The sequence below is a fragment of the Scomber scombrus genome, chromosome 13, assembly GCF_963691925.1.
Source record: "Scomber scombrus chromosome 13, fScoSco1.1, whole genome shotgun sequence".
NCBI classification, from domain to species: Eukaryota; Metazoa; Chordata; class Actinopteri; order Scombriformes; family Scombridae; genus Scomber; species Scomber scombrus.
The window spans coordinates 18,198,147-18,270,235 of NC_084982.1; the positions used below are offsets into that span (position 1 = coordinate 18,198,147).

General features: G+C 40.0%; 2 protein-coding genes across 2 annotated transcripts in view; one reads left to right on the plus strand and one right to left on the minus strand.

Annotated features, from left to right (window-relative positions):
* Positions 1 to 3,268, plus strand: part of myl1 (myosin, light chain 1, alkali; skeletal, fast) — a 5,941-nt gene extending 2,673 nt beyond the window's left edge. The window contains exons 3-6 of the mRNA XM_062431762.1: positions 599 to 742; positions 1,880 to 2,053; positions 2,150 to 2,227; positions 2,725 to 3,268. Coding sequence (XP_062287746.1) covers positions 599 to 742; positions 1,880 to 2,053; positions 2,150 to 2,227; positions 2,725 to 2,753 — 425 coding nt within the window. The 3' untranslated portion in view covers positions 2,754 to 3,268. The remainder of the gene's footprint in view (positions 1 to 598; positions 743 to 1,879; positions 2,054 to 2,149; positions 2,228 to 2,724) is intronic.
* Positions 3,269 to 5,326: 2,058 nt separating this feature from the next.
* On the minus strand, positions 5,327 to 51,918 carry map2 (microtubule-associated protein 2). Its single transcript, XM_062431577.1, has 17 exons — positions 51,708 to 51,918; positions 41,110 to 41,199; positions 40,267 to 40,341; positions 37,462 to 37,677; positions 35,574 to 35,864; positions 30,435 to 33,638; positions 29,886 to 30,128; positions 29,279 to 29,416; positions 28,006 to 28,067; positions 26,703 to 26,841; positions 26,036 to 26,092; positions 25,225 to 25,532; positions 19,260 to 19,352; positions 17,259 to 17,351; positions 8,500 to 8,581; positions 7,098 to 7,210; positions 5,327 to 5,579 (listed from the first exon to the last, which is right to left on the minus strand). The coding sequence occupies exons 1-17, from the start codon at positions 51,916 to 51,918 to the stop codon at positions 5,358 to 5,360; spliced, it is 5,637 nt and encodes a 1,878-aa protein (XP_062287561.1). The 3' UTR covers positions 5,327 to 5,357.
* Positions 51,919 to 72,089: the final 20,171 nt, after the last annotated feature.

Genomic DNA, 72,089 nt, shown 5'->3' on the forward strand with positions numbered 1-72,089 from the left:
TCAATGTTTGCTAATTTTACTATGTTTGATGTGCTGTAGTTGTTTTATGTGTGTCTTGTAAGGTGTAGGACATCATTTATAACACTAAACAAATCAGAACATTTTGCACTCTTCAGCTTCCATAGTAAATATCTCTTTTATAAAGGTAACTTTAATAATATTATTGGTTACAGTTTCAGGAGAGGGCATCTCAACATACAAACAGATATATACATACAAACTTCAGTGACAGCAGACAGTTAAAACACCACAAAAACAGACATGGGCATTATACAATACTATAACATTGTTTGAAGTCTCAAGGCTATTTTACAAAACTGTGGCATCACCAGGCACAGTTAGGTCATCATAGCCTCACTGTTAAACACCTCTGACACACACACACACACACACACACACACACACACACACACACACACACACACACACACACACACACACACACACACACACACACACACACACACACACACACACACACACACACACACACACACACACACATAAACACACACACACACTCAAATAATTTAATGAAAACAACATGAATATTGGACTCACCAAGTTGATCATATCTTCTTCTCTTTCTGTTCTGCAGACTACAAGGAGGCCTTCGGACTCTTCGACAGGGTTGGTGACAACAAGGTGGCTTACAACCAGGTCGCCGACATCATGCGTGCTCTGGGACAGAACCCCACCAACAAGGATGTGACCAAACTGTTGGGGAACCCCTCCACTGACGGTAAGAAATTTGTTTAGTCATTGTGTATCATTGAATTGGCTGCTGTTAGGGTTTGTTAGATTTATAGTTTGTGAAATTCATTCAATTTCAACTGGACAATTTATTGCTGAATAATTCTTAGAAAGTATTCAGTCATTATTTAATTCTTCTTGGGACTGAATAATATAGGCAACTGGACATACAAGATACTACTTCTCGTCCTGTTAATGATGATTATGATGATTTTTAATGTTTTTTTAATTATTTTTTTTATTGCACAGATAGCATTACTAGCAGCCCGTTTAAACATTGTTATAACTAGGGAGCTAGGGAGAGATGATATGTCTGAGGTAATGTTTAGAGTGGGTGTGGTAATCAGCAATGCATGTCTCTGTTTTTATTAATCATGTGTGAATGTGGCGTTTAGCATTATTTTTTATGCATTTTAGGAAAAAGAAACTCTTTACATTTGGAAAGCGGGTATAGGGATCGGAATACGATAAAACTAATGGGGTACAGGAAGAATCTCCACCAGTGAATAAGCTGAATCTTTTAGAGAAAATACACACAGGTGCTACCAGCTAGTTGCTTGACACATTGTCCAGTCTGTTAAGTGCAGCACAGCAGTACACACTCACTGCAACATAACTGGTTGGTGTGGTCACGTGCAAAAGTTCACACCTGTTTCCACTGGGAGCCTTAGCACTCGTTTCTTTAATATAAGACTTAGTCTGGGGTTGTTATTTATACTGTATATTATGTTATGGTCTTAATGGCATATATTACTACACACATTGCTTTGTAAAATTATGAAAAAGCACAGAATTTCACCTTTAATATGTGCCTCTAATGTGGTCTAGCAAAAGCTTCAGTCTCTGTAACCTTCTAACTAAAATTGCACCATGAGAATTGAGCACTATTTACAGAGCTAGTGCTGTACCTAATAAAACACATAAACAAAACACACATCCATCCAAATTGTCACTTTGTCAGAAAGCCTCACTGGGATCCATCATGAAAGTTTGTAACAAAGTAGAGACTGTAGTAGAAAGGTGAATAAATATAGTTGTGATGTTGAAATGAGTGTGGTGCCTATTGTCTCAACCTGTCTGGCTTCTTCATCTCCAGTGACTGTTATTTCTGTCTCTTTTCATGCAGACATGGCCGCCAAGAGAGTAGAGTTCGAGGCGTTCCTGCCAATGCTTCAGACCGTCGTATCCAGCCCAAACAAGGCAGGATATGAGGACTATGTTGAGGGTCTGCGTGTCTTTGACAAGGAGGGCAACGGCACAGTGATGGGTGCTGAGTTGCGCATTGTCCTTTCAACACTGGGTGAGTAAGGCCAGGGCTTGAGTGACTTGACTGTATTGTGTTACTATGTGCTTTTGCGTGTTACTAATATTCATTGTCCTCTGTCGCCCCCTACAGGAGAGAAGATGACTGAGGCTGAGATTGACGCTCTCATGCAGGGACAGGAGGACGAGAGTGGCCATGTGAACTATGAGGGTGAGCCACAGTTAATAATAATATGACTAGTTTGAGGCTAATATAACACTCTATTATATTGTACACTCAAATAATGAAGTTTAGTTTACTTGTCATGCAAATAACTTCTTAGACAACAGGTGTGTGTCTTTGAAAAAAAAGAAAAACCCTTGCTGCTTTGATCAAGGAAATAATTAGAAGGGAGGATATGTCGGCCTCTGCTGCTTCAATTTTGAAAATTATTTTTTTTAATCTACCTTGTAAGTCCTCATCTTAATGGAAGTGTAATATTAAATTGCTGTGACTCTGTAAATACATATTTACCCAGAAAGTGTAAAGTTTCACTTTCCACAGACACTTAAATTACATAAACCAGCGTACACATATATACTGTAGGTCTGCATCTGAACTTTCAAAGCTGCATTGAATTGAATAATGATAATATTCACATTCATCTCACTCATTAATTTTCCTTCTCTTTTGTTCTCTCTGCTTGCTGCCCTGGTTTTCATCTACAGCCTTTGTCAAGCACATCATGTCTGTGTAAGGACCCTACCACTGCGGTGGTGAGCATTGGATATGTGCAGACCCCATGGTGTCGCGACATCCACTCACTGTTTCCTGTACAACCTGAGGAAGCAGGGGAAACAAAGGACTATGAGATATCTTTTATTTTGTTCTTCACTTTTTTTTCTCTCTTTTTGTCCAACTGGTGCTTTTTTTCTCTCCTCCTCCTCCTCCTGTTGTGGAAGCTTTCCCAAGCTCTTTTTCTTCATCTACACCAATGTGCCCCTGTCTTATCAGGGTGTTTGTCATCACTGGTTTACACAGTGGAGCTGTGATGGAGGGAAAGATGGGATACCCATGAACCCCTTCTTCCCCACCACCACCAACCCCGCCCGTCACTTGCTGTCTGTCTGGCTGGCTATCTGCCTCTAAAGTGACTGGTTTGGCCCAGGAATGGCCATCAAAATGAATCCACTCCTCACCCAACCCATCCATGAGTCTTAACTTATTGTACTCTCCTCTGACAATTCCCAATAAACTTTTCACAAACTCCAATTTTATTCCCAATTCTTTTTATTTAAAGCAAGCCACAGATCATTCAGCCAGATGCATGATAAGAGAATAACCTGACATTTTTTTGAAATGTGCTTATTTGCTTACTTGTTGCGAGTTAGATGAGGAGATTGATACAACTCCCTTATGATACCCAGCAGCTGGTTAGCTAAGCTAGCACACAATGTGTCCATTTTAGACATTGTTTTCTTGTACAAGTTAAACAAACCAGATATAACGTGTTAATATGTGAGATTTAGAGGTGCTGGTGCTGGATTTTGTTACATTTGGACAGAAGTAGGTTATCTGTTTCCCCCCGATTGCAGTCTTTGTGCTGAGCTAAGCTAATCAGCTGCTGGCCACAGCTTCATAATGGACAAACTGACTGAGTGGTCTCAATCTTCTAGTCTAATTCTCATCAACAAAATATTTCCCATAAAGTTGAACCTTTAACTGTATGTATTGTCATCTGAAAAAGAGGACAGCACTCCAGTTTCATTTGTTGTCCTTTTTATTGTCATTAATTATTGTAATTGGTGTCATATCAACAAGAGAAAAACTGCGTACATCTACTTGACCTTTTAAATACATTTACAGTTGCTGTAGGGTGGAGCAGGAGGTGGGGAGGGGGTACACGGAGATGGGGAATGCAGAAAAAACACAGAAGCAAACAAACAGTTGCAGGTGAGGGCAGTTATTAGGCAGGAGGCAGGATATACCACAAATGGTGTCTGAAAAAGAAACTAGATCACCCAAACACACTTTTTCCTAACAGATGTAACAGAATCCGAGTTCCCTCGGTCGTTTTATTTTTCTTCATGTACTATCTTTTTAATGGATTTTTCAAAATATTTTTTTTTAACTTTCTTTTTCCACATATTGCAACAAAACATCCAGATACGGTAGCATCCGTGGTAAAACGGCATGGGATCTACACCAAACGCGCACACACAGACAGATTTCAGAGTAGCTGCATCTTCTGATAAATCTCATGTCGCACTTGTAGCTTCTTCCTCTGCGGTTCAGACAAAAGACAGTCCTGATGAGCACAACATCGCCTGTGTTAGCAGAGGAAAGTCTATACTATTTCCTTTTCAGATTGGAGTTTGGTGGAATGAATTTCAGTTCCTGTGTTTATTACTGTTCTGGTGTATAAACTATATCGAACTACCGAGCAGGTACATATGTATGATGCTCTTCAACAGGACTGAGCTGCATTCCTTAGCAACACCAAATCAGCTGTCTGACATTGTCACCAAGCATTACACTGTAAACAACTAGTAACTACAAAACATGAACTTGTTTAATTTTTATCCAATAATTGAGGAAATAACTTACTAAAATCTTTTTTTTTAATTACAAAATAGCCTCTTTTAATATTAGAATCAATACATGCTTGTCATAACATGACCTGGTTCTTGCAATAATGCAATTTTACAGGTATATTTTATAGCCATATTGTCGCTTCCTTTTAAAATGTTTTGAGGACATATAGATGGCAACAAACTTATTTTTATACATGTTTCTATATATATTTGTTAGATATATTATATATTGGATGACAAGAATGACTTGCAGTAAGGATGCTTGGTTTGTTAAGGGGTCTGGCGTCCATGCACGTTTACTGGGCAAGAACAACACGTGCTGCATGGTGTGCTGGCCACATTACTTCCACATATATGGCCACATATGTGGAAAAAAAGCTGTAGCTTCTTCAAAACACTGATCCAGGACCAGTCAAGCCAATACCTGGCCCCCACTTTGTATAATCACTCAATCCTATCTATGACCAGTGCTAAGACTGAACTATTCTATGCAACATCATTCAAAAAGAGAGGCCAAATAGCACATTTTTTGGATTAAAATAGACAGGAAATAAAGAGGACCAAAGTACAGTAGCTCCTAATTCGAGTCTCTACTTAGAGTTGGTGTTTGAGTGATGGATATTTAAGTGGAGATGCTTAGAGGCTATGGTTTGTTTGAGTAGTTGTGGTAACAGGTTGGCCTCAGGGCGGCAGGAGTGGGCAGAAAAGTTTGAGATCAGGGTGAGGATGTCCGGGGTGCACAGAGCAGCAATCCAGAGATCCAGTTTTCACAAACCCTGCTTTGCCAGAGCTGCAGTGACATCCTCAGCTAGGGTTGCTAACTGTGGCGACTCCATCATGTTGAGACTGCCGGAGGAGGATAGTTGGCTGTCCCGGTGGCGCTGGGGAGACATTGAGCCGGACAATCCTGGCGACTGGGTGACGATCTCAGCTCCGTGGTCCACTCGTGCCTTAGCTTGGTCGCGGAACATCAACCTGTGGCTCTCAATCTAATAGAGGGAGGTGGTGTGACATAGGAACATATTATTTTCAAACCATGTTGAGTGAACCAAATTATATGTATCTTTGTGAATCAGCTTTAGAATCTCTGCAAATTGTGTTTAACCCGAGAGACCTGTACGAGTCTGTTTTGGGGACTTTACTCAAAGTCTGTTGTCTTCGCCCTCAGTTGACATCAGAGCCTAATTTGATCAACACATCTCAAAGTGGCTGAATTAACTTCTACCATATGGAGTGAATGTCGCGTATACTATACCTTTACTGCTACCTTCAATGGCAGATAAAGGAATACAACAAGTTTTTGGAAGATTGACTGCTGCAAACACATTTTTAAAAATATAACACATAAATAAATATTTTTCAGCAAAACTTAACTCTATGTTATAAGAGACTATGCCACATATTTTCTTAAAATTACAATAACATACATTGAATATTTTTCTGTTTATATGCTCTTTGTGCAGACTGTGGCTTTAATAAAAACAGATTTAAAGTCAGAATAAGCAGGATTTTCTGTATCTGCAGAAATCCTGATATCTCCCTGTATTTTTCTTATTTCACTGTATTTGGGAAGCTTCTGGGATTTAGGTTTTGGGCAGTGGGTGTGTAGCCCCAAGGCAATAACAGTGCAGACTCCACAAAAACTTAGCGACATAGCGCTAGACTCAAGCGGCAAGCTCCAGCTCTGAAAAGTTAAGTCAATGTGAAAATGACTTAAACCTGCATTCTTTCTAATGAGCAGCAAGGGACGACTCCACTGGCTGCAAATAGAAGTCTGATTGTATGGAAGTCTATGAGAAAATGACCCTACTTCCCACTTGATTTATTACCTCAGTTTCTTTATTAGTTTATGATCTCAGTCGCTAGTTTCATGTCTTCTTCAATACAGCACAATGTTCATTTAGTTAATTAAGGTCCCATTTAGAGTAAAATAGATGATAAACCAGGGCCACCTTGTGACAAGTCTTTACCACAGTGATAACGTTGGTGACATATTGTGAAACCAGATTAGATTAGGAGTACAGGCATAGCTGGCGCTATTTCATGGTGTTTTCAGTTCATGAAAGTTAACTAACATATTGACCGCAGTAAAACGTCTTGTTCAGAGATCCTCTAAGGAATGAGCGGCTCAAGTTTTTCTGGTTAGAATATTTGTTTTAAGCCTGTTAAGCCTGCCTTGAGGACTTCAAAATGGGAGTCCACAAACTAATGGTTGACAAGTCAAGGTGGCTACAGCCTTTTTTGCTCTTTTTTTAACAGTCTATGGCTACACCACAGCGACATTGAGCCAGGGAGGAGAGGGCAAGTTTGTGTTGTGTGTTTACAAGCTGCAACCAACAAATCCTACTCATTCTACCAATAATGTGCACAGCTACTTCAAAAAAAGAAGAAAAATGTGTTTCTTGATTGACTATTTATTTAAACTGACTAATAAGACAATCTATCTCTCTCAAAAACTTGATGTTTTCCTTTAAATCATGGATTGGGAGACTGGAGCTGGCACTTACCATGAAGTGGCCTCCAGTAGGAATGTGGTGAGCATTATCCAGGGAACCCACCTTGGCTTGGGCTTTGTCTTTGAAGTCCAACTTCACACTCTCTATACGCACGTTACCGCCCCCTAGAGAGAAGTAAGGAAGTGTAAAAACAGTACACACAAAACTGAGACATGAGAATAAATTATAATCAAATCTATTTGTGTTTGGAGTTTGTCTAGGGCAGTGGTCTCCAACCCTGCTCCTGGAGAGCTACTGCCCTGCATGTTTTAGGTATCTCCTCACTCTAACACACCTGATTCTAATAATCAACTCGTTATCAAGCCCTTTGACGAGCCTCAGCTGCTTGATAACGAGTTAGAGTGAGGAGATACCTAAAACATGCAGGGCAGTAGCTCTCCAGGAGCAGGGTTGGAGACCACTGGTCTAGGGTAATAATGACAGAATTAAAAAAAAACCTGAATAATACACTGATGTCCATGTCACCATGTCTCTACTCAAATGGCAACTATCTAAACTTTAGAGAGGAACATATGAGGTTGGGAAATGTGCTTGTGTAAAGCAACAATCACAAAAGGGACATCAGTTGAAATTATGCATGGCCCTTGAGCCTTCAATAAATAAAGGTTATAAAATATAAACATGAGACCAGCAGATGGGGCTGCAGGACCTGAAGCTGCCACCATCTGGTTTCATTTGCATCTGGGATGGGAGCAACATCTCACAGCCAAGCAGCAAGCAGTCTGGAAGCCATGCAGGCAATGTTACAGCATCTTTTCAACACTGTATTAATAATCAGATTGCAGTGTTTTTGGTTGACAGTAATTGTATTGCTTCCAACAGTAATGATTTAAAGGACCAGTTCACTCAAATAAGAATAATATTTTCTAATCATGCAGATTTGGTTTGCAAAAAATTAATATACCACTGGGCACCATAGCACCATCAAATCGCAATGGAGGTGAACAGAATTCAGTTTCAAAAACTGTACCAAAAACTGTTAGCACGCACAATATAATAGTCAGAGCTGATTGCAATTTAAATATATTATTTAGATTGGATTAGGTTTCCTTTTTTTGGTGGCTTGTTTTCACATTCAATTTTAAACAGGTAAACGAGTCTTAAAAAATCTATCCTGTAGGACTCCTTAAGAGGTATCTGATGTATTACTACCAGACAGATATTATGTGTGATTGGTTACTGAGCCACAAGTCTCCCACCCCTTGCAGGTCATATTTCATTTATATGAACCTTTTCTCCACAATATGTGCCAGACTCTCCCTACCAGCTGCCTCATTGCACTCCTGGCCAGGGATTCACTGCTTCTCAAAGAAAGTAAAATGTGGACAGTGATTGGAAATACCCTAAGATGTTGAGTTAAATTCCCCCTGAAGGTGAACAAGCTGCCTGTTACCTGGTCGATGATGGATGTTGTCTAGAGAGCCACACTTAGAGGTCACATGGCTCAAATCAATCTTCTTGTTCTGTATCAGCACCTGTAAACAGCAAAGTCAGAGGGAGACAAGGTCAGGGGACACAGTTCACACAGAAATTAAAAATTCCTGCTGACCCCTCATGATGTCCACATAAAAGATACAGATGTTATCATCTCTTCAGTCTGCAGTTTTTTTTACATTTCAACACAATGAAATCTAATTGCATGTAATTAGTAGATAGCGCAAGCAAAAAAACAAAAAAAAGCATAAGTGCAGAATACCAGTGACTATTAAATGACAGTCCTTGCATTCTGCTGTGTGGAGTACTGCTGATGTCTTTTAAACGAACCAAATCAAGATTCATTAAAAGCTATGTGGGTCCTGTAACTGTGTTTTAAAGTGCACATCTGAGTTAATAATGTATTAGCACATTCTCAAAAAGAATATACAGCATAATATTGAAGATTCAGTGTAAGACAGTGAGGAGATATGTGTTCATGTGTTTCACCCCGGGGATATAAAGAGAAAGGAAAGAGGAAACCACAGAGATATGTGTAAGAAGTGAACTGATGAGACAGAAAACAGAGCAGAGCTATAAAGCGTTTGACACAGCACAATGAACAAGAGGAGATAACAATACATCTTGACATGAATCACTAGGACAAACCTGTGGTCAGCAATCTCTTTGCCAAGTCAGTGATTTAAATGTCTTTTGTGACCAATGATTTGGTGTTCATCTTTTTAAAGGGCTTTGCTTTCTTAAGTAGCCTGACAGGAAAAGTGAGACAATGATGAACATTGTGGTTCATTGGGCCACAACACCACCAACAACACCATGAGCACAAATTTCAGTGTGCACCGTACCCGTAGTTTATCTACCAGGACGCCCTCACACATGCATAACACTAGAAAAGATATACAGCATGATTTTAAAGACAAGAGATGAGATGTGGTTTGTGCCAGCGTGGGTGAACATAATGCTGCAGGTTGGCTCACCTCTCCAGCAATAAATCCATAAATCCAAATAAATCCACTAACCCTGTTATGCTTTAGCTGTTTTTATTCCTTTGGCCATGTTCACATTATTTACAGAGAATCCACTACATTTGATGACTTAAAAAAAAAAAATCTGTTTTGCATGATTCATAAAACGTTTTAGGTGGGGGTGAAACAGACCAACATGAAAGGACAGGTCTGCTAATGTGTATCAAGTGCATGTATGACAACAAATACAGGCAAACATTATAAAGTATTTAAAGTTGCTTTACCTGCACTTGGTAGCTTAACACCATAGCAGCTCTACTAAGATGTTACTGGATCTTAAATACCCATTATTGGTGCAATACGTTACCAAATATTTTCATGTCAGTCATGAGTCATGAAGCCTCCAGGATGAGTGGGGTATCTTAGAGTCCCCCTCCTCTCAAAATATGTTTTTCTTCTTGTTCCTACAGCTGAATATGCAGAATGGTGTTTGACCAGAGTTTGACACTGGAAGGCTGTTTTCACATTCATGTGCACAAAGAAGAAAGTTTCTCTGTGCCCGTAGGAAAATTGATTTTAAGGCGTGGTCCTATGAGCAGGATTTGTGACATCACAACTGGTTTTGAGGCCAATCCTGTTCCAGTATTCAACTTACACAAGTGTGATGTGGAAACGTGAAGCCTTCAGTGCACAAACACTGAGAATCAACTTAACAGTGAGGTAAAAGACATCTTGTGTCCAGCAGTTAAATGACAATTGCATATTTATAAATTCTGGATTTTAAAATCCTGCTTTTCCTGTGCTTCCAGGTTAAGGCTGCGTTCCTTCCCTTGTTTGACTATGTTGATCTGCTGTACATACATGTCCTTGAACAATGTTTGCATTGGCTGGATACTGTGTACAACAGTACTCTGAGGCAGGAGTTCAGTGGCCTTCACTGGCCTTATGCAGACTCACTCGCTGGTACATTAATTTAAGTCCATCCTTGGTCTGCTCCCCTTTTACTTTAATGGGTATATCTCACTTAAAAATAGTAATTATTGTTTACACTCAAATTACACCTTCTTACTGTCTGTCCCTGAGATTTGCATTGAACTTGGCAAACAGGTCTTTCTGTTCATGTATCTGATTTATCTGTTCAAGGATTATCAACAACTTTGGTTTTTCATTTTAAGGAACAAAGTTAAATACAGAAGGAGTGAGACACCACTTCACTTCTAGTATTTTAATGACTTAAACCTTACCAGTGCAGTCCAGCTCCCTCAGCTGTTAGAGCTGTCAGCTGAGCAACTGTGATTTAATGTGAGCTGTCTGACTTTGTCATTGTGTACTGACAGTAAGTATTTATCTTGCTTTTGAGGATCCTGAATGCTGAAAATCTGAGTCATTCCACTAAGGAACCCGAGCACTAAGCAAGTACATTCTGTAGTTCAAGGCAAGCATAAAGTGTTATGTCTCGTCAAATTTGTTAATGTCTTGTCTTGTGTCATGTGTTGGTCCTTTATGTTTTCATTTAGTCAAGTCACTCATGTCCCGTCCTGTCATGCACTTCCTGTTTTATTTTGTACTCACCTTTTCCCTCTTGTTTCAGATCTTGACTTCCTCCCTTTGTGTGCCTTCCCTCCGCTGTGATTGTCAACCCCGCCCCTGATTGGTTCCACCTGTGTCCCCTTACCTCATGTTCAAATAGTCCTTGTCTCCCTTGTCTTGTGTCAGTTTGTTTTGTCTTGTCAGCGTCACCGTCATGCAGCCTGAGAAGCCTTGTTTCATTCTGTCCTCCAAGTGAGCGTTTTTTGTTCCGTTTTATCATCCTCCTTGAGAGCGTATTTTGTTTAATAAATTCCCTTCGAGTTAAGCGTTTGAGTCCTCCTTCCTGTCTGAGGTCGTTACAGAACGAACTGACCTACAATGGACTCAGCTGACTTGAAGAATCTCCAAACCTCCATGGCTGCACAGGTCACAAATATCCACCAGCATGCAACGCAGCTAAGCACCGTCGGCCGGGGTGTGGAGGAACTCTCCAAGCGTCAGGAGGATTTTCAAGCCTCAGTCACTTCTCAGGTCAACCACCTGGCGGGCCAACTACACCAAGTCCTTTTGCGCCTAGACACAGCCCCCCCGGCAACACCACCGGCAGAGAATCCAGCTGCGGCACCTACTGGACCAGTTGCCCCCATATCCCTGCGGTTGGCCCCCCCTGAGAAGTTCTCTGGGAACTCAGGTGACTGTAGAACCTTTCTAGTCCAGTGCGACCTGCACTTTAAGCTCAACCCAGCAGCTTTTGAGTCAGACCAGGCTAAAGTTGCCTTCATTGTGTCCCATTTAACGGGCCGAGCCGCCGCTTGGGCCACGGCCGAATGGTCCAGAGACTCTAATATCTGTCAGTCACTCGCAGATTTCCAAGATAATTTCAGTAAAATATTTGATCACTCCTCACCTGCCAGAGATGCTTCTCGGTTCCTCATGCAGCTCAAACAGCGCCAGCGCCAAGTGGTTGATTATGCCATTGAGTTCCGCACTGTGTCCGCAGATAGTGGGTGGAACACACCCGCACTAATAGATGCTTTTATGAATGGTCTTACTGAGCCTGTGAAGGATCATTTAGCACCTTTAGAGCTCCCCCAGGACCTGGAAGCCACCATCGCCATGGCTATTCGGGTGGACAACAGGCTCAGAGAAAGGGAGAGAGAGCGGCGTCGGACTGCAGGTCGTCCTCCAGGTCACGAAGGTTACTCTGCGGGATTCCAACCTTCAAGGGCCACTTCGTCTCCCATGCCAGGAGGTGTTGGGAGAATGCGGCCTCCCCAAGAGCCACAGGAACCTATGCAGCTGGGGGGAACCAAAATCACTGCAGAGGAGAGACAGCGTCGTCTGCAAGAGGGATGCTGCTTTTACTGTGGCCAGCCAGGCCATCAACTTGCCACCTGTCCGGGGAAAGGGTCGAGCTCACCAGCCATGAGGAGAGCGCTGGTGAGCAGGCTTACCTCCGCCTTTCCTCCTCGTCAACTGACCCAGGTAGAATTCTCCATCAACAACCAGACAGTTACTCATGGGGTTTTAATTGACTCTGGGGCAGACGAAAGTCTCATGGACTGGAGCTTAGCTCGACAGAACCAGGTTAAGACTATTCCTCTGACCCATCCGGTAACTGCCAGTGCCTTGGATGGTCGTCGACTGTTTAGAGTGACTCATTGTACTGAACCCATTCAGGTGACGTTCAAAGACAACCACACCGAGGTTATGCAGTTTCATTTGTTTAACTCGGCACAGCATCCACTGATTTTGGGGTTTCCGTGGCTTAAAAAACATAACCCTCACATAGATTGGCGCTCAGGGGAAATCAAGGGGTGGGGAGGAGACTGTGCACGCTGTGCAGTTAATCAGGTGAGGCAGACCAACATCCCTGAGAGCCCAGGAAGTGAACGCAGCAGGGGCATTGACACTGACTGTCCAGATTTATGTAATGTACCCTCATGCTATCATGACTTAAAAGATGTGTTTAACAAGAGGAAGGCCATGTCTCTCCCTCCTCATCGACCTTTTGACTGTGCCGTTGACCTGTTACCTGGTGCCCCCATCCCCAAGGGGCGTCTCTACTCCATCTCTGGGCCGGAAAGAGCGGCCATGGATGAATACCTAACCTCTTCACTGAAGGCAGGAATAATCCGACCCTCCTCCTCTCCAGCTGGTGCAGGTTTCTTTTTTGTGGGTAAGAAAGACGGTTCACTCAGGCCATGCATTGACTATAGCCCTCTTAATGAAATCACCGTAAAGAACCGTTACCCGCTTCCGTTAATTGCATCTGCTTTTGAATTGCTCCAAAAGGCCACCGTCTTCACCAAGTTAGACCTCAGGAATGCTTATCACCTCATCAGGATAAGAGAAGGAGACGAATGGAAGACGGGCTTTAACACTCCTAATGGTCACTACGAGTACCTGGTCATGCCATTTGGGCTATGCAATGCTCCAGCTGTTTTCCAAGCATTTGTGAATGATGTTCTGAGAGAGTTTTTGAACATTTTTGTGTTTGTGTACATCGACGATATTCTAATTTTTTCACCAGATGAGGAGTCACATGTGCTTCATGTTCGTCAAGTCCTTCAGAAGCTGTTGGAGAACCAGCTCTATGTCAAAGGTGAAAAGTGTGACTTCCATGCAGCTACTGTCAGCTTCCTGGGCTACATTATCACGGCCAACAAGGTACAGATGGACCCAGCAAAGGTCAGTGCGGTGGCTAATTGGCCGACTCCGGACAGCAGGAAAAAGGTACAACAGTTCCTGGGATTTGCCAATTTTTATAGAAAGTTTATTCGTAACTTCAGCTCTGTTGCTGCACCACTGCATGCACTCACCTCCTCCAAGATACTTTTTCAGTGGACCCCCCAAGCCGAGAAAGCCTTTCGGTGCCTCAAGGAAAGGTTCACCACAGCTCCTGTGCTCACGGTTCCGGACCCCCAGCGGCAGTTTATGGTGGAGGTTGATGCGTCCAATCAGGGCATTGGGGCAGTGTTATCCCAGAGGTCCGCCGAAGACAACAGGGTGCATCCATGCGCCTATTTGTCACGTAAGTTGACACCTGCAGAAAGAAATTATGATGTGGGAAACAAGGAACTGTTGGCTGTCAAGGCAGCTCTAGATGAGTGGAGGCACTGGTTGGAGGGGGCAGAACAACCTTTTAGTCTGGACCGACCATAAGAACCTTGAATACATCAGGAAAGCTAAAAGGCTCAATTCACGTCAGGCTAGATGGACCTTGTTCTTTAACAGGTTCAACTTCACACTGTCTTTTCGCCCAGGCTCACAAAATACTAAACCAGATGCTCTATCCCGTCTTCATGACCCTGAACCTGTTGCCAAAGAACCCGAAACAATCCTTCCACTGAACCGTGTGGTTGGAGCGGTGTCATGGCAGATAGAATCAGAGGTGAAGCAGGCTAATGATGTGAGCCCAGCACCAAGTGAGTGTCCACAAAACCGTTTGTTTGTCCCTCTGTCATTACGCTCCAAGGTAATCCACTGGGCTCACACGTCCATGCTCACATGTCATCCAGGCGTCAAGCGAACCATCTATGTAATCAAGCAGCGGTTCTGGTGGCCGACCATGGAAAGGGAGGTCTCAGAATATGTGGCGGCCTGCCCCGTGTGCGCACGAAATAAAGCCTCACCTCGGGCCCAAATAGGCCTGCTGCACCCGCTGCCAGTCCCTCAAAGACCATGGTCCCACATCTCCATGGATTTTGTAACAGGACTGCCGTTGTCTAAAGGTAATACGACCATCCTGACAGTGGTCGACCGCTTCTCCAAGATGGCACACTTCATCCCTCTTGTCAAGTTACCCTCTGCCAAAGAGACTGCAGAGGTCATGATGATTAATGTGTTCAGGATCCATGGTTTTCCCAGTGATATCGTTTCAGATAGAGGGCCGCAGTTCATCTCCAGCTTCTGGAAGGAGTTTTGCCGGCTCCTTGGTGCCACGGTGAGCATGTCCTCCGGGTATCACCCACAGTCGAACGGGCAGACTGAGCGCCTCAACCAGGAGCTCGAGACGTGCCTACGATGCCTTGTCTCCCAGAACCAAACCACCTGGAGCGACCACCTCGTCTGGGTGGAATATGCCCACAACACCCTTCCCTCGTCTGCCACAGGTCTCTCACCTTTCCAGTGTGTCAACGGCTACCAGCCTCCCCTGTTCCCTGCCAATGAGAAGGAGGTCACGGTCCCCTCCGCTCATGCCATGGTCAGACGCTGTCAGCGGATTTGGGCCGGTGCTCGGCGGGCCCTCCTCCGGAGCTCAGCTCGGATGAAGGCAGCGGCAGATAGACACAGACAGCCAGCTCCTCCCTACAGGGCTGGCCAGAGGGTGTGGTTAGCCACTAAGGACTTGCCCCTTCATGTCGACTCCAGGAAGTTGGCTCCCAGGTTTGTGGGTCCATTTCCCATATCAAAGGTCATTAACCCTGTGTCTGTGCGTCTACGCCTTCCCAGGTCCTTGAGGGTCCACCCCACGTTCCACGTCAGCAAGATCAAGCCGGTCAGGGAAAGTGCTCTGGTGCCTGCCGCCGCCCCCCCGGATTGTCGGTGGCGGGCCTGTGTATACTGTTAAGAAGCTCCTGGCGGTTCGTAACCGTGGCCGTGGGAAACAGTTTTTGGTGGACTGGGAAGGTTATGGTCCAGAGGAGCGTTCATGGATCCCTTCACGTTTTGTTGTGGACAAGGGTATGGTCAGGGACTTTTATGCCCACTCTGGGAGTCCTGGGCCGTCAGGAGTCGGCCCTAGAAGGGGGGGTACTGTTATGTCTCGTCAAATTTGTTAATGTCTTGTCTTGTGTCATGTGTTGGTCCTTTGTTTTCATTTAGTCAAGTCACTCATGTCCCGTCCTGTCATGCACTTCCTGTTTTATTTTGTACTCACCTTTTCCCTCTTGTTTCAGATCTTGACTTCCTCCCTTTGTGTGCCTTCCCTCCGCTGTGATTGTCAACCCCGCCCCTGATTGGTTCCACCTGTGTCCCCTTACCTCATGTTCAAATAGTCCTTGTCTCCCTTGTCTTGTGTCAGTTCGTTTTGTCTTGTCAGCGTCACCGTCATGCAGCCTGAGAAGCCTTGTTTCATTCTGTCCTCCAAGTGAGCGTTTTTTGTTCCGTTTTATCATCCTCCTTGAGAGCGTTTTTTGTTTAATAAATTCCCTTCGAGTTAAGCGTTTGAGTCCTCCTTCCTGTCTGAGGTCGTTACATAAAGTAATCAGGCAGCTGAGTTATGTTTTGTGTTTATTTTAGTGTAAGCTTGTTTGGTAGCTGCTGTATTGTAGAATGTTTCTTTGTTATATATTTTTCTTTGACGTGGCTACATTTATTTGCCGCTTTTCCCCTTTCTGCTCACCTCACTCTTTATTATTTGTGTTTCTGATTTGTTTAAAAATCAGCTATAAACAGTAAACAGTAAACACTGGCATTATGTTGCTTCTATTTCCATCGGAAGTCTGGGGATGCTTTAGAGAGTAATTCATGTTTCTGTAAATATTATCATGTGTTCTGTTTGTAATAAGGAATGATCTATAAATAGAACAATAATACTCACAGAAGTCTACTTTGAATTTGGTGATACCACTGAAATGTATTTAAGCTCATACATTGTTTACTCCCTCAGTAATTGTGTTTTTTAATCACAAACTGAAATGTAACCAACACCTTATCTGAACAGCCATGAATCTGTTCTACCGTATGATGTTAATTGCAGCTACAGGTAAACTTCTGTTGCAATAATAAATGTGATGCTTCCGGCACCATTTTTTCAGACCTGTTGGAAGGAAGATGAAGCATGCAGCTGTTGCCTTGGTAACCTAGTGTTGCCATGTGCAACTAAAGAGATGCTTGGCAAAAGAACCACACTATTCTGAGGAGATTCAGTGATGCAAAGTCAAGAGATAAGTTTTAATTGTCTTAAAGTTATCGGGCCACTATTGTCGGAAAGCTGCAACACTTCCTCATATTGCCACATGCTGGAGAGGAGGCATTCAACCATTAGTCTTATTAGCGAAATTATTCGCTGGACACAAACCACCACTGGAGGAAGCTGTGTCAATGAAGACCAGTTAGGTAAGAGCACCAGCATTGCTGCCTCAATGAGTGGGTGGTAAACTGAGATACTGTAAAGCAAGGTGGAAAAAGAAAAAGTGACACTAAAAAACATAACACAACACACAGGTATAACACTGACATCAACACTGAGACAATGGATTTGTGGCACAAGACTCACGTTTCCACCTCCTGCTGAGTAGCCCCTCCTGTCCAAGGACCCACACCTAGACTGAACATGGCTATAGTCCAGCTTAACACTGGGGATCAGAACCTGCAGGAGCGGAGGTGAGGAATAAGGTGGGAAAAAGCTTGGGCTTTCTGGCATGACACTTCACTTTCTTTAACAGGTTGTATCCACCCACTGATATAAACATGCTAAGCAAAAAAGATTAATCTCACTTGTCTCACAGTATAGGCTTTGACCCTCTAAATTAGCCTGGCCTATGTACCAAACCTGGCTTATATCTGGTGTCTCATTAGGAGGATCTTCTTTACTCTATGCCTTCCTCGAGTAATCAACGTAACATCCTCTGAAACAGATTTCCTGCAACAAATGGTGCTATGATGTCCAACTGAAATCAGTCAAAGTTTCAAGATATTGCTGCAATGAATTAGCTTTTACATGGATCCACAAAAGAATGCAAAACCTTCTGGAAATCTTGATATCACAACTGTATCACAAGAAGAGGCAAAAGGCTCATCAAAACTCCTCAAGAACATACAGTACCTGAGTAAGTCATCAGAATTTCCTCTATGATTTTACATTTCCTGACATGACACAAGTAGATGCACATTAAATGCAGCTAAAACCCATCAGTTTAGGGTGCGAGGATGATCAAATATGAGTGCTACAGTGTAAATGGCTCTCATAGCTGCAAAGACAGAAAGCAGGAGTGAAATGCAGACACAGCAGAGTTGGTATAGTGCAGTACATAACACTAACAATTACACATTTAAACCAGCACAGTGAAAGCAATGGGAACTAGACTGGATTGAAAAGGGACATACAGTACATACATATCCAATGAGGAAAGGAAAAGAGAGGAGAGGAGAGGACAGAAGAGGATAGATGTGAGCTTTGTATTTTTCTCTTTTTTTATCTTCGAGATGCCTTGAATGCACCAAAGCAATACTTTAAAATGCTTTGATATAGTGTAACACCAAATAAGAATATGCAAATGATACTCATGCTCAAAACACATTATTTACAGAGTATACCTAATGTACTCTATATGACATAACAAACATGAGAAGGGGGCACCAGTTTTGAATGAGGGGGACACACACGGGTGATAGTGATAAACAGAGAGTGCATTCAGTTCCCAGTTAACACACTTTGAAAAATAGTGGCAAAATTATGAAATGATGCACACATTTTCTAATGCACAATTCATGAGCCCCTGTTTCCAAAAGATAAAATTAAACAGTTCTCAAGACTAATTAATATTAATTAGTGTTTCCATAAACATTGTCCTCTTGAGTGTTGGTAAAACATTAGAAATTAGAAATAAAATTCAGCTTTATCATTCCTTCATTTTCCTGACAAACGCTACTCATTTCTTTATGATAATTCATTAGAGTTGATTATCTGTCTCGAATTAAATTAATATAAATGCTTCAGGCTGTTCTTTTTTACTACTGGGTTTCATGCTTCAGCATGAATCGTGGGGCACACTACACGCTGAAAGAAAAGCTAATATTGTCCTGCTGGAAGGAGGAAAAATGAGAGTGCAAGGAATATTGCGACAAATTTCACTGTGTAAAAATTGTTGGTTTTTTGAAGGTTAATGGCACTGTTCTGACAGTGGTAAGGTAGCTTAAATCTGAGTTGTTTTTTGCTGCTCATGTATACAGTTATGTGATTAAAATATGTTTACAATCATAAAGATAAGCTTTAAAAGTGACCTTTGTTACCGTTAAACTACAGGTGAAAGGGAGACTTTTAAGGGTACGAGTATCAAACTACAAAAGGAAAATGTAAACTAGGGTACTATAACACTCAAGGTGGCCATGTATCCAGCCTTACACACCACAACAAGATGAAAATAACATGTCACTTAAATACACAGTAGGGTCCTTGCACAAACTAACTACTAGAATTAAATCTGGTCTTCACCCATCTCCTCGATCGAAGGATCAAGAGGGAGGACAAAGAGGGTAAAGATGGAAGAGTTCATACATTGCCTGCAAGGGGAGAGTGCTTCAGATTATCCTTGGAGCTGCATTTTGATTGTATTTGACTGAAGTCCAGCTTCTTGTTTAAAATATGAATCTATAGAGAAATACAGAGAAAGTATGGGCCTCTTACATAGGGGATGGGAAATGCTTATCAACAATACTGGGAAAAAACGGGATACTAATGAACAATGAATTGAAAAAAGTTGATGTTGATGCATGACACTGTCTTTTTTATTGCTGACAACAAAATTAGTTTTGATTGAAATTTCCAGTGCTTACACTGTATGTGTTGTATACGTGTATATGTGTCCAATAGGTGAGTGTGGGAGATAATGAGCATGTGCTCTATCAAGTTTCTGTCAGTGTGACATTGTTATTTAATATGTGAACGTTTTTGGAAAGTTAGCCTATAAATCATCCATCGACTTGAGTTGATTATATGCTCCAGTTCTTGGTGGTAACACAGCACATGTTTGATAATAAACTACAAGCATTATATCAAAATATTGGTCTTTATATGACTAATTTAATATAGCTGATGTAGACAAATTACAGTTAGAAAGCATCACCTACAGTACCACATTGAATATCTGAACAGGGAATAATTGCAAACTACATTGCTTTGGAGCATATTCTCTATAAATCTTTACTATTTACATCTACCCCCAGCTACACCTTAGATCATATATTTCAGGTGACTTACAGTTTAGCTGCATCCTTGGGCCAGTGAAATAAACAATCATCCATTTGCACTTGATTTATTTTGATATCATGATAAACAGCCCAGAAACTTGTTGTATTCTCTAAAGAGATCTTGCAGTATGCTGAAGACTATGAGGCCTGGAGTGTTCCACTGGAATAAATACAGACTTTTAACAATTTAATAAGTTAATTATTTGCATATAAAAAAACACAATTAAATCTCCTTCATAATACAATTAATACAGTAAAAAAAAATCCCCAAATTAATTTTGATAAGGCTTTTAAATTTCCAGTTATGCTTACTGCTGAATGTGCTGCAGTTGAGCAGCTAGTTAGATATCTAGCCTGCTAACAGTGTTAGCAATGCATGTTTCCCTGTGAATGTTTGTTTGGTGGCTCGTTTAAAAGCTGAGGTAAAGGACAAGATGTGTGTTTGCTTGTATGTTCTTCAGCAGGAAAGTCCATGAATAATGGTGACTTTATGCAAATATGGTTGAAAAAGGAAGAGGTATGATTGGCTCTATGGGCGTTCTCAGTTTAAGCAGAAGGAGAACTAACAGTACTACCTCAAATTACTCCAAAGATCATAAAACCAAAATGTATACATTTTGTTCTTAAAGGGCAGGAGGATTATGATTTACACAGCAGGTAAGAGTGCTGTAGCAGACACAAAAACATGCAATTTTTCAAAATATATGTTTAAAATTAATTTGTCAATTCAAAATGTTTTTTTTTTTTTTTAAATTTTATCAATGTCTCTTTGAAATTAAAATTTCATCAATCACAAGTAGCCCTTTCTAATTAAGGACATAATAACTGATTAATATAATGTAATTATTCCAGTGGCACACTCTACTCCAGACGCTAAAAGAAACGTGGTGCCGTAATTAACAGTGCTGTGGTGTACCAGCAAGTCTCGGGTCCAGGTCACACTGTGTGTCGCTGACAGACACAGAGTAACGGAGATGAGGCGCAGCACTGACTTCCAGATCCACGAGGCCCTGTGTTTGGCCTCTGCTGACATATTTTGGTCCTTGTGATTCTATGAGAACAGTCGTGGACAGGTCAGTGGCTGGGCAAAGGCCTGCTGTGGGCTGAGGGAGGTTCACTACAGGAGGGGCTTGGGACTACTAAGGGTCAAGAGAGGAGTTCAGTATATTGCTGTCATGTTAAAACTGTTTTATTGTACACATTTTATTGTATTTTCTAACTGCAGGAACATAAAATGGCCGTGGCTACTGTATAGTGACCTCTATCTACACTTTTAAATATTCAGCTGTTGAGGAAGAGCAGGAGCAAAGCACACTGGGTAATGGGAGAATGACACTGTTTATCAACTCCTTACGAAAAACTAATTGTTCTCAAAATCATCATACTATATATTGGAATTGATGCAATATGTTTTCTGATACACATCAGTCAAAATGTCACCCCGACTGTTGCCTGCTCAGCATTGCTCTGATAATATAATCACTTATTTTGGTCCTCAGGTGGGTCTTCTGTGCCCCAGTCTATAAGGTCTAGGTCGTTACAAACAGATACTCTGTCTCTTTCTCTGCAGGAACCCTTTCGGTCATGTTTCAGCATTAGTCCATCTTTGTTCCATTTCACTTTGCCTTCATGTACCATACAACATTCACACACCATCTTCACCTTCAGGCACACCCCACACATAATGCTGCAGTGTTTAACATGGAAGAACATTTAAAATAGAAAAATCCTCAAAATGAACAAGTCCTTTGTCTTAACTGCTATTTTACAAGCTGATAAGAAAATGATGAAAAACAAAGCACAAATAGATTGTAAAAACAATTTGCTGCAGCATGTTGGTTTAAAATATAGATTTGCCAAACCAGAGTGTACTGTATGTAATCACAAGAAAGTTAATTTGGAACTAAAAACTAAACTCAACTAAAATTCGAAAAAGTTTATAATGTGTTTGAGTCGGCTAGAACTCTTTTGTCACATTTCTACTTCCATTTATTGTCCGATAACTCACATTCAGGAATTATTCATCCCTCTCTGTGGTGCCTTTGTTTAAATCATTTATGAGACACAAATAGCAGCCTTTAGGCTAAGTGTTTGGCTAGACACTTCCAACTGAGTCTCCATAAACACACATATGCCTTTAAACCCCTTGAGTCATCTCATAAAAGGGCATAGAGCCATTCCCTTAAGAGGATGATTAAATTTTAACTTTGTGTCAGGCAGCTTATGGCCAAAGAGAAGTTGGGGAATCACGGCAATCGCTATGCCACATTCAACCCTGTGTTTAGACGGAAACTGCCATCACCACTTTATGTCTTCTAGGGAGACACCTGATGCCACCCAGGGGTGACACAACACACACACACACACACACACACACACACACACACACACACACACACACACACACACACACACACACACACACACACACACACACACACACACACACACACACACACACACACACACACACACACACACACACAGTGAGGCTGTGGGTAAAGACACTAAAGCTGCTCTATACAAAAACAAAACAATGTTATAATTATTAATGCTAATGTTCATGTAAATAAATATTGAGTTTATAATGTTTACTAATCAATACATTTTCACAATAATCCAATAATCTGTCTGGTAGAGTATACTAAATGTTTGAAACTGTCAGGACATTAATATGATGTCTGAACGTTACTACGAGCTGGTTGGTTTTTGAAATTGTAGAAATGTATCCTGTATCTTTTCTGCATTATTATGGCAATCCTTTCTTGGCTGGAAGGCATTAGGAACAATATGTATATTAACATGAAATCTTTCAACCAACAAGTTATCAGACGAGATTAAAGTTCTAATGAGGGGGTAATCCTTTTACAGGATACTCTATGTTAGAGAAAACAGATGCACACAAGTGTGACATTTTCACAGCTAAACTGAATATCCAAAATAACCTGTCTCAAGCATTGGCCAACCACATCCACAGCCAAAAGTCTACAGAAGAAATTCCACGAATGTGGCACTGGATTACTTATACTGTTAAAACACTTTTTCACAAATGCCCAGATTGCATCAGTTAACAACTTTCATCTAGGTGACCCTGACAAAATCACTCGCAAAGACTCCTGTTGTAAGTTGACACCCTCTCTGCACAGCCTGGGTTTTATCCTCCAGTCACCTCCATCCCAAAACAGATGTGTAAATAATACTGCCATTCTTGATAAAGCACAGTCACTGATTATGACCCAACATGCATGTTTGCACGTATGCACACACACGCACACACACACATACACACACACACACACACACACACACACACACACACACACACACACACACACACACACACACACACACACACACACACACACACACACACACGCTTCTTCTGCAAAAGACAGGCAGGCGTTTGGAGCATGATCCCTTCCTATTTCGTGGCTGGCTGCACAAAGCAGCACAGAGACCAGGCAAGTCATAAAGATGTCAGCCAAACACTAAGGCTCCTAATCAGGTCATCAGTGAAGGTTTGTAAGAACTGATGGCTAGAGACACACACTGCTGTTTTCATCACATTCCTTACTGTTACAGCGGTGACTTTAGTTTTTCAGACTGAAGCTGGAACAAGATATTTGTCAAACTGCAGGGTGTACACTCCCAAACACCCTGCTAATGCAGATTCTGTGCAGCAACAGAAAGCATGATTTGAAATGCAGATTTATGTTGGCCGAAGTGCTGTCCGGAATAACTGAGTCCACAAGCAGTGCTCACATTTCTGACACTCACTAAGATATCAAACTCACGTCACCATTCGGTTTATTGAAATTTGTGGTCTCACAAATGTTAGAAGTAGTTGAATAAAAATTGGACACCACAGAGTTCTTATCATAGAGCCGATGTGAATAGTGATGGTGAAGTCTCAATGTTAGCTTTTATCCTCAGGATCAGTATTGTTGATCCCTGAATGGAAAAATAGCCAAATGAATTATTTGAAAGCTGCTTTAAGCAATTTTTTGGGAGGGCAGACAGCTTATATAAAACTCCAAGCAACAGAACATGGACACCCTGTTGGAGTCTTCTTTCTTACAATTTGACAAACAAAAAGTCTAATATTTGCTCACCTTTCAGCCCTGGTTTTGTTTGCAAATTCCTGACAAAACACGTTTCTCCTCGCTATGGCTCTCTGCCATTTCCCAAATAGCAGGAAACATATAATAACATGTGTGAGCTCACTTGCTGGCAACAGCTGCCTGTAGCTTTATTTTGGGGCACTAGACAGTCAACCATATTGACTGGTGAATCAAAACAATGAGCTAAACTGCAAAGAATTGCAGAGGTGGGTGTTGGTTCTCAACATTACCATTTGATTCAATGTTAATATTAAAAGTATTGCTAAAATAAGCTATACGTAAATTCTTGTCATTTTTAAACAACTAAAGCCCATATAGTAAATCTGAATGGGATTTGATATCTCTTCAAACTGAACTAGCATTTTGGTGCTAAATTCTAACATTGTTTTCTACTTTTTAATCAATGTGAAATGTTTTGATAATGGATGTATAAGTTAATATAGTTTTGGTTCACAAAATATTCTTTATTTGCTCATTGTTCTCTTACATAAGTAAGCCAACATAAGGATTTGAAGGGTGATGGTAGAAATAGGTAGATACAATACTAACAGACTATGTGTGTGGAGACAGGATGGAAATAAACATATAAAGTCAGAGGAAAAAGCCAGAAGAGGTTAGTCAAAAACACACTTAAAATTACACTCAAACAATTATTTTAGATTGTTGCACCCAGTACCGCTAGTCTCAACGGTACACAATGTAGGATTTTTCTTTAAGAAAAGAGAATTACTGTCTGACTAAATTTCTTTCTATTGCCACTGAACCCTTAACTGTAGCTTTAAAGCTTAAGGACAGAATCCAGGTTATGGTCGGGTAGGATGAAATTCATAACATGTCTTTGTTTGCAGATGATATCATCAATTCTTTTTTTTAGATCTAATTTGTATGTACTAATTTATTCATGTTTTACTTTTAGTTGGATTTGCCATTTTGGAATTCAGTGTTGCATTATGGGGAAGAATGCTACATGTACTAATTAAGAAAAAATGTCTATGAAAGTTATATCTAAGATCACAGGTATAACAGAGACGTGGGAAAAACAGAAACTAAAAACAGTAAAAATAGGAACACAACATTGCTGAAGTGAAAAAAGAAGCAAGTACTTAGACAGAAACTACAGGGATTGGAGTAAACATGAGAGATGAGTGTCACCTGTCCTCCTTTAGGCTGGTACTTGATATTCTCTGTGGAACCAATCTTGGACTTGATGTTCTTGAAGTCAGGCAGCGGCTGGTTGATGATGCGGAGCTGCTTAGGCGTGGTTGCAGGTGACTTGGGTGGGGTGCGGACAACAGCCACCTTCCTCTCCTGGGAAATCAAGCTAAGGGAGCGTGGGGTTCCAGGGGTCCTGGAGGATGATGAGTAGCTAGGCGGGGTTCCTGGGGTAATGGCTGTGGAGCCAGGGGTGCGGGGGGTCGAGTGGCCACTGCGAGCTGAACGGGAGCGCATTGATTCTGCAACTGGAGGGGGGGGGGGGGGGGGGGTATATAAGGATGAAGATTAAACTGGAGGTAAAGAGGCAAAGTCCTGTAGTTTTAATGGTCCACAAAATATATAACTCAAATTTAGGTGTTTTCTATGTTTTAAAAGCAATCATATTAACTATCCCACATTGCATAATTACCTGTACTGAATCAAGTCTAGCACTGTATATCTGTGAAGGTCAATAGGGTTCTTGGTAAGTATAAAAACAGTCAATGACTAATTCACAAGGTGCTCACATTAAACGCTTCCACTGCTCCCCTTGAAGCTTACACACTAAGTTGCTTTATAACTCCACTGATGTATTTCATGACACTGAAATTTAGATTATTTCAAGAACACCATTCAATTTTTGTACCCTAATACATACTACTGAAGATACCACTTTATACCTAGACCTGTACAACCTCATGCAATCCATTGCAACAGCCATGTAACAAATCATTTTCACAATGACAGAGGTATGGAGAATCTCCTCTACCTGTCATACTAGGGGCTCGTCCTGTCCTGTGCTCTGCCCTCATCTCAGTGCGAAACGCTACAGGAGGGAAAAGAGGAAAGGTTTAAGATTTAGAGACAGGAAGCATTAAAGGGTGGATGGCGGTAAAAAAAAAAAAAGCAGATATTTGGGGATTGTTGGCAGTTAGATTTCATACAAGCCAGTTATATATATGAATAAAACGCCAAAAACAGTTGCAAGAGATGGTGAAAGAGGGCTAGAGAGAGATGCATAAAAAAAGAGAAAATAAGATGTATAGGAAAAACATACGCTTATGAGATTAGCACAGAATGAGTCAAACAATGTACAGTTCATAGCCTCTTACAGATTTACAGCTATATTGCTACTAAAAATAAAATCTAAAGAAACAAAAAACAATGCAGCGAGCAAAAATGTAACAACTGGATCTTCCATTGGCACACTATAGTAAAAACTTCTGGCATATGTAGTTGCTGCTAAAAAAATCAGTTCAATTTATGATTTTTTCAAAGTTAGACTCTGGGCTTAAAATGTCAAGAAAGACTTAAGCTCTCTACAGTCAATGTCTTGACACTGATCTTTTTTGCAGACCCACCTACCTAATGTTACTTACCTAAACCGATACCTAGTAAAGGGAGTCAATTAGTCAATTACAGAAACTGCTGCCTACATGTGGGTCTGCGAGGAGCTGTTGAGCCAGAACTGGTGATGGAGGTGGAGCTCTCCTCCTGGTCATGGTATCCACGGCGACTCAGAATGGTGTGCCGTGGCAGAGAAGATCTCTTGTCAGGGCTCCGAGACCCACCATCCTGTTGAGACAAGAAGTAGATCCTTAGGTCAGATAGGCTGATGTCAGCCTGTGAATTCTTTTTTTTTTTGTCTTTTGAATATTAATTTTTTTTTTTTTAATGTTCTTTCCAGAACTCCTGTACCTACTGTTCAGTGCTGCACTAGCATCCACCTACCTTGGCTGTGAGTCTCTGTGATAGTGGGGAGCCTTGAGGCTCTGGTGAGGATGAGTGAGGTCTATTTAATGCAGCCACTCTGGATATGGAGGTGGGGATCTTTGTTAGTGGCAAACGATGGGCATGGCACTGAGATGATGCAACGATGAGACCCGGTGGGTGAGTAACACAGCATCAAAACACAGGACACAGGGTGACAAAATAGCAAAATAATAGTGTGTCAACATGCATTATCAAAGCACAAGATCTGATGCAGCCTCTGTAAAATGAGGAATAACATATTAACATCAGATCTAGTGTGTGGTATTTGATCATATTCAGGCACATTTATTGTGAATATGACACTGAGAAATTATGTATGTGACATCGACACAAAAAAACAAGGACATGAAAAAAAACATCACCATGCTCATGCAAAAATTCCTGTGACTTCAATAGCAACATGTTAGACTTGCAGACAATAGTATGAGGAGTGTCAGAAGATGGTGAATAGAAGGTGTAAATCAAAAGTGGAATATAATTTGTGCTAAAATGACAGAACACACTTAGAGTATACTGTAATGACATGACATTTAAGATATGCAGAAACTGTGTTATTTTAGACACAATAACTGTCATTACCATGGTGGAGAAGTAAAATGGAGTCACGACAACAGCCGTTGGAGAAATGTCAAAGGGTGATTCAACACCCACTCAGTAATTCTAAATGGATCTGCAATGTCTATTTGTGCAAAAACCCATTAAACGAGGCAACAATAGCAAACATTTTACAAAATGCAGAGGCAAGGCACAGTTTTTCATGCAAGGATTAGGGCTTCGATAAGACAGAATGGAGACAGCAAGGCACGCTTTATATCTTCAATGTCAATTTGTCCAGACTGATGTTTATCTAGTTGCTCTACTGCAATTCTACTGGGTGAGTCAGGTTTGCCAGAACAACTTTGATATGGTATTCATTTGAGTGGTGCCAGAGGTTATACCCTTCTTGGGCTGTAGGAGTGTACTCACCGATGCTCTGTCGCGTGACTTTCTGGCAACACTGAGAGGCTGACGACTGTCTGGTAGCACATCTGGGAGATAGAAACTGAATGTCAGGAACAGTTTAAAATACAAACAGCATACATGTGTTCACCTTCATATATAAAAGCGGAAGAAGTGAGAACCTTTCAAATGTCCAACTTTGGAGGATTATCATCATATGTATGCCCTTATTGCAATACTTGGTTCGCATTATTACAAAAGTACAAATATACAACTTTGTCACATATCTGGCATAGTAAGCTATATGACAAATTGAATGTTCTGGGAACAGGTTTCTATCCCCTTGAGAGTGCTGTTCTGCAAAGATTTGGCAAGATATCACACAGAATGGGGGATTTTGTATTATGTAAGGCAACCCTAGAAAATAATCTAATTGGGGCAGAGCTGCAGTATACTGAGTTTTCATCATCAGTGACACAGAATTCAGTCCGTCAGGGGAAAATGAAGTGCATACTGCCTGAGGGACAGGGAAACATTACAGAGTCTTTATAGTATAGTCCGTAGAAAGAAAAGCCATGGATTACTAGTTGCCTAGCAACCATGAATTGAAAAAAGCTTGGGTGGATATATAATTCCTAAGGACAAGATAGGTCAGGAGTTTTAAAGTTTAATAGTGTTTTTTTAGATCAAAGAACTTGGTACATTATTATCAGAAAACCTTTAAAATATTTTTAGACAATTATATGAAAGACACTAGCAAAGGACATTAATGTAACAGCGCACACCACTGACAGCTGACAAAGAATATAAAACAGTTAATAAATGGCAGCGACAGAGTATGATGCATTTAAATCAATCGATGCATTTGAAGAGTAAGTTAACACCAATTAAAATGTTCTACTACTACTCTATATCAAGTACTGAACTTATATAGTGATATATGGTATAGAAGTGTACAGTCACTGTTAAGTATGGCTATAAATGGATACAGTAGAGAACATAAAACACATTTTCAGCAAGAGGACACTAGAGAAATAATGCTTTCCAGCTCAGTGTTAGGTTACTCTTTTTTGACCAAAATAAAGAAGATGCAAAAAATCCATAACAAAAAAAGGACAAAATGAAGCCAAATAAAACATGTATAATAGTATTTTTATTGCAATCAAATACAAAGAAACCCATGTAACATAAAAAAAACATCAGAATGGATACCAAAACCAAAATGGAAGCTGACAGTGTAGGTGAGATGCGGTGGGAACTGGTGTTCTGGTGGCTCGTCTGCACCAACGAAATGTGTCACCTGTGGGTCTCCTTCTGGGACAGGAATGGTGCTGGGTGGGACGGGTCTGGCGGACAGATGGTTTCAGCACGCTCCTCCTGGTTGGGGATTGAGTCTGACCCTCAATTCTTTTGGTAAACTCTGTCTTCTTTATCACAGCTTCATTATCAGGGGGAACATGGCCATTGACAAAAACAGAGACACAACAATAAGCAGAAGCAGAAGGTGAGGCATAAAATACAGAATACTGCAGGATAAAAAAACCCAAATCCCATTTTTTAGTTGCCATAATTGTTAAACTACACTACCACAGCAATTGACTCAAATCACTGTGTAAGTGAGTTATCAAGATGCACATTTTTTTTTACACAAACTGTTGTACAGGTAAGCTATAAACTATGAGATGCTGTGTTTTGTAACAGCTGAGAGCCACAGTGAGGCACATGATGACATTGAGCCACTGCTTTGAATGTCTATAGTACTAACTGACAGGGTAAAAAAAGAGTGACAAACAAGTACTGTTTTTTAGCTACAAGGATATATAGTATAGTGGTGATAATCTTTAACTACAGTATACATAAACAACTACTACTATTAAAATTCAAAAGGAAAACAAGATCATGACAACCTTTTTTCTTCTTGACCTCCTCTCTGGGAATGTAGACAGGTTCTTTGCGGACAGATTTGCGCTCTGGTGTGGAGATTCGGCCTTTAGTCCGCCCTCCCTTAGCTTTGGGTTTGACTGGCTTTTCCTGTTTCTCTGTCTTCTTCTGTTGTGGCTCCTTGTTCTGGACCACAGCATGCTTGTCAACTAGGCTTGGCCCCCTAGGCAAAGGCTCAATCTGCTCTGTGAGTATGCTCCTATCATCATCTGAAATGTGGCAAAACAGGATATAAAAAACATATTTAACATACATGTTTGGATTTTACATGAAACAGTATCACAAAAAAGAAGAAGAAGAAGGAGAAGAAGAAAAAGAAGAAGAAGAAGAAGAAGAAGAAGAAGAAGAAGAAGAAGAAGAAGAAGAAGAAGAAGAAGAAGAAGAAGAAGAAGAAGAAGAAGAAGAAGAAGAAGAAGAAGAAGAAGAAGAAGAAGAAGAAGAAGAAGAAGAAGAAGAAGAAGAAGAAGGAGAAGAACAAGAACAAGAACAAGAACAAGAACAAGAAGAGAGTTCACCTTGTGTGTCCACCCATGAGCTGTCCAGGATGGAGTCGTCCATTGTGGTTTCATCTCTGTCATAACTTTCTGTCTGTCCTTCTGTTTCAATGGTCTGAGCCTCCTTCTCAGGAGATGCAGGGGTCTCAGGAACATCACAGACCTCCTCTAGACTACCAGCTTCCATGTCTGCTTCCTGGGCCAACTCCACAGACTCCTCATCTTCCTCATCTTCCTCTTTCTGTACAGTATGGAGAGCTTCAGGCTCAGGTGGAGCAGAAAAACGAACACTGTGTCCCGGTTCATCTGCTTCATCAATGGTCTGGACCACAGTAATAAAATCGTCTTCAACTGTCACTACTGATTCAATGGCAGCACGAGTCTCTGGGATTTCCTTTATCGCGCCTGCCCCAGCACCCTTCCCTTCTTTCTCTAACACATCTTCCTCACCTTCCTCTTCCTCCCTCTCAACCTCCACAGGTGTTTTAGCTTCTTTAACAACAGGTTCCATCACTGCTTTTTCCTCTGATTGTTTTGCTATGTCCTTAGGCTTCTCTGTAACCTTTTTGTCCAACTCAGCCGCTTTCTCTCTCTCTTCCTTCTCTTTCAGTTCCTTTTCTATCTTTTCCTTCTCTTCCTTCTCTCTTAACTTTTTCTCTTCTCTTTCTTTTTCCTCTCTTTCTTTCTTTTCTCGCTCCTCTCGTTCTATCTTTTCCCGCTCTTCTCTTTCTTTCTTCTCTGTCTCCTCTTTCTTTTTCCTCTCCTTCTCTTCTTTTGCTTTCAGCTCCCTCTCCTCTTTCTCTTTCCTCTCTTTTTCTTCCTTTTCTTTCATCTCCCTCTCCTCTCTTGCTTTCCTCTCTTTCTCTTCCTTTTCTTTCATCTCCTTCTCCTCTTTCTCTTCCCTTTCTTCCCTCTCCTTCTCCTCTTTTGCTTTCCTCTCTTGCTCTTCCCTTTCTTTCATCTCCTTCTCCTCTTTCGCTTTCCTCTCTTTCTCTTCCCTTTCCTTAATCTCTCTCTCCTCTTTCTCTCTCTTCTCTTTCATTTCCTGTTCTTTTTGTTCTTTCTCCTTCTTTTCTTTTTCTTCCCTCAGAATTCTTTCTGCCTCTTCTTTCTCTCTTTCTTCCTTCTCTCTCCTTTCCTTCTCTTCTTTTTCCTTAATTTCCTTCTCTTTCTTTTCTGTTTCTTCCCAAATGTTCTTCTCTGCCTCTTCTTTCTCTTCTTTAATTTTTTTCTCGGCTGCTTCCTTTTCTTGCTGTTCCCTCATTTTTCTTTCTGACTCCTCTTTCTCTTTGTCCTCTTTGCTTATTCCTAACACTGGTGATAGTGTTCTTTTAGGGGAACCATAAACTTCTCTTTGTTTAAGTTTGGAAGGTGAGAGCACTGGGGAGAGCAGCTTATCATCATCAATATTGCTCTCCACTGAGGAGGCAGGGGAAGTTTTTACAGGCCTGGCAATTCTGTCCTTGGCCATGCCAGTCAGCTGGTACACATCTTCAGCGTCTACCTCCTCGTATGCCTCCTGGTGGACCAGCTTAACCTTCTCCCGAAGCTCTTGCAGTTCTCGTTCCTCCTCCATACTGAGAGGCCTGTCCTCCATCTCCAATTTGCGGATCTGCCTCTCATAGTCAGCAATCTCAGTTTCTGATGCTGAGCCTTCACCACTAGCTTGTCGTTGTGTCTCACTATCTGACCTACCACCTTCTTCGAGGGTGACAGTGACAGTTGGTGTCACAAAGGCCTCACTTGGCAGAGCAGGTGGTTTTTCCTGTTCGCTTACAGACTTTTTCAGCTGGTCATCTACAATGCATGTACCTTTTTCTTCAGCAGAATCTTTTTTCTCAACCTGCTTCTTGTCTTTTTCTTCTGTGCCTGCAGCTCCTGATGGCTGGCTCTTGTCCTCCACAGAAGTGTCTCTGACAGCTAATTTCCTAGCCTGCTCAGCCACTTTCTCCTCCAGGACAGAGTGGGCGAAGGCCTGTGCAGAAGCATTTGTAGGGCTGAACACATCTGCAGGGGATGGCATGGGCCCTGAATATTCACTGAACACACAATAGCCCATCTCTTCCAACTGGCTCTCACTTTTTCTGGCTCCGGGGCTCAGTTCCCCCGAAACAAGGCTAGCCAGCGGGTCATCACTGAAGGCAGGAACATCAGCTTGAATTGACTTTCTCCGGATGATTTCTGGGTCAGTGTTTTCTGAAGCCAGTCTGGAACGGGTACCAGCAAGGTCTAGCATCTCAGGCAAATCTTGCGCCATCACTGAGCCATTTTTATAGGCGTTCTTTGAGGGCTGAGGTGATTCTGGGGACTCTGGTTCAGGGCTGGGTTTTGAAACTAGTTCAGAGGTCCTTGGAGGAGATGAGGAATCTGAAGTGACAGAAGCTGCAGTCTCCAGAATCAGAGGAGGGAAGGATGGCGGCTTTTCCACTGAAGGGGTAGTGACTGGGAGGTAGTCCGCTGACTCATCTAGACTTCCACTAGTGTATGACATGATATCTGTGGCCAGTGGGGAGAAGTTCCTCGGTCTGCCTTGGCCACTTGGATCCATTGCTCCAATAGTGATGTTAAGTGAGTAGCTCCTCTGCTCTAAGGCCAGTTTCCCTGGGGAAAGCCTGCATTCATTACTCTTGTCGGGAACTGTGAATACTCTAGTGTCTTCTGCAGTACTCTTTTTGATTTCAGGTTTATCTTGGGCTTCAGTCAGTGCACTGTAGCTGATCTCCTGAGACTTGGAATCAACCATAGGCTTGTCTTCACCAGCTCTGCTCAGTTCGTAATAACCCTCACCCTTACATTGGGGAGCTTCATCTACTTCCATGGCTGATGTTTCAAAATATGCTGACATGCCAGATCTATCTCTTGCATCTCTTGTTGAGTCTCCTCCTGGAACTTTTGTCCCCATTGAAGAAAAATCAGAAGGTGCACCAATGCTGCTGAACTCCATCACCTCTACTGATGGCTGCTTCTCTGATACTGTAATTGGCTCACCATAAGTAGGCTGAAGGGTGAGTGATCTGACAGGTTCTTTGGTTTGGTTTTGAACATTCGGGGGTACAAAGGAGGGCATATCCATGGTGGGGCTCTCTGGTACAACTCGTTCACCAGCAAAGAACCCCTGCATCTGCGGCTCAAAAAACTCCTCTGGGCGTTTCTCTGATCCAATGCTGTCTGGGCTCATGGAACCACTTTTGTCACTCCCCTGCTTGTCTGAGTCCATCTTCAAAGCTGAAAGGACATCTGTAAGTTGGCTGTTTTGAACATCATAGAACAAATACTGATTTGGCATGCTGCAAGTGAGATATTTATTTAGCCAGGGATTGGTGTCACAGAAACAGGCAAAGCTCTCCTCAGAAACTTACAGCACAATGATACGGCCATCACTGAAGAAGAACGGCGAGATTATGGGATCCACCAAGTCACAAATGGATGAGAATATGGCATGGTATGTGACAGAACCGGCATGAGGCAACTGTGATGCTGATTAATGGGAAACAAGCAATAATAGATGGGATGGATATCCATGCAACTCTTGTAAACATCAGATCAAAAGAATAGCATTTCTGTCATTCTTTGTAATGAATGTTATGATAATTTGACCAGTTTTAATCTATGATTGTTCACAACGTTTTGTTAAAGGTTCTGTATGTAGAAATCAGAAATTCCTACTCAATAGAGACACCTGTGGACGTCAACCTTGTATGCTCCAAACGTGCTTGTAACACAAGACCATTGGAAGGTGATGACTCCCCCCTTCTCCCTCCCCTCATTGCTGTACGCTCACATACAAGCACACATACAGAGGCTCCGGTATCTTTACTATCCAACCTGAAAAAATATGTGTTAATCAACCACTTGAACCTGACCTGACCTGCAAACCACCAACTTTCTTTTACAAACCGTGTTTAATAAACACCGGTAGACCCAGTGAGCTGTGACCGGATGTGGTTTTGTTGTGAAATGTGTGCTAATTACCACCTTTGAACTACCAACAGAAAAAAACAAAAGGGGTAAGTTATGTTCCGATTTTGCTCTGGAGCTTGTTTTCTGCTCCTTTGTTGAGGAAATAATGTTTCAACGGTGTTATGTGCTCGGGAGTGGACATTGTGGCTGTTTGTGTTTGTTGTGAAAAGTGTTGTGGTCAATGGGGGTAGCTAGCCGTCTCATTAGCTGGGGAGCTAACATCTGCAGGATGTTTCTACTTGGATATCCCCATTATTGTTGTGTTATGTTATGCTGGTTACATCAGTGTGAGAGAGGCAAGGCACCTGGGAGCACGCAGTAACGTCACATTCGTTGGATTTTCATACAGCCGGGTTACAGGCCGATAAACACAATATCAGGTAATATCTAATTTTTACGTTAATAACCATTCACTCGCTGGCAATTACAAAAAATTAAAAAATTAATACAAATAGTTTTGTAATCGTTACATATAGAACCTTTAAGATCAAGATGAATTTGGGTCTTAATAAGGACTTTCATATAAAATAATATTAGTACAAATATAGAAGAACATTGCTGGTGAATGACAAAGAAATGCCATATGCATGTGGTCACCAGCCAACTGTGACAAAAACAAAAGAAAACTCAGATGAATTGGCATCTAACTGAGAAAATAAAACACTGGATGAAACATGGTTCTACCAACAACTGTACCACACTGAACATGAGACAGCCAACATGAAATCCCCTGCAAATTCTTAAAAAAGTATTGTGAAAATAATGAGTGATCCATGTTTACTAAGTGTGATTTATGGTTTTAAAAAAAAGAGCAGCACTGGCATACCAGTGCCAAGCCAACATGATGAGAGACCTGTATGCTTATAGCTGATGATAAAAAGCACTGTTACGTTCAGCAACACTTTCACGTCATAATACCAATACGAAACGGCCGGCCCCGAAAACCACAGCAAGAAAAGGAAAACACAAGCGCAAAGATCACATACAATAAAACTAGGCCAAGTTAAAAGAAAGTGACTCTTTCACCAACAAGCCTGTGTTGCCTTGCAGCCACAGCAGAGCACAGGGAGAATTATTTGCCATTCCACCTGAGTAATGCTTATGTTATATGCTTATGGGCTCGTTTTGACACATCTGGCGATCTTATACAGTGGACAATGCAGTAACATGCAGGCAGGGAGAGCAGAGGGCAGGACACACCTGTCTCAGGGCTCTCCTCACCCTCTGCTTCCTCCTCCTCTCTGTCCATAGAGCGTTCTGTAGCAGAACTAGCTGCCTCAGATAGCTCCAGGGCTAGGTCCTGGGCCTCGTCTATGGCTTCTGCCTGCTCTAAGGGCTCAGCTTGCGGGCTGTCCAGTTCGGGCTCTTCCCCGCTCCACTGCTGCTCATCAAGAGCTGCCTCGGACTCTGCTGCCTCTGCACTCTCCTCCTCCTCCTCCTCCTCTTCCACCTCCTCCTCGTATTCAGCTGTAAGAGCCTCGATGGTCTCTTCTTCTCAAAAACAGGGTGAGAGGGGGACACATTAAGACTACAGGCAACACAGACTTGGGTTATGTGAAAACACAACTTATGATGGGACACTTTCAGCTCTCGGAAGAGATGATCTGAATAGTTTGTCTGTTCACACATATACACACATACAGTACGTACAGTGTGTTGCATGTGAGTAGATATTCATTATGTCTGTATGCTTTCTTTTTATATTTTTGGTGTTTTGTGTACCCAGCATGTGAAAAAAATAGCTTTTTATTTTATTTCTCAATATCTATTGTATTCTTATCAATATTTGCTGTATAAGAACCCCTGTGAGAAAATAAATGACCATTTCCTCCTCTACCTTTCTCTCGCTTACACCATACCTGCAGCCCAGATTGAACTACCATCAGTGATGACTGAGGTTGTTTAAGGAAAATGGAAACATAAATGAAGCAGTAAGACTTCATGGCCAAACTAATGTAGAAGAACATCTGTTCACAGCACTGAAATTCCTGACTATTTACAGAAGGCCAGTATGAAGAGCTGAAGTCCAGTCCAGTAAAAAGCAAAGTGCCTTCCTCTGTCAGTTGTTTGTGCCTTTATACTACTTTTTTCCTATGGGTATTTCATCTTTAATTAAGTACCATCGCATTTTCAAAGACTACTTTTGCTTTTGTGCTTTCCAATCTCAACAACATCAATGTTATGAGTTGTGTTTGAGTGTGGAGAGAAGATGGATTATGTTTTGGGAGCAGACAGAGGTATGGATGAAACTCTAATCTGCTGCTGAAACTGCCCTGGCAAATGATTTATTTTAATGATAATGGACTGAAAGAGGCCCACAACATAATAAGCTATTCTGTGTCTTTATGCAGCCGAAGTGTAAATACACTGAGACCCTGGATTTTGACTATGTATTTGAGCAAACATGGTTTTAAATGAAACCTGTATCTTGTATTTCTGCATACAATAAAATAATTTAGTCTAGAGGGTTCTTTGCAGTGTGTTGAAGTTACAGGTGCGCTACAGAGGCTGTTTAACCAGACATCAGTGTAGAGGGTTTGACATACAGTAGTACAGCATAATTTAAGAGGTGAGGTAGTAGTCTTGGATAACAAACCAAAACACAACTCTGAAAAATGACTGGCATGGACAAATATGTGCATGGAGGTCGTGCACAGTATCTCTGAGATATTGATGGATATTTGGACCATGTCCCAGGAGTCAACCTTGTGGTCTCACTGATGAGAACTATATTTTATAAGGTCCACTGAGGCAATCACGATAAAAAAATATTCTTATACTTTAGAGACATCCCTACTATGTGTTGAACTTAACAGCATGGCAACCACAGGTAGCAATGGCTTTGGGTGAAATAAAAGAAAAAAAGACTTTTAAATATATATGAAATTACTCAGATTATGAGCAAACAAACAACACAAGGACACACAAAGACGGACGAAGAGACGAACTGACGGACTGAGGAACGGAAGGGGTAGGGATGAAGGGAGGTCAAATCACAGAAGAAATTGGTGTTAAAAAGAGAAAGGAAAGGAAGAAGAGAGAGGAGATGGAGGGGGGAAATGGCAAAGAGGAACCATGCGTGGTTCACCTTCAATCTGTCTAAAGGCCACAGCCTGCCCTGTGGGGCGAGAGCCCGAGTGCGTCCACTCTGGGCTGAACAAGGGGTGCTCATAGTACTCCTCGTCGGAGTGGTAGGGGTCGTCCTCGGGCACGGAAACTGAGATGGAGGGGGCGAGGAACTTGCACCTCTCCCGTGAATTTTGGAAGCGGCGGAGAGGACCTGCCTCCTCCTCATCCCCTACATCTACAAACAAGACAGACACAAGGAGAAGAACTGCAGGGATATCTGGACACACAGACTGAAAAAGTGAGTGAAGAAGAAGAAAAGGATAAAGGAAAAGGAAGAAAAAGGAAACAAGAAAAAAATGGAACACACCAAAGAATGTCCATCTTATAGTTGATTTAGCCTAATATTGAGTCATCCATGTTTTCTTTGAAAACACTGATAGGATGGCAACTGAACATAAAGGCTTTGTAAGTTTATTCCCATCATTTGAATATTTGATTTTTCTTGAACTCAAAAACTTTTCATAGCAGTTCACATGAAATGATTTGGGCACCATATGCATGTGCATAATTTGTGCATTAGATGGCTTTTGGCATTTTGGCATTGTTAATAGGCAGGATTAAATTGTGCAACACATAAAAAAAAGTTGTCCTAAATGGGAAATATATTGAATGTATTTCTTTCTTTTAACAGTAGGGCCTTTTGAACAATTCACGTGTATTATAATTATTATTAATATTATTTTAATTACTATTATTATTATCACCGTCATCATCATCATCATCATCATAATCATCATCGTTATCATTATTTATTTATTTATTTATTTATTATTATTGTTAGGGTTAATTCCTCAGTTGGAAATTATATTTAGTTACAAACCCTTAAGCAACTAATCAAAATGGACATTTTCTGTAGTAAAAAGAGAGAGAAATGGAGGAGAGAGAAAAAAAAAATACAAATTAAAAAATAGATAACAAAAATAAAGAGTCACCAGAAAGGGGGAATGCAAGAAGGAGACAAAATGTGATTGAAAGTAAGAGAAACATATCACACACAGGACACTGACAAGAAGACAGTGACAAGCAACTCAAAGGTGACCAAGCTTTAGGGGCCAGCCATACTCTGAGACAATCCAATTTTCACTTTGAAACAAATGAAAAAACTAGTGTAGCTCAAAAGGTCATATTAATTACTAAGGAACACAACTTCTACAGTCCTCAGATGACCGAACCTCTCTGTACCTACATGCTAGAGTACAATATGAATCATGGCCACGAGTACAATAAAACACCAGATATACAACTAAACCTCTTTACCTCTGCATCTGGTCAAGAACACAGAACAGCTGTCATCTTGTTGCACAAAAATAAACCTGTATGACATCAGTCCTTACTTTTAATACTGTACAAGCCAATACAGTATTAACAAAATACAATCGTGGTTGATACATGGCTGGCCCACCTACAGACTCTCTTAATTACACAGAACCATTGCAGTCTGAGCAGACAAAAGGACAAAGGCCAAGCATGAAGCAGACGGACGTTTTAGTAACACTGTACAACCATTTCTTGCAGGCAGCTGCACAAAAATAATAGCACTACTTAAACAAAAATGTTGGAGTTAAACCTGAAGAGACACACTGTATCACAGTGTTAACTGGCAAAATTGAAAAGTAATTTCTGTTGTAGATTTTAGGTAAAAAAAAAAAAATGTACCTGTAATTTATGAGCATGGCATTCATAATATTATAAGGTCAGAATGCTAGTTAACACACACACACACACACACACACACACACACACACACACACACACACACACACACACACACACACACACACACACACACACACACACACACACACACACACACACACACACACACACACACACAAACACACACACACACACACACACACACACACACACACACACAGATATATGCTGGTGTGCTTAGTTTAAGCCTGGATGGCCAACAAGGTAAGCTTACAAATTGGCAAATGTATTATATTTATTTATTATTATGAGTATTATACATTTTATACCTTATTTTTCTTCCAGGCATCAGTTTTATATAGCAAGTAGATCATTTGACTTTAGCTTAAGGGCAGCTCTGTCTTCAAGTAATGTTTATAGAGCTAAAACTCTGATCTGTTGCCACAGCCTGACACATACAGAAAAGACTGGCAGTAGACAATGACAAGAAAACACAACACTATGATCAGACGTTGAAAAACTTAAGACAAAAAACAACCAAACAGACAAATAACGAGAAGTTGGAGGGTCACCTAAATTGGCTGTCATATTAGTGTGTGAGAAGACAGCAAAGTATGGAGGTTAGAAAGGGCAATGGAAGAAAAGAATGATTAAAAAAGAGTGCACTTGTTGAAACATGGTGGTCATGTAGTTCTTTCTTTTAGAGATAAATGATGATGGTGGTGGTGATGATGATGATGATGATGATGATGATGATGATGATGAAGATACAAATCTGTGTATCTGTGCCAGATGTACGATGAGGAGGAGTGAGCTGGATTTCAGAAGAAATCGATGTGTGAAAGATGGAGAACATGTTCCTACTTTTAGCAACTCTGCTATGTACAGGTTTCTTGAAGGGGTACCAATGTTTGGTTTGCCCCTTGGAGGTGGGGCAAGGCCCACAGGGGGGAGGATTAAAGAATAACCCCAGAGCCAAACCACGTCACCACCCCAGTGTGTTGGCGATGACAAAACTCCAGAAGCTACAGTCATGGGAAAGAATGAAACCACACTCTCATCCATTAGACACTTACTCTCCTATACGCTTATAACATTCTTGGCCTACCTTGTTCCAGAGGACCAAAGTGCTCTGCAGCAGGGGAGGGAGGAGGGGAAGGAGGCAAATTGGTGGTGTCTTCAACTACAAAAAAGGATAGAAAAAGGAAAGGAACAGTTATATAAATCACATTTTGTACATAGTGTGCATGAGTTCCTGCATTTCATCTGTATAAAATGAATGACTCTTCAGGTACAGTTAAGACTCGATCAACAATTAAGAAGTATTCAGCTTAAAATGAAAGAGGATGACTCAGCCTTTTCAACCTTGTCGTGAAGAACATTAGCCAAAGACCAAACATTGCCAGTTAGATCTAATTTTGCTTTCTTTTTCTATATTTACTTAATTACTTACCACTGGAACTCCAAGCCCCTAAATAATATGTTTTAAATTATACTGGTCTGTTAGTTACATACATATAAATAATGCATTATTGGCATTTAGGTGGTATTTTCAAGCTGACAATAATGGGTTAGTGATTTAAAAAAAAACACAACATTTTTAATGACAATTTGCTCTTCTCTGTGTTGGCCATTTTATTCCATTTAAAATTAAGGGTACACATTTTGAATAACAGTATGAATGGGCGCTCACGTTTCTTTCCACAGTCCAAAGACATGCAGGTTAAGAGAAATGGTGACTCTAAATTGCCTGTAGTTTTGTTTTCATGGTGACCTCTCCAGGGCGTAACTTGTTAACTCTTGAATAGTGCCAGCTGGCTAGAGGCCTCTGCAACCAATCCATTTACTATACCCTATATATAGATATAGGTAATGAAGTTGGAAGGACGAACCATGTCCACCGTGACTGTCACTGTGCAGCACTTGTGAATTATATGTGCATGTGGCAAACCTGATGGCAGCCTTTGAGTCTCCTGTTCTCCCTTAAGCACCGCCACCGCCTCTGCTGTCACTTCCTGCACGATCCGAGCTGACACTTGCTCTGAACACAAATACAAACAGACACACACAGAAGGACAATTAAGCTTAAGATATTATGAAAATATTTACCAGCAGTGGCTTAGGATGGAAAGTTGGTTCAAATCCCAGGAATGGGAAGTTAACTGGGAAAATAAAGTGAACAGACGCTTTGGCTATATTGGTTTTCAAGCTTTAAATTTGTGAAATAACTGTGAAATTAGAGAGAATGTGAAGTGGGAGTGTTGCTGGAAGACGACATGTTGCTCAGTCAACTTTCACGGGATACACCAATGTCAAACAAATTTGTTCAAACAAGAAATAACTCTCTCTCATCTACAATCCATTTTATTTCACTGTATTTTCTTTTTCATGTCACTCAAAACCTGAGATGAAAGCCAATGTGGGGGAGCTGAATTGTGCAAAAAATCAAGTGCAGAGATGCCAGGGCTTCTGGTGAAGGCTGTAAGTGTTACCATGAAAAAATGCAACCTGGATCAGACTGGGGAGAGAACATCTTATTAATTACAGTCTTCATTTCTGTACTATTTTGATCATAGAAGCACTAAGCACATAAGGACATACGCTATTCTGTTTCTGAAGATGCTGGATTTAGAAATATTATACTGACCCTGGAACTGAGGTACACAATACCAAGTTGGCAGACTTTGATGTGAGTTCCATTTTAAAAATTAGCTAATCTACAATTGGCTTTTAACACTTGAATGTTAAATGACCAAAACAAGGGCTGCATGGGAACACGAGCCAGGTGTAGACTTCACAGAGAAAAGGTGAGAAAGTATCTATTGAAAGGACCCAAACAAGCTCTTTCTCTGCCCAACTCATACATTTCAAAGTTCTGCACAGTGGTTAATTTGTCTAAAGTGGAAAAGATCAGATATGAACTGATAAGTAAATTCTTTGGGAAATGGAATGGTCTTACCACCAGAGTATACTATTAAATGCTTCTTTTTTTCCTTTCTGCTTCATTTTCCTTTTTTCCTCCCTTTATTTCATAACTGCTGCTTCAACAGGGAGGGTTTAAAATGTGCGGGGGGATACATACGACTATTAGCAATTTTTCATCTCCAGTGAGGGTGGGTGAAGGGGAGACAGGGGACTGTAGGGGAATTGTGATAAACAAAAGTGGAGGAGTACTGAAATTACATTTTCCTCTATAATATGTAGAACCAAAGAAAGTCAAAAACTGAGAAAGTTAATAGACCTTGAGAGTGTCTGTTAAACCTGCATTCATCAGTAAAGAAATTAATACAATAAAGTATCCATTAGGTCTGCCTGAGAATATACCCTGTACAACTAAAACTATTAAATATGACCTGAGCTGAAAAGTTTGTTGCTTGTAAATATTTTCAGCTGTCTGACTGACTGCAGTGGACGCTGAACAACCACACACCAGCTGAATTCAGCCTCTTGCAAGAAAATTGAAGTAATATTACATTCACGCTCTTCATCACGAAACTAGTGTTAACAGTTAGAAAGAGACTGTCAACACTGTCTGGCACTGGTGGGAAGCGGGTGCTAAACAAGGACAGCACTGTAGGAAAGGTGCACAGTGAGTGAATCTTAAAGAACAAAGTAAATATATGATGATAGTTTGTGTATGTTTTTAATGTAGAAACAGGACAAACAACAATGCTCTCTTATCACTTTAGGGCAAAACAGGGTCAAAAGGGGGGTATTCCAGGTAGGAGGTTCAACAAACTCTGAGTCTAACCCAGAACTCTGAGTTGACTTACTCTGAGATGGGAAACTCTGAGTATCCGGATCCAGAACAGCTGATCTGAATTAGGTAAATCAACTCTGAGTATGTTTACCTTGAGTTTGGCGCTTGCGCGACCACTATACAAAGCCATCATCAATGGAGCCCCGATACCTTGATTCACCATGGCAACTACTGAGAAAAAAAGCTTGAGTTACGTCACCTCACTGTAACTGGAGCTCCCCCTGCAGGCCTGTGGCGAATATGATCATATATTTCACAAAAAGTAACACCGCTGCAGACGCTAACGAGGGAGAAGCGGCATGGGAGAAAACTGCTGCCCGAGTCAATGCTTAAGTTTTAATGCACCACTCCACTGACTTAACCTACCTCACTTAAAATTGTAGCATACAGGTGAAAAAGTGGTGTAACGTATTTGGAAGCAGCTAAAAATGAAATAAAAAAACATAATTCAGAAAAGTAAGGCACATTTTGCTGGGCTATGATTGTACCTCGCTTTGATTTTATTCATATTTGACGTAGGCTATTAAACAAAGTAAATATTAATTCAGTGGCTATTTCAACATGTGGTAATTTAAACCTCAAACAGAAAGCTGTTTAACACATATGTCCTCTTGTCTAATATCCTGCTTAGTAGATTAACATTTTACACTATTTTAACACTTTTATTTAACACAATTTTACATATTACACATATTGGAGTCATTGATTATAAGACTAACATGTGACGATGTGTACATGAATATTAAATAAAATACTTCCTAAAAATTAGATTAACAAGAAGGCAGATATGGCCGGAGAATGTTAAGAAATGATTGAGTGTAATGAACAGTGATACTGTTCTAACAGATATTCATCTCGGAATGAAACCACATCCAATTGAGCCCTGAGTACATCTCCCGACATAAGGCATTGCGAATTAATTCTGCCTCGATATCTATTGGATTGCGAAGAAACGGACAACCCATGTCTGTCAGCTTGCTTCAGATGGGAGGAGACAGGTAGAAACTCAGGGTTTCTTAAAGAAAACGTGCCAGCGAGCAGGTTATGTTCACAGAGTCAGTTACCATGGTGACTGACTCAGAGTTTCAGTTACCTCTCTTTCTGGAACGGATATCACAGAGTTTCCCTCATCTCAGGGTTAACTTACTATGAGTTTTCACATAACCCGCTTTCTGGAATACCCCCAGGTCACTCAAGTTCTCTAATAGTGTCTGCATTAAAGCTTACATCTGTCTGTAGGAAACAGTTTAAATATTGCATTTCATGCAGAGTGTGACTATACTCAACCTTCATCTGCATGGTAACAGTGGTTATGTGGGGTTGGGTGCCAATGTAATGGTTTTACTGCTGCTGTTTCAGGACCTTTTTCTATCCAACATCACCCACACATCAACACAAACAGGCTGGAGGCATATACACAAAATTACACATACAGGCACACACACATGCACGCTTCTTCCGGGAACACTTCACACTTAACACCCACTCACCAACTCAAAGCAGCCATTTCCCATTTTCAATAGCAAAGTGGAATAAATGTACACTACCTATTTAAGGGTTCAGGCAAGACCCTTTCTTTTAAAACTGGAGGAACATATTCAATGGTTGTAATGTCAAACAACTAAAACAAACCCTGAATCTTACATCTCATGGGCTAAATAACTCTGCTGACTTGTGCTCCTTACGTAAATTAGCTTAAAAACTAGTTACCTAAAATAGCCTAAAACACAGTCTTTAGGCACAATCCCTTGAGACTAAAGACTGTTAAAATGTTAGTCATCATCTGCTATCCATGGGTAAGACACATGACAATGTGAACTTGAATGATATGATGTTCTCTTTGCTTTTTGTTACAGTGCTCATTAGTTTTATTTTAAGTTAACTCGATTCCTCCTTTACTGCCACAAAGTAGTTGAAATTTGTCATTTTTTAGTGAAACATCTCAATAACTATTGGATGGATTGCCATGTTCACATTCATGTCACCTTCAGGATGAAATGTGATAACTGGATTTTGGATTGGAGGTTACAGAAACAGTGACATCAGAGTCCTTTTTTTTTAATTTAAAATATTTTTTCATACATACAGTATATCCCTTAAAGACCGTGTAAAGAGAATTCAGACATTTTCTTCTAAACACATTATATAAGTCATGAATGTATTTCTAAAAAAGGTGTGAAAAGCATTTCAACCATTTAGATTTGAATTGTGGAGCTAGGCTTCACAAACTGTGTTTCAACATTTCTGTGTTCAGGATTTAGTGGGCGGGTCTGAAAATGGCATAAACCCGCCACTGCTGCTGTAGTGGTATAAATACATTCAGCGCACACTACTACTATTACAGTCTACAGTTAGCCAGTTAGCTGATCTAGCAGCTGAGCTATCCACCGGTCTAGCAGCTGAGTTAGCAGCAGAAAGCTCCCAGACGTAGCTCCATGTTTCTGGTAGAGTGGTGACTTTGATTGACAGGTGACACTTGGTAGGGGGTGGGGTTTCAGCGAACTCGGCGGGCACTCCCACAGCGTTTGAGAGCAGAGAAAGAGGCTGGTTTTTACACAACTTTGAAGCCTAATTTCATATATTTGGCAATTTTTTTAATCATTCAAATTTGGCAGGGTGGTTAACAACACACTTTTCTGTGGTATGTCAAACTCAGAAGACATATTTATTCTTACTTTACACAGACTTTAATTTGGTGTTCAATTGAAAAAGGATTGTGACATTGGAGCAATGCAACATCTGCCAAAATTTGTTCTCAATAAGTTAGTCAATTATAACACCACATGCCTAAAACTGTCAAAAGTACTGTAATGTTAAAAACACTCTTGAAAATGTTAACTATATAATGTTAAAAAAAAAAAAACTGAATCTGGCTTTGTACATAAAAAATAAACATAAAAAGGCAGTCTCTTCCAGACATACAGTTAAAAAAATCATGTAAAAGCAACATGAAGCGTACTTGAGGCTCAGTGAGAACCCATGGATTTACAGTCTTACAGCAAATACACAGACATGCATATTCACAAAGCAATTGCACTGAAAAAAATGACCTTGTCGCATCCACAAAGCTATGACAGTGATGAAAACTAGTCTGGTCTGGTTGTCTCAGCATTTCTCTGACAGAGTGATGTCAAATGAAATAACAGTCTGGCTTTCACTGGCTTTGGCAGGAGAATAAATCATATACTCAAATAGCTGCTTTGATATACAGAAAGGTTACATCATATCTGTGGATCTACATCAATATACAAAAATAATAACATACCTAGACAAGGACAGTGAAGTAAAAGCATTTATTACCTGTATGACAGGCAGACTGAAGCTGAGAACGCTCCGTCTCTGAGCAGAGACTACGACTGGTAGACCAGAGTCAACACACAGCCAGAAAGCCACACACACACACACACACACACACACACGCGCAGACACACACACAGCAAGACTGAGGGGGCACAGAGAGAGCAGGAGTGCTGCTTCGTATGATACCAGTCGGCAACCGAAATGGATAAAGACAGTGGTCGCCATAGCAACAGACTGGTGGGCCAGTGACTTGGGTCCCAATGTAATTCAGATTCCAGCAACATGTCGTAGCTGATTCAGCCTTTGTGTCTGTAGCCTCCAATATGATTGCTGTGTGACATGGCTGAATACTATAACAAATATACTGCATATACTTGATATATGACACATAATATAAATCAGAGGGAATCTCATAAAGCCAGTCCAAGATTTCCTAAACTTTTACTTATTTTTTTTTCAATTTAAATCACATTAAACCATAAACTCAGTGGTACTTAATGGTACTCACTAAGGATGAAATAATAAAAATACAACAACAACAAACTGGTGTTAGGTAAGGGATTATTCAGAATTTTCATTTTCAAAACAGCTGTTTAAAATCTGTGGCATGAATTTTATGATTCATTGAAACACATATCTGGAATGTCTAGAAGACAGGACAAAAGAGGGAATAGCATGTGATAGCTAATTTTGGCATTACCACAACAGTTTGCTCGTCAGTGAAACACAAACAAGGTCTTATTTTATGGGAGAAAATTTTGAAAATGTTTTCCTTGTAATTATGACTTCATTATTACAGATCTGGAAATGTTCTTATCGTACAGTGCATGTTTTGTCTATTGTATCATAATGCTCATGCCACATAATCCCACATCACAGCAGAGGTGTCCCTGTGCAATAAATTACATAATCTGCATTGGCATATCCACCTGTGAAAATCTTGAGTCTGACAGCCAGCATTCACTGCATCAAGGTCAGACATCTGATTATCATAGCAGTGATCATAAATACAGTCAATTTCACCTCCACTAAGAGGACAAATTCAATGGGTTGAAGAAACTGAACGTTTGAGAAGAGAAACTGATGCCTCATTGCTCAGGTATACCATTCAGTGACCCGAATGGAAGAACGGAGTGAACATTGTTCCACATAATATCTCCTGAATTACTCAGCCATTTGCACCCTATTTGACCTAACTTAGTTCTGGTTTTCTGCACTTACTGTGCATTTACTTTTACATGTCTAATGTTTTAGATTTCCTTATCTCTTCTATGTATTACTTGGCAACATCTCATTCTGCTGCATGTGTATTTTTATGTGGATATGGTTGGAATGACAATTCAATAAAATATGAACATGTAGTGGCACCATTTCTGCTGAGGGAATAATTCTTCAATACAACTATTCAAGTGTTTTCAATAGACATTATCTAAAGTACTGGTAAGATCTCCCTGTTCAACATGCTTTTCAAATGTCTCATGACTCCAGACAAAGACAGCTAACCTGGCATTTATGACATTAGCAAAAAAATTATAGTACTGACTGACAGTTTTGTCAGTATGTCTTAAAGAAATTTTAATGAAGACCATTAACAAATTGTGGGGAAAAAAGAAAAAAAAGATTCATGATAACACAAAGAAGACTTACTGAAAAGTCATGTATACATTGTAGCAGTACTGAAAGATGTAACACATTTGCATATTGATTTCGGCAAGTCAGACTCTCTCATTAAAACGTTGTACTTGATCAAATTACTTTAAGCCCCACTGAGGCATTGTAATAATTTCTCATTTTGGACTATATAAATACCATAAAATACCAAAAAAAAACAACCAACCCAAATTAAATAAACATGCAAAAAAATGTCAACTTAAGACAGTAAATTATACCAGCTGATAATAAAAACTGTTTTGTCTTTTGTATTAGTTTTATGACATATTTAAGTGTTTACTTTTTTTGTTAAAATGAGCTTAGATTTGCATTTTGTGCTAAAGTAATGTAAAGTAAAATTCTGCAGTGATTGAAAATCTAAAATATTTTTGAAATTGTCCATTTCTGTGTGTCATTTCTCCCCTCTGCTGCAGCCACATATACTGATTTACGCTGATGAGATGGAGGCTTCTTGCCCAGATACTTACATCTGCTCAATAACATAGACATCAGTCAATTCAACATACCTACCACTCTCTAGAATAAGCTGAACAATGTTTTGCACTCTTTCTATTTCTATGACCTCGCTCACTCCCTTTCTTTCTCTCTTCCTCACTCCATCTCTTTCTCTTGACCACTTTGAGCATGGCTGACTGGCTTTTTCAACTTTGTGTCTGAGGAAAGTCAAGGGGGTAATTTTGTGCTTCAGTAGTTCTTGTTGGGTCTGAAGAGCTTTTCACTGGGAGAAAAGGCTCACTGAGTGCTAGCATCAGCCCTTCTGTCACCCATCCTGCCCCACTTATACCGGCCTTGCTCCAGCCTTGGAGCTATGCTAATGTATGCTGACAAAATGCTCTGGAGACAAACACAGCTTTGATTACACAGCTGCTGTCGTGTTCATGCAGATAATTTACAAAATGTTGTATCTATATACTGATCATAAATAAGACAGCTTTCACTTGGAACTGATTCATTTTGTGCAGTTTGGTCTATGTTGTATACCAGTCCATCATTATCCGCCATTGTTTTTTAATCATGTCAGCTTATGATGAAAAAAGTTGAGTGGAGATATTTGTTGGTAAACTGATTTTAAAGACATTCTCACAACAGATGTGGCTACAACTAAAACTGCAGAAATACACTTATTTAAGGATGCCTCACAAACACACAGACATGCATATTACCAGAATCAACCCCCAGTTCTAAATAAAGGGCTTAGTCTTTAAAGCATTGCCCCTCTCAGAGAAAAAGGTTGTGTTTTCTTGACATCAATTTTAAGCCATGACTTTGAAGTCGAAAGGAGGCTGTTTACAGCTCTCATGTCTTTGATATGTGCCAATAATGAGCAAAAGGCAAACATGAGTTGCTAATTATGTAGACCAACTTGCCAAAAAGGTAGCTTCTCTATTCTATTAGAGAGAAATGATTTGCAAGAAATGTGATAAGAGTCTTGGACATTAAAAGTGTGTATCATATTTAAGAGGATGGTCCTGGTAAGTTATTTAATCAGAAATGTATTCTCATTAGTGACACCAGTGGCCGTTAAGTGAGCTGCAGTTAGCATCCTGTGTTCATTGAGCGAGCAGCAGCACAAGACTACTGCAGGGGATTTCTTTTTCCTTGCTTACACTTCTCATAATAACATAGAAGATCTCTGACGTTGTGCTTTGCACTGTGTTTCTGCAAAGCATCTCTCACTCCTACTCAGTCAGACTCCATTGCAGTTTTGTTGTGAGATGTCTGTTTATTACCACTTTTAGTCTATCAACAGAACATATAAAAGGGGTAAATTATGCTCTGTTATCGCTCCACAGCTTTTCTGTTCCTTTGTTGGGGAAATAATATTGTTTTAGCTGTGTGTGTGGTTGGGAGTGGGTGACTTGCCCTTGCGGGGGTGTTTTGTTGTGATATGTATACTGGTTGATGGAGGCAGCTAGCCGTCTCATTAGCTGGAGAGCTAATATCTGAATGGTGTTTCTACTTGGACAGCACCGTTTTTGTGGTGTGGGTCCTTGACAAACCACTGACTTGATGATAAGTGAACAATGTGCTCAACCTCCTGAACCCCAACCACTACTTTGTGGTGATACTTGAGACACTGGTAGAAATTTGCATATATTGCAGGAACAACAACAATTATACAACCAGAATCATCTGCATGTCAGTTGTATTTGAATGGAATATAAAAGATGATGAAGGTGAGGTGTGATGGGGACCTATCCTCATACCCAAGGATTTTTCTTTTCTCTAGTGGTGAATATTAGATTAAAGTTTTTCTGAGCAAACAAAACATTATACCTGGAATCAAGCCAGTTACTGCAGGTCAGATATGTTTTTTTTGTCATTTATAGTACAAAAAAATAAGACCTAATCATAAGTCAATTGTGGGTGGTTTATGTTTATGTTTGTGTTTGGATGATGCTGGTGTATTGTGCTGTTAGATAATCAACATGCTGAATGTTTGGTTTGTTAATGTGTCTGGATAATTTTATGAGGGAGAGATCATGTAAAAAATCACACTAAAATCAATCATTCATTCATTCACAAATAATCTCTGAATAGCAGCTGTTTCTTCCATACTTTCTAAATAAAGTCAGCTTGACTTGAGTCTTACATTTAATCAAGAGCCAATTTGTGATGATAAAGCATAATTAAATTTCTTTTTCAAGATATAAACACTTGAGAAAACTTTGAAATGTCAAATGTTCCTGGAAGCAGATGTATTTGGCTCATTCATTTGCACTATTGTTTCTGTTTGAAGATAATAGCAAGATTCAATGATACTTCAAAACTTAAGATGGGCATTGTGGGCATAAAAATTGGCAGCTACATTCAAAAATACTGTTATCAGCGTTCAAATCTGGTAACCCCTAATAGTGTGGAGATGGGAGGTTAATTGGGCTCTTGTCGGTGTATGTAAAATGGCCTTGTCTGTGGCAAGCTACAGGCGAAAAGAACAAAAGCCCTGGCAAAATAAATTGTAGGGGAGCTGTTGCCATGGTTACACCAATGGTACCTTATTGTTCTTGTCTCCAGGGTGTGAGGGAGGGTGAGGTGGGGGCTGAAGGGTAGCGAAACAGATTTTATGTGTTAATTATAGCACTGTTAATAACAGTATGTGATTCTGAAAAGGACGCAGAGTGCTGCAAACCCACGCACAAGAGTCGACAGGACAAACATACATCAAAACACCACATACACATCACTATCATCCAAACAAATTCACATATGACCACATCATATAATGACACACAAACCTCCACATACTGTACATGAACATTATACCGACAAAAGTCACAGAGAATGCTGACAGGGGCGCTCATATTCTCAAACACAACCACGCATATGCAAACACTGCACACTCATATGTGCACACACATACAAGCAGACAAAATCCCAAAACACTACTCTGGTTTGGAATTTCCTCTCCATCTGATTTGCCCTGACTAACATCAAACTTTCACATGAACTCAAAACACATTTACTAACTGCTTTTCCATTTGAGAATCACCACTGTACCAGTCCGTGTTCACAAAGTTGTAACACAAATGCACTTAGCAGAAGGGATTTTTCTAGGGTTGCCCTGGTGGCCTAGGGGTTTAAGGCAGTAGCCAAAAATGACAATGCCCACAGTTTGAGTCCTTTGTTTTATGTTGTTCGCTATACTTCTCTCTCTTGTTGAAACTACTAAAAAGGCATAACATTCCCAAAAATTTGACTCTCTAAGTTCTGGCTAAAAGGGGCTTTCATCAGACCTCTATAAATTCCATTAAATCTCTGTTCCTCAACACAACCCATCTGATGACAAGTAAAACAGAGAAATTATAAAGACATCTTACCTGCAGTTATAGCAGGAGCACCACTTAGCTCCCCATTGAACCCGTTCTCCCTGGTAGTGTAAGATGCTGCAGTCATGTGGGCTCCACCAGGCTGGCAGGTCCTGTAGGTGGAGGAAGAGTAACCATTGGCTCCATGAGTGCCAGTGGGTTCCTGCCCCCCTGATGGGTCCCACTGGGGGGCACCGTCTTCTGGCTGTCGACTGTCTGCCATGCTGGTGCAAGCTAGCAGCAGGGGAGGGTGGGCAAGGGATGGGGTCTCTCCTTCAGGCTGCGAGACAGGACGGGATGTTGGAGGCTGGAGAGAGAGGAGGCATGGTCAAAACTCAGCATGTCAGTGTTAATAAGCGCAATGTTAGCCATGTTACATAAAGGAGAATGAACAGTGCACAGACCAGCGGAGGCTATGGGACATGCTACATCAGTCACGTTCACAAATCTCTTTTTGTCAGTCATAATCCCTGTTGCAGCTTCACTGAGCTTCACTGTCAACAATTCTGAAAGTGCTTGTGTGTATTCGTGTGTAGGTGGTTGTGTGAAATACTGTTCTTGCAAGCAGGTAACAGCCACTATTGATTTGTGTGGGTGTAATGACTTAAATGGCCAGTGGCCCAGGTGAAAATCACAGCTCGTTGGAAATGAACAGAGCAGACCTTGCATTTGTGTGACTCATGCAGGGTTGTATTGATGTAAAGTGGGCTCTGATCAATCAATGTATCAGGTAGCCACTGTAGCTCAGCTGTAGCGTAGTCATAACATACCAACAACTGTTTTTCCTTGGAATCAAACAAACCATACTTTTTCATATTAAATCTTGATCCGTATGGAGTAAATCCTTGATAGTGTCTTGATAAATTAAAATGGCCTGTTCAAAACTAGCCAATACAAAAAAGAAAGGTTGAAGAATGAGTGGATTGAAAAAAAAACCCCAACACATTCATTTTGCCTGAGAGAAGTACAAAACTAATTGCAATGACACAGTGGCCATAATGAAGTGTGGGAATGCAAAACGCAATACCAAACAAGCTGTTTTGAACAAAACTATCTCAAAATCACTGAGGTAAGAACCACAAAACTGAACCAGTTGAAGGCGTGATTCAGACTCCAGCAGAATGTAAAATCAAAACAATTTTCAACAATGACTGCAGTGAAGATGTCATTAATGAACACCTACACAAGTGTCTCTTCCTGGCCATTGCACCTTTTTATGCTTAAGTTTAAGGACTTGGTTAACACAACAAAGGTGTCACAACTCACATTAAAATAAAAAATGCTGTTCATGTACTGACTTCTACAGTGTGTGTATTGAAATATGTTATGCACCCTCACTGGACCTCTGATGTGGTAGAAATGTATTAAGTGAACCTCTAAGAATTGTATTTGAGATCGTACAAACAGGACAAGTATTTCCAGCTTTGACCAACCACTATAGAGCTAACATGTAAATGAAATACCATGCTGAGTACAAAAGATTGATCGGAACAGCAAGGAGAGGAGATCAAGCAGAAGCAAAAAGGGGAAAATATTGATCAGCCCACATAATCGCCTGAGGCAGGGTTAGACAGCAAGATTCAATCATTTCTTGGACGATATTTGGCAGAAGGTAGGGAAGGAGATAAATGAGCTTGATGTAGTGTAACATCAATACTTTGCTTGTGTATGTGAAGACCTTAACCCTGGCACTGCTCCCAATAAGTAGATAATTGAGTTAGCTGGATAAGTCCATTGACAATTAATTTTATCATAATACAGATTTGAGGAAATTTCAGTCTAAAGATAACAGCAGCATTATTGGGCTTCAGAGACCCAAATTAAAGTAGCCTTAGGGGTGATAGGACACAACCAGAGATAAACAAAGAGCTGAGTAAAAAAAAAGAGTATTTGGAACCTGCAGGCAAAGACAAAAGAAAAAGAAATGCTCTTAAAAGGAATTCAAGATTTTTGCAGGAGTCTTGTGGCCGGTAGTACTTCATGCACTTGTAGCTGTGCATAAAAGGATGTGTGAAAGAGCAATTTGTCATTTAGCTCTGCATTCCCCAGAGACTGACGAGAAGTCTACTGGATAAAACCGCAGTCAATAATTGCAGCCTGAGACCAAGGTGGTGCTACACTGAGCACTAGTCACTGCATTTACAGTATATTCAATACTAAGGCTTATGGTCTGTACACTGATATAATAGAATAGAATAGAATACAATACAATAGAATACAATAGAATACAATAGAATAGAGAAGCTAAGGTACTTTGAATAAGTATGCTTTGATAAAAAGGAAAAACAACCACAACCAAGTAGGAAATTAACACAGATATAATTACAAAAGATTTATGTCGCAATAACCAATAAAGTACCAACTCTGATGTTCATTGCATAACCTTAAGTTACTCGTAACACTTTAACATCACATGCAGAAAACTAGTGAACAAGTGAACAGATGGCAGTGGTTGCGTAGCAACACGCAGGTTGTGAGGTTGGGACTCGTAGCGTAGCGACCAGGTTACATTGCTGTCTCCCTCCTCTGCTCTGCTCTCTGTCTTTGTGTCATGAATGTATAAAGAGCTGCAGGTCTGTGTGTCTGCTTGACTGAGGATGGGGCTCACCTACACACACTTGCAAAGTAGAGAAGCCACACTGGACAGGATGAAGCTCTGCATCTACACATTTTCAAGCAATGCTGCACCTTTCAGCAGGGTGGAGGTGTACAGAGGTGGGTTCGTGTTCATTTGTGCTTTAGAGCGTAACCACTGTGAAACAATCAGAAACTTGCATTTTAGTTATCTGACTTCTCAGCCTACTCTGTTTGAGCCGGAAGAGGGGCCAGTTTTGAATGCTGTGTTTACAAATGTGAAATCCTGCATAATGTGACTTTAAAGTCAATTCACAACTTAATGACAAGGCTGTAGGGTTATATTACATAAAAATGTTGGGAACCACTGGAATAGAATACAATAGGGATGGAGCACAAAGGAGCAGAATAGTATTAAACAGGTCGACAGCAAAAAATAAATGCCTAGAATATGTGATGTCTGTAAGCCCTTGCAGTCTAAATGGATCAGAGTCAGGAGTCAATGGAGCTTTGCATGACTCAGCTCTGAAGGGAACATCAGTGTGAATGAAGCTTCAACAGAGACTCTACAGCACACAACACAACACTGCGCCATCTCCTCACTAACTACAAAATGCTCACTCTGTCTCTGTCCAGAGACCACAGCAGTATATTTTGGATCACTTCTTCACTGTCGCTGTCCCTTCCAATACCGTTCAACTAACATGACCCTGCTCGAGTGTCCACTGAAGAGCACTTCCAATATTAAAAGAATCATAAAATACAGAGATCAGACTGCTGCCCTGGTGCTATGTCTCACTGCTGTCTGTCTGGTGATGACGGTCACTTTGAGATCTGTGGCTGACATCCAGACCCAACAAGAGTGGTGCTGTGGTATTAAGTGGAGGTCAGGCCAAGGGCATCAGCAAATGCTGGTCCCACCTGTTTTCCTGAAGCCCTGTTGAGCTACTGATGATGTATTTAGTCTGTATGTTTGTAATCAAGGGTGTGCATGCCTGTTTGAATGAAACAGCACCACCTGCTGGGTGAAATCCTGAAAGAAGACAATTACTGTAGGGCTATTACATCATTATAAAAACTCCATATACAAGGTTTAGAGATTAGAGAGGCATTAGACAACATTACCATATGAAACTATGCCTTTTTTGCCAGCCTATATCACAAACTGGGGCTGCAATGCAGTGCAGCGTTTCATGCCTACTAATTATGATGCTGTATATTTGCTCTAATTGCCCAAACAAAATCCTGCAATATACTGTATAATGTAAAAACTCTTGATACCATGAGCAGAGCCAAATTATTGAGGAAGAAGTGCAGAGGACTGATAAGAGAAAAAAAGGAAAGGAAATGTGAAGAATCTTGTCAAGCAAAGAGCAGAAAATTGGAGATCACAGATGCCAGACAATATACAGTACACTATCCAGATAATATATAGTCCTCAAGGCAATGTGTCAATCGAGGAATGAGACTGTATGAGATAGTAATGACAAAATGTCAGGTGTCTCAGTAGACAGCAGGTCCATTGCACTTGGCAAAAAGCCTGCAGTACTTTGCCAGGGGGATGGAGGATGCCAGTATGCTCCCTCTCTGTCTTTGCTCGGGACGAATGGAGCTAAATAGCTGGACAGTCCTGCTACTGGACATTTAGCATAGACGCCTTTTAGTTACCAAACCAAATATAGATCAATATAACCAAACAGTAGAACCACTGATTGATTTTCATAAATAAGTAAGTGATTGTGATACCAAGCTTGACTGCATTAGAAAAGTTGACTTTCTCTGACATTAACTCATGTAAAGCAATGACAAACTTTTGATTTCTGATCATTAACAAGACATACCTTGCTGATTTCTGTAGACTCTCATCACACTTTAAACGTATAATTATACAAACGCACATGAATACAGTTATATAATGATGGTGTACTGGCATTTAATTGTACTATTCAATACATTTTTCTAAAGCACACAAATGGAACCTGACAAAACATAGTGTCAGTATGACCCTCTTATCCAATATGTTCTGACTTTATTGTGAACATAAAACTTAAAGAATTAGTAACAATTGAACACGGTTACTTAAAATCTGTCTATCTGGTTTTATGTATGATTGTTATTGTTGACAGATTGAAGCCGGATGAAATAAGATGATGCTGCAAGTATATGGCAACCCCCGCCCACACAAACACACACACACACACACACACACACACACACACACACACACACACACACACACACACACACACACACACACACACACACACACACACACACACACACACAGAGGCATGCCTCCATACACTCATTTGTAACCTATACATACATATGTTAACATCTGTATGGTTAGTTTGCACAAATGACACATAACACAATAACACACCTTCAGGGTTGTGCAAAGGGGTATCAAGGTGACAGAATGAGACTTTTAGATGTAATCTGTAACAGCACTACCAATTTGAGATGAAGTGTCTTCCTCAAATGGTGGCTGACCTCCATGTGGTTTTCCTCTAGTACAGTGTTGTTGATGATTAGTTGCTTACTTTACATAAATGTTACTCAAGGCTGTGCTTTTCAAAATGATTTCATAATAGCTAAGAATTTTGCTTGAAACTCTAAGTATGTGTTTTCCAAGCAGCACAACAACAAAAAAAAGAATCAAAAGAATGCTCAGCTGCAGAGTTTTATTGGATGATAATATCTTCACTTCTTTGTACTTATGCTAATTGAATATTATTGTGATGATGTGTTTTCAACAGCAGCTATTGAGATGGTTGCTAAGCAACACATATATAAGTACTGTATAAATGCAAGCAGTGACTATTGGTTCACAATTGGATTTGTTTCACAGATTTACACATCAATAATTCACTTCATAATTCTTTTGTTTAAATGACAATTCATTTAATTTAGAAACTAAGCTGATATGTCTCTGATATTTCAGGTTAACACATACTGCAGCATGAAACTGTTACATGTCCTGAAAGTGTTACGAGAGCACAGAGGGCTGAGAATTAAGGTTCAGTATTTCTATTCCTTTCACCTATTGCATAATGGCAAACTGATTATCTTCCAGGATTGAATCAGCAGTGACAAGGTGCCTTTTCCAATGTAGTGTGATGTAAATATTACACTGATGTTTAATTTATTTCTATCCTTAAGCATGGTTTTAGTGGCATGGTTTTAGGTAATTTTCCTCTTCATGTTCTCAGAAAAGACCACTCAGGCCCTTTTCCTCTCAGGCTTATAAAAATGTAGCTCCAGCAATAGAGATGAGTAGACTAAAGAACTACAATATAACATTGAATTTTGCTTTATTGGATTTAGTTTTGTTTGATTTTTAATCTTGACAAAGGAAAAAAAGTATTTAGCAGTGTTTTTAAATCATCTTTTATCTGTTTCTTTAAGACCATGATGTATGCAAGAAGAGATGACAGAGCATCGTGATGTCTTCCAACAACTGCACACTTAATATTCACATAGATTCACATACTGTTACTTCAAGCTGCCCGGTATAACCACAGTGGGGTTTTTTTTACATCAACTGAGCAGCTCTATTGGAGATGTTCAGTGTCTGAGGTTACTGGGCTTCAGTGCCTTGCTGAAAGACACCTTGACAGTAATTACTAAGGGAGGGAAAAGTGTGACTTTATCACTTTCTCAACCCGTATTTTCCCAGGGAGAGAAAATCCATATGAAATTATTGATCTATAGTCAATACAACGGAGATATACCTGATAGGACACACTCCTGGTGGTGGAGTAAAACAAGGGCACACACACAAACACTTGCTCCACATAGCTATTCCCATGGCCTCAAAATAGCAGGTGGGTTGTCTGGCTTCACAATTATACTCCATTAGGACACGGATTGTAAAATTTTGATTTTGATTGAGCTTGATGAAGTGGAATTGTACGTTTTTTAATAGTCTAAACATTTTTATTTCATACAACCTTTCTTTCTGCCGGGCCACTATCAAAGAGCAAAAAGCAAAGATTAAAAGGAATCCTAACCTTCAAAAAAAGGTTAAAAGTTGCAGCAAATTTTCAAATGCTTAAACTTAACCTGTCATCGCAGCTAGTCATGCCAGAAAATGTATCAGAATCTGTAAAATTTCTATTGTTTCTAAAATGAGCAGACTGAGAGAGTCCAGTGTGTTTGTTTATGGACTTATTGACTAAAATGTATTTGTTGTCTTTTGTGTTGTAGCATTACTGTTGAGTGCTTTTTTGTATCTTTCGGGTCCTTTAATAGACTACCAAAATATATCAACTTGACACATTTTCAAGTGAGAACTTGCAAATATCAGCAGATTTCTGAAAGGACTGTTTCTGCAGAAATCATCCCCCCAATAAAAATAGAAATTAACAAAGCAAAATCTGATGAAAACATCATACAATCATCAAAAGTATTTTGAGGATTTGCAAGCTGTGGGAGTAGTCTGGTTTATTTTTCATTTCAAGCGTGTTTCCCTTGCCAGTTCTAGCATATATCACAATGTGTGTCTAGCTGTAAGAGATTAAGTGACATGTGAATGCAAACTGAACATATCAGCCATAACGATTATATCCAGACGAGGTAATCACTAAGCTAATTAAGTAGCCAATTTGTGATTTCTATGGCTTACCTGCTTCTTCGCCTTCTTTTGTCTGATTTCTTAGCATCCTTTCACCTATGGGCCTTCCTCCTACCTGTTATTTCTTCCTCCCTCTTCACTTACCTCCACCTCCGCCCATCACTGTTCCTCCTCCTACACACTCCTCCTCCTCCACCTCTCATCAGGCTTCATCTTTCCCTTTACTCTGCTCTCGCTCGCTCTCGCTCTCTCTCTCTCTCTCTCTCTCTCTCTCTCTCTCTCTCTCTCTCTCTCTCTCTCTCTCTCTCTCTCTCTCTCTCTCTCTCTCTCTCTCTCTCTCTCTCTCTCTCTCTCCTCATCTCCCTCCTACGCTCTGAACACTTTCACATGCCACCAATTCACGGTGTGTGTGTGTGTGTGTGTGTGCCTGCGTGTGTGTGAGTCACACAGATGCTGCATTGCAGGGCTCTCCTCTCAGGGCCGACTCACTGCAGGAGCCAGGGAGCACAGTTAAGGAGTTTAGAGATGCAAGGTATAGTCCTCTTAAGGTGTGTAAAGACAAAAAGCAAAGGGAATGTTCGTCTCACATCGTTCAAGTGAATTCGACCAATGGACCGTTTGTGTTTATTTGCTCTAAACAACCATTACACCAACTGTATGTTATCTGTAAGCTAGCTAGCAACGGATGCACCCAACATACGAGGGAGTGTGTCTGAGTGTTTGTGTTTAGAGCAGCATCTGACTGATCGCAGAATAACCATAAACTCCCGTCCTCTCTGTTATTTCCCTCCAGTCTGTCTCCTTTTTTCTCTCGTATCTCTACGTTTATGAAGCAGATGCATAAATCCCCTGGATACACGCAAAGCTTTAGTTCAAGCGGAAACATTTTCAACCTAATTCGTGCCGCCCTGAACAAATTCACGTCTAATCACGTCTTTCCAGTGCATGGAATTCTGTGGCGTATGAAGTCTGCTTCAAATTCTGTCTGAACACACAGTAACAAGGTTGCCCCTTGGTTTTTGTGCAGATTAAGCAAAAAAGATTTAAAGTGTTAGTCACTAAGCTTTTGAGGTCAGGTAGTTTATTCTATAACCTTAAGACAGAGCCAGGATAGCTGCTTCCCACAATTTCAAGTCTTTATGCTAACTTAAGCTAACTGACTGCTGGCTCCACCTAAATATTTAGCAAACAGACAAACAGTGATATCAATGTTCTCTTCTTACTCCAAGCAAAAAAATTGAATCAAGATATTTCCCAAACTATCCCTCCAGCTGTTCTACATTTGTGTCATGTTAGAAAATCCATGTTAGTCCTGACGCTAGATTTAATGGAGCAGGAGAAACTGCAGTTTCTTTCTAAATAACTGACCCAATGTAGGCCACCAAGTCCAGTGGTCAGGTAATTCTCACACGAAGGACAAAAGAGGTCCTGTATGGTATATTTTACCTTCATTGTTTGTGACTAATTCTTCACAGTAACAAATTATTATGTAGGCAGGTTAGATTGAAACATAAAAACACTCATGTCAGAGTGTACTAAACACCTCCATCTATTATAATAACTGAATTAAAACCCACCTCATTCCTGCTTTAAGGTGCTGTTAAAAGAATATGCTATTAGAGCAGCTTTCAGTGTGAGCTGTAGTGAACATGTTAATGTGAGTTCAAAGGCTTTTCATCTGCACACTTAGGATTTTTTGGCATGAAAGTAAAAAGATCACAACATATGCTGTTTAGCAGCTTCAATCCAGGAATTATGTGATTAGTGCAATATGGGTCTTTAAAAACCTATGACCAAGTACAGATTAAAGGGAGAACACAGAAAGACACCTGTTGCTTCCTGTTTAATGAGACAGTTCAATCATTAGCAGCAAAGGTGGCAGCAGGATAATGTTGCTATCGCGTTACAAAAACTCAAGGAGGAGGTCAAGGTGGGTGGTCGGGCATACAAAGGGACATGACAATGTGGTTCATATCCGGTCTCATGCCTACAGTCAATGTTTATTCCTTTTAAACAGCAGCAGCACAACCTTTCAGTAACCTTGCTGAAGTAGCTAATTTTAATTGCTGCCAAATATATTATACATTCCTCTATAGTGCTAACTACTTACTTCAAAGGTAATATGTTCAAATAGGGAACCAAGAAAGGTCATTTCAGTTGTAGCTGTCACAACCAATCAATCTCATTTTATAACACGGCCTGCCTGATTGCATCTTCAACACCACCAGCTACACATGAACACAAATTGCCTTAAACAATGTCTTCTTAAGTAAGTTTTTATTTTGAATGTTTTGAATGTTCAGACTGCAGCAAGTATAACATATCGTGACTGTCAAGTTGTTTCACCTACAGTAATTGTTGGTGTAAAGATAAAATGTATAATTGAATATTATTTACTGAAGCGATGAAGCAGGACACATTGGTATTGTCAGCCAGATGCCACAAATCAACATCTCCCAATAGAAGAGTGGCTACAAATTATAACAAAAGATCAGTAATAAACCGTTTTTAGTTAATGCGGACTGGAGCATCCTCATCTAACAATACCTATCTAATCTTTTTGGACAATGTTTACAATATTAATTACAACATTAATGATGCCCAGAGGATGAATCCTATTGACTCTAATGATCCCTTTACTTTCTGTCATCATGTTAAAATTTCATGATGAAACTGGTAAAGATGGTAAAAAACATTATAACTGCTTAACATCAGCATGTTAGCACTGTCATTGTACGCATGTTAACATGCTGACATTAGCGTTTAGCTCAACACTGTGCCTAGCACAGCTGTAGACTATTACACTGCATCCAAAATGACTATATTTACAATAGTACACTATATCTGCATTACACCATTTTTAGTGTATACACTCAGTGTTTGAATACTGAGTGTATAAATCTATCCACAGAAATGTTCAATGTAGTAGTGTCCCTGGCATGATGTTTACTACTTTCAGCTTACATTCCCTTACAATACAATGCACCGCATCTAATAAATGATAAAATTTTGCATTTGCAAGACAGCACCGGTCACTGATGATGACAAATAAAAGTTTGAAATCTTGATTTATTGCTCACTGTAAGATTTAGGGTAATGAGATAAAGAGTAGTGAATGAATGAAAAAGGGAGTAATTTCAGACAATGTTTGTATCTCATTTGTTCTCAGTTTGCAAAAGTTGCAGAGAAAATTTATGTAAACGTTACTGTGGCACAAACCATGGGATCATACAATCACTTTACTTACTACCACTTTCATCAATTGTTTCATTTAAAGCTTGCAAAAAACTTTTTATACATGTATGTTAGGGTTTTATCCAATCTATTCAGTGCCTCTAGCCAGTCTTATAACTAGACAGATAACGATTTGCATGAAAATAATGGGAAGAAAAACTTGTTACTGACCCTCACACATACACACATAAACAGGCTATAGAAAGTACGCATAAAAGCACTCTAATCCACTATCCATCACCAACCTCACTACCTGTAATTCTGTCTTTGTACAAGTGCAGAAAACAAAGAGAACCCATGAAAGCGTGACTGCCTTTCAGCGAGCCTTGGTGCTGATCGTCTCACTAAAGCAGCTCTTCTCTTCCCACTCAGTACCCACTTCCCACTCACAGCTCCTAGGCAGCCTGCACTCACATGTACATCCACCCACATAGCCATTTCATGCGTGGAGGTAGCAGGCATTTTTCTGTCTCTTGTTGTAAATGTTTCTTTTCTCTCTCTGTGACAGGTATTCAGCACATCTCAAATGTTTATGGTAAATGAATGTGGTTCTGAACAAGCTGACACCAATACTGTTTAGGTTTCTTGCTTCATTCATTCAGGCATGGTCAGCCGCCACTGCAATCCTGGCGCAAAATAATGCTTTATTTTCTCATGATCACATTGCCAACAATGACTTTCTGTAGTGAAACCAGAAACCTGGCCAGAACTTCACTCTTTTCCCTCCTATCCATGTCGTTTTTCAGCCTGGAGGCACACTTCTCAATCAAGAATGTGTGGCTATAGTGTGGCAGTAGTGTTAGATGTATAGCTGTCATATCATCACATATCATGAGGATAAAACTCTCTGAAAATGTGTCAGTGTACAAGCTAAAGGTTCATCTCAACACTGGCTGACAGATGACCTGAGGCATGTTACTGTACGTGAAAAACATAGTTTAGTTTTACAGAGCGATAACACCTACATACATGAGAAACAATTCCTCTGTCACTAGAGGTAAAGAAGTGACATCTGTTGGGAAGTAGCAACAGCTTGTGCTGTAACTTTGCGTTGGATCATTTGGGCAGCAAAATGTAATTTGTGATAGCAGCCAGAAAGCAGGCACTACATTAGGTAACACATTGCAGGTATCTTTACCTGGTTAGGTGGTGTTGGACTCTGGATGATGAGTCAAGCCAGATGCAAAAAAAATCGGTCCTCTCTCCTTATCTCACAGGGGTTGAATATTGTCAGGGATGTAATGAAAGCCAGGAGGGGTTCAGCCTCTTAGTCACACCTGAAAATCATGAGAATGATGAAAGTGATTAATATTTTCAAAATATTTTTTTACTTAACCTGTATTTGTCCACATTAAATAGATAAGATAGACATTAGATAGACAAGATGACCAGTCAACAAAGCAGCAGCACATCAAACATAATACATATTTAAAAATGTGTGTGGTAGTTAGACAAACTCAGGATAGATAAGAGGAAGATAAACACAGGAAATGAAGAGAAATATGTGAGCTAACCCTCGCAGATTAGGCAGAAAAATATGGTCAATGATCAAGTTGTAGTGATTAAAATATATGCAAAAAATATGAGTATGATCCTATAGATTCAGTTGTCAGCCTAAAAATGAATTAAAAAGAAATGCAGTGTTACTGCACCCATATCAGCGAGGGAAGCTAGCAACATTAGAAACATCTCTCTGTATAACAAAGAACTATTCAGCAGCACCATGGGGTTCAAGGTACAAACATTTGTTGTGTACTGAACCCAGATGGATGCATGTTGTTGTGGTAGAACAGTTGATAATGACTCAAAAAGATGGGCACATACAAATTACCAAACATCATGGAAAAACACAACCAAAAATTCATTTTATATAACACAAATCTACAATACCACAAATTAATGCCTAAAAAAAAATTGCCTTGAAATAATTAGATTGCATAAGAGATGAATGTGTCATGTAAAATAATGTAATAAGAGCTATACACGACAAATATCAAGCTTTTAAGCAAATTAGTTTCAGTTTCAATTAGTGTATATAATAGAGACATTCAGACAGATAGAACTTGTCTGTTGTTTACAAGTATTCGTGGGTAGCGTCCAAAAAGTCTGTTTTTCTCTCTTACATAATCTAATTTTCCTTCTGCAGTTTGAGGCCAAGAAGAGGATATTTGATTTGAATAATTGTCTTTATCCTGTATACACATACTCAAACTCCACTTGTTATTGGAGCTGTATCTTGTCCAAAGCAATCAGCTAATGCATTGGCACATGACTCAGGCAGTGAGTGTGGAGCTTGAATGGTAATGATAAAAAGATAAGTGCTATGTAAAAAACATGACAGTAATCAATGTTTCATTCATACTAATGTGACAAATAGTCCATGTAAACGTATACATCAAAGGTCCAAATACAAAAATGTGGTTTTTGGATTTGTTTTGCATGGCTAAAAATAATCTACATCATACTGTAACAGCGTGTAAGGAATTGGTTTGCTTCCCTACTTAGAGGTAGATGAGATGATGGCACTTTTACAGCTGTACACAAATAATGAAGCTCGAGTTGGACAAAATTAGCTTAGAGCAGTAGCACATTTCAAAAGCTTCTTTGCTGCAGTTGTCAACTAAATTGACCCAGGATTAAAAAGTTAATTGATTTAAGCAGCAGATTGCTTTCAGTTTTCTCAACATCGTAATCTGACCAGCATCAGCAGTGCATGTAACATAATTTAAGCTCTGTGATTATATGTTTCTTGCCGAAATGTAGCTTGGGAGTCATAGTTTACTTGTCATCTTAGGTAGCCATGTACATAGGTTTGTATATTTGGCTCTATATCAAAGAACCCACTATTTACTATTTGTTCATCTTTTCACTAATAATTCATCAAGAAGTGTTTCATGTGCTCAAACTGTAAGTCACATAACACTATGACATATCTTTAACCTCCAGAACCAGAGGTGCCCAAACCTACCTCTTTGCAACTCTATTTTTACAGTGGGAGCAGAAATTTCCTGGATTCTTGTCATCACCATGAATTTGCAACCAGTGGAGATTCCAGGAAGTCTCTACGCCACAAAGAAATTGTTCTACAGTGTAGCTGTTTTCCCCTGCTTCCAGTCTTTCTGGAAAACTATCCAACTGCTGCTTCCATTTCTGCACTTAATGGACAAATATGAGTGTGGCATCACTCTTCACATCTCGCTCTTGGCAAGAAAGAACAACTCTTTCAAGTTAGAACTCTGGACTCACAGTTTCACCCCAAATCAAAAATATGGTGGTCAAGTGAATTTAAAATTGTGTGATTGTTAATGTGTTTACAGATATAAATTGACCTCATGATGGGCTGGAACTAAACCTACAATTAAAACGAATGGAATCTGTGCCTTTGTTGTCAGTACATCTACACTCACCACCCACTTTATAAGATAATTCTCTGCAATCTAATCAAATACAACAGCTCTGCCATAACTTTTACTGTAAAGAAGCTTAAGAATTTTCAGTTTTTGTTGTCACTGACAAAAAAAGGTGATAATTCTACTTTATGTGTATTATTGCAGTTGTGGTGGGTGGTGGTGTAGAATAATCACTTTGCTGACAATGTCAACGAAAACTGAAAATGTTAAGTTTGTAAAATTTGAATTTATGGCACAGCTGATGTATTGGATTGCATTAGATATGCTTTATTTCAGCTGAATTCTTTCCATGGTTATTACTGTAGCTCTCTGATACAGTGCCCCACTCCCAACTGTACGAAAACTTATTGCAACTCTATCCTGCTTTTAAAAAAAAAAAGATTTTATACCACTATCTTCTATTCCTAAATAACACAGTTTTTAAAGGATACAAGTCTTTAATAACTGTAATTTGCACTTTACATGGTGAAGGTGACTCAGAACTACAAGCAAGCAAAACCTGTGTGCTTCCGTCTCTGCCAAGTCTTGCAAAATAAGTGTGGTCAGTGACTATATAATAAAGTATTAAATAATACATAATATATCTTTATTCAAGTGCTGATGAGAGCCACTGCTTTGCTTTTCTTAAGGATCAAAGCAAGATGAGTCAGCAGCACACAAGCTTTTTCTTAACCATATGACAAAGAGTGGCTTGTTCTTATATCACACTGAAAGTAGGATAAAGTGGGAGTTCTGGAGGAGCAAGACAAGAAAAAAGATCCTCTTACACCTGGGTTGCTAATATGTTAGATTAAAATATGCAGCTGTAGTCTGATAATTGGACTGCACTGCCATTTTGTTTCAATTCATTTATTCAATTTCAAAATTCCTTTGAATTCCTCAATAAATCTGAAGTGTGGGCAGCAATTTATGTACAGTATGCAACCAGGCTACTGCAGCAAATGTGTGTGTTCAAATGTACATAAGTACTCTAATACCAAATAACATATTCCAGTATGAAACTTCCTGTGTTCTGTCCTTTATATATGATTTGTCTTTTTTGTATCACTTACCTTTTTGTACATAATAATATGGAATACAATTAAACAAATAAATTAATACTTATAATTACTTATGTACCAGTCCTGATCACTGACTGCAATATTAGGACTGTAATATTTGATTGATAAAAGCACATCTCCCTACTCTCTGAAAGCATGATCAAGTTCAAAGCAAGTTACAAAAAACAAATATACTTATATCTAATTTATGGAATGTTAAAAGTGAAGAGTACTTTGACAGATACAGGTATGGCACATTTGCAGAGGCTCATGGATTAAAAAATAAAGCATTTCCTTGGAGATAAAGAACACTCATTATAATAATATTTTTCTCTTATGAATCCATGTTTCACATGGTTACCAGTTATACTCTTGCAATACTCATAAATGTTCAGTCTTAGTCAATAGCTCTACTTTTCAGTGCAACAGATGTGAGAACACTATTCATGTTGTTCAGTGGTATCAAGGATCATCTTAACTTGGTTCATTTTGGCGCCATACTTCATACATAATAGAAATATATGAGCCATTGACTGGAAATCAATACCAGCCTGTTTATAAGAGAGCCAAAGCCTCAGAGCTTACATAGAAACTGACAATGTTTAGAAAAGCAAAAGACACGTCTTTATTCTTTGCCTCAACTCAGCAAACAACTGAGGGTCAAAAGTGAGTCATCATCGGACAGAGCTGTATGTTATCTGTGTAAATATGCAGGTTTGTTCCCACACAGTGCATTACACCAAGAGACAACAAACCTCGGGCTGAAGGTACATATTTTAACACCTTATTAACATACTGTATGTCTCTCTGTGGAAAAATGCAAATGAATGCCTTGAAGAAAAATGAGTCATAATTAATAGGAAAAAAATGCACTTGTGCGCAGCAGTGGACGACAGACACCTATATGGACAACTTAATTTGTATGGCTAATGTCCACCATACCACCATAGCAATTTTCACACATGAACTCTGAAACATTTGTGCCATTTCACACATGTGGCACATAGCAGGAGATTGTCTGTGTCAGATGCATTCACACCTACTGGAAATAGTGCTACCTTCACAGTGGAGCGTTCATGCAACTTAGCTGGCCCATTGCAGTTATCAATCACCAGCCACATCTGTAATTTTATGTTCTGCTTATTCAGCAGTTGTTTGATAAATTGCTCTTATCATCTCCCCTACTGCCGAATTTTGTTGCGCTAATGGCAGCAAGCACTTGTAGATCACTTGCTCACAATAAATTCTCCAGAGAATTCACTGATGTGGTCATACATGGACTCAATCGGACATTACACAGTAACTTTGTACTAGGGTAAAAGGTAGGCATTTGCATTCACACATACAGCTCCTCTGGAGGTCCAGGAAATATCAACGTTGCAATGTATGTGTGAAAGGTGATCATGATGCTGAAGTACCAGCGAGTATTATTTCATAACCATAATGTTCATTCTTTTGATAGACACTCAACTATTATTTCTTCATGTTAGCGGTGTTGATTGTTTTTGGAATTAGGTGGGACACAGTCTTCAGATAAACAATTTTATCCACTGAATTAAAATGTTTTATACTAAAAAGAAACTCGACATTGACATATTATTAGCTATTAAAGGTGTTATTGCAAATGTGTTAGCGTTTTCGGCAGATACAAAAACTTGGATGACCTGTCCTCAACTCAAACTCAAGTTTTTCTAAAGCTTTTCTTAAAATTAAGAAAAACCTCTGGGGTATACATAACTCTAACCTTCAGTTTCTCTGCACTACCATCTGCAGGGGTGACGTATTTGACATCTAATGGACAAATATAATGTTTCTATAAGAACACACACACACACACACACACACACACACACACAAAAAGACATGTTCATATATTTACGGTGGATCACAGCTCCCAGCAATTCTGAGGAAGAGCAGGTTAATGAGGAGAGGGATGATAAATGAGGGGCTAATGGAGAAGAAGAATCATCACTTTGCCCAGCAGAAGCTCTCTGTAGATTCTATCAGATAGCACAAATTCATTAATTTTAAGTATAAATTACATTTAAATATTGCTTTTTATAGTAAGGAGTAGCTTTGAATACATACATTAGTCCACTGAGCTACAATGTCCATGCATGAAGCAATTATTTGTGAGAAAATCTCATCTCGTATAGGTGACTGAGGATTTTCTTTTCATTTCACTTATCATTATTCATTTTTTTAATCTTCAAGAGTGCCAACAGTAAGGTTTGTGTATCTCATTGCAATAGAAACTGAAAAATGTGGGTTTTGGTCACCTGTCTCAAAAACAATGTAAAGTAATTTAAATTCTAATCCATGTACTGTATACATTTTACTCAAAGGTCAAGGAAATGCATCCTCTGTGAGTTATATTGCAGCATCACAGAGGCAGAGGTAAAGGCTTGAGCTTAGAAAGCACATTCTCATTAAAAATTAAAGCTTTACATAACCAAATGATTCAGAATCAAACCTTCTAGGAACACACTTTTTTTTCTTGAAATGCCTTGAGGATTCAGCACATAACTCCTCACACAGGTCCAGTCACATTGCAAATGCATGAGCTCGTTGCACTTTCAAAAGCAGTAAAAAGCTTGGTCACCTGTAACACACAAGCATACATATACACACACCACCCCCTGCAGACTGCATTAGATATGGGCTGACAGGTGGCTGCTGGATGTGCAGTCCCCTGAGACAGAACAAAGCACTTTCATTGCATGTGTGTGGGTTTTTATGCTTAAGCTGTGTGTGTGTGTGTACTAGGTATTCCTAATGTTGTGGGGACTTAAATCTGTTCACACAGTTATGTTATGGGGACTCGCCTGTCTTATGGGGACAAAAAGCAAGTCCCCTTAAGGTAAATGATTTATTTTAGGGTGAAGACTTGATTTAAAGTTAATATAAGTTTAGGGTTATGTTAAGTTTAGGATAAGGGTTAAGATTAGGCATGTAGTGGTTATGGTTACGGTTAGGATAAGTGTCCAGTAAATGAATGTAAGTCAATGTAATGTCCCCTGAAGTGATGGAAACATGGTGGGTGTGTGTGTGTGTGTGTGTGTGTGTGTGTGTGTGTGTGTGTGTGTGTGTGTGTGTGTGTGTGTGTGTGTGTGTGTGTGTGTGTGTGTGTGTGTGTGTGTGTGTGTGTGTGTGTTAATGATCGCAACCGCCAGGTACGATCATTAAAGAAAGTTAACACCCAAATTGTCCTGACATTGCCATTGGTTTTAACTATGCATTGTCACAACCAGACAGGAAGGAGGAAACGCTCACTGTTTCATGAGTTTATTGGGAAGAAATTGAGACCTACGCAGCCAGTGAATAAAGCTCTATTTCCTTATAGGGAGGTAAACTCCACCCAAGCCTAGTTAAGTACTTTGCAAGTCTAGTTCAATTAATTTAGTCCATCAAACTTGACACACACAGTCCAACAGTAGGACATTACAACATTTCCGTCATTCATAATAACTGTCTGACACATTTTTATTCATTGTAATTTCAGCTGGTGTGCATTACCCAGGTCTAAAGAGGCATGAGAGGAATAAGAAGTTGGGTTAAAAAAAAAAATCATTCCCTCTCTGCAGGTTCCAGTCCCTAGTGTCCATGACGCATGCATGTAAAGAAGAATCATTTTGAGAATGTTTGATTGCACTGTATCCTAATTGAACCTTAGGGAGGCATTGTGACTAATATTCTATCTCTAAATTTAAATATTTTACATCCGACTTCAAAAGTATTCAGAATCTATATGTTAACTCTTGCCTGTGAAACGGCAATGACACAAATTACTTCATATCAAAGAGATAAAAGGATAATTTATATAAATACAGTAATGAGCATTATTGGGTTTTTTGACCACTTGGGGGCAGAACTTTACAAAAAGTTTACATATTATGGCCTCATACAGTTATTACAGTATGGCTTAACATTGGTTACTAGAGGAGAAAATGTGTTTTTAGATGTGTGAGTATGAATTGTGAAGTTCAAAGTAATCTTATCCTTGGGTTTAAATTGATTCTGATTTGTTTTCCTTTGTATGCACGTAAGATCAGTTTGACAAAGGTCAGTTTAAGATTGTGTCCAAAATTTGGGACTCATAAGCTGACTCACAGCCGTGATGCACCTCATGCGTGCATCACAGCTGTCAACCACAGTGTCACAGAGAAAATTACCTTCAGCAACAACGATTTCAGTTAAAAATTGGCTCACAGCAGAGCAACCTATATGCACAGTTTACATTAGGAGCCCAAACTGTTTGCTTTTAATGGTAAATGCTGAGCATAACCACGTTGCCAGCACACCAGTTAGTTCACAGATGGTTGGTGGCGAGTTTGTGAGTCTACAGCAGTTTTACGGTCCTGCTTGGAAGCTCACCTGCTGCACATCATGTTAAACTAACAGCTGGGCTGTAGGTAAATGCAACCTTTTAGCGAATACTGTAGCCTGACTGCTAACTGGTAGTACTAACTTAGCACTGTAATGCTGCAAGCTAGTGTGATGTCTGCTCTGGTGCCTTGGTCTGCTGTGTTGATGCCTTTTTAACGGTGCAAGTCCTGTTAGTTATCCAAAATGACAAACTAATGCTTCTACTCAACATCAACAGTCTGTAATTACGTTTTATTGCAGCTTAGCACACTGGTGCTGTTTGTATTTTAATGTAATTTTTTTTAGTCTTCACGAATGTATGTTATTTATATTGTATGTGATCTGATCTGATCAAAATCAGAAATCAGACATGTAGACAGGATGCTTTTAGTTCACTAAATGCAGCCTCAATCTTCAAGAAGCACAGTTACTTTGTGCTCAGTCTGTCAGCATAAAATCAAACGTAAGACAAGTTCTCTGTGACTTTCAGGTACAAAATGTTGCCTTCCAGCGTTTGAAAATGAAAAACATGTTGCACTTTTGGGAATATTGCTTCCACTACAGTCAAACCTACAGTATAAAGCTATTGATTGAGACAAAGGTACATTAACTACAAACATTGTATGCAGATTAAAGGCACTTTTATGTGTGTATATTTCACAACATTTTTTATCTGAGCAAGATGAAACAAGAAAAAAAGAGAAGTGGTCAAGAAGAGAGATGGGGGGAAGGAAAGAAAGAAAATGAAAGAGTCTAGCCTGAGGAGTGGGGAGAGTCTGGGCCATTACATCACTGCTGCAGTGGCTGACAAACGAACATTACTAACACGGTCTCTCTCTCTCTCTCTCTCTCTCTCTCTCTCTCTCTTTCTCCATGTGTCTTTCTATGTCTACAGTGATTGCAATCCTGTATATTGTTATGACTGTTTCACTCTCAATTTCTTTATTAGTGCGGCTATTTATCTGAAATACTATTGCAAGCAATATTCAAAATTAAACATTCATACCTCAAAATGTCATTATTATTGTTCAAAAAATGTATGTTTGTATGAAGCACAGGTATTTTTGGTTAAAACCACTTTGCATTAAAACTTAAAACTTAAATTCTGCTAATCACAGCCCTCAATGCAACACACTGACATCTAGTATAAAAGCAGTAATCTGGCAGATGTTAACACCGGGGTGAGTGTTATCTC

Bases quoted from the DNA above. Each gene is read 5' to 3' on its own strand.
- map2 (XM_062431577.1), bottom strand. From the start codon at position 51,918: ATGGCAGACAGTCGACAGCCAGAAGACGGTGCCCCCCAGTGGGACCCA. The intron at 35,865-37,461 runs GTGAACCACGCA...GTTTTTGAGAAG, and splicing joins GGCCTTTAGACAGATTGAAG to AAGAGACCATCGAGGCTCTT. The intron at 28,068-29,278 runs GTGACACATTTC...TCTATCTCCCAG, and splicing joins TCCCAGAAGGAGACCCACAG to ATGTGCTACCAGACAGTCGT.